Raw genomic sequence first — 72,089 nt, forward strand, 5'->3', positions numbered from 1 at the left:
CTCTCAAAAACCAAGCTATTTTTTTTCCAAAATAATAATCATAGACCAAGTTCATGTTGACATTGCAATCTCATGCTGTTCCACATTCAGAATGGAAAAACAAGCTCTCTAACAAATAAACATGTTGTTATAATTAGAAAAGCATCATGGAATTGAATGGAGAACAATAAAAGAGCACACTGCACTGTGTTGCTGCATAGGTTTACATTTGACAGGAGGTTTCTTTGCTCCAACACTCCACCATAAGTCTGAAGCCATTGTTAAAGGAACTGTATGTAAGAAATGTATTTCAGTTAATCAGAAAATGGCCCTGACATGTCACTAGACATTAAGAAATCATGTTCATTTCAAATAATTATATCACTGACAACAGTGGTCCAGCCAGGATATTGTCATTTAAAAGTGAAAGTTGCAGCCCTCAACTGATGTTATTGTTGTCATGTTGTGTTTTGGTCTGAGGCTCCACCCTCCAGCTGTCGACCAATCACGAAGTCAGTAGAGTTTCGTCATCCGGGTTGCCAGCTCTGCTCTAGTTACAGCTGCAGCTATGAACGTGTCGGATAAAACATGTATAACGTTACGAAACCTAAAAGACCTCGCTATGAATCTGAAAAACGTCATGACAAAGTCCGAAATAAAACAAGGATTTGTATTGGAGACGCCTTTGAAAGATGGAGACGGATGAAAACGGAGAAGAATTTGAAGACAGACGCCAATGTTGCTAATTTTCTCCTGGACAGGTAAGATTCATCTATGTTTGGCTAACTTTGCTTCCGTACACAGTGGATTTTCCGCGGTCGCCCGTGCTAAATGTGTTCATAAAAAGCTTTATATCGCACCACTAGCAGGGTATGAAAACAACCTATGTTCCGACTGAAATGTGGTATTACAGTACATCTTTACGAAGTAGTTCGCTAATCGCCGTAAATTTTTGCGATACATAATTACTTTGCAAAACATCTCTTGTGAAGCATAAACATAATTAACAGATGAAAAAAAAAAATACTGTGTAGGACTCGTCACTTGCCATTGGAAGCTCCTGCAGCTTAGCTGGCAACCTCGAGTCTACGAGATTACTATTACTGCTATTGTTATTACAGTATAACATTTGAGCACATCACATTGTTGGAGAGTTATGCTAATGATTTTCTAAACACAGAATATGGATAACAAATATCCTATATACTTACAGTGAAAGAAGAATATGACCAATTTCTACAGACTAAATTATTCTAAAGACTTTTCTTTGAAAAATGTAAAAGTCTGGTTTTGATTCTGCTGTAAAAGTCAATGAAGTTAAAAGATGTTCTCATTTACAAGATTTGTCATACTCTTTAACTTCTGCATCCTGTAGGTTTCTTCCATACGGAAGGTTTGGAAGAAAATACTTCACATGCAAACATGTTTCAGAGGTGCCGCACCCCTGCTGAGTCGTCATTGGCCAGAAGGAGCCACAGCAGACTGACTGATGGCCACATAATGAAAGGAAGCTCTAAAGCCATACGCCACATCCATAGTGAATATAAAGAGAGTGTTCACATCCACCTCTGCTGTTATTCTGGGTTGATGCAGAGGGATGTTTTTGGAGATGGTGGATGCCTGCATTTGTCTGTATGTCTTACTGTGATTGTTAAAGTAGAGGATCAGATCATTTGTCAGAATGACATCAGATGTTAGTGTTATGCTGGAGGCCGCCTTAGAGCAGATGGATGACATCATAGCTGGTAAGATCCATAATTCTAAAGATTATTTGACTGCTTTAGTAAATGTCTACACGTGTTGCATATCTTTGCTCCTCTGTTTTGTCTGGTTTTTAGTGTTGAACACACATATAGTTGCTGGGAAAGGGTCATTCCATACAGAATGATACAGTTAGGACTGCTCTGTTTTAGGTCAAAGCAGAGTTATATAAAGCACTAGGGCATACTAATTTTACTAATCAATGGTCTCTTTTCATTTCAGACAACATAGTTGATTTCAATATATGCCGATATGTGTTTCTAAACCAATTTGTATTTTCTTTAAAATGTTTACGTTAAATGCAAAACGAAACGTTAGAAAAATGCATGAAATCTCAGGAGAGCTATGTAAACAACAAATAATAATTTAGGGTTTAACTCACAAATCACCTTAAGAGCACTAGTATGTATGTTCAATAGCAGGGGTGACAAACTCAGTTCCTGGAGGGCCACAGCCCTGCACACTTAAGTTCCAACCCTAATTAAACACACCTGATCCAGCTAATCACGTCTTTCAGGCTTATTTGAAAACAACACGGTTTGTGCGTTGGAGCAGGGTTGGAACTAAACTCCTAGTTGTGTTGTTTCACTGTCATTTACAAATCTCTCCCTTGGCCTCATAGGATAATAAATTATCCACTTCAGAATCTCACCAGAAGTAAGAGATCATCTATTCAGTCATTCATTTGAACTTTTAACTTGCTGCTTAATAATAATCAGTAAGGTATTCATTAAGTTTAGGTCTAGAGTGGGATTAAGGGATCTAGAATAGGGTCATGCAGAATAAGTGTAGAATAATATGTGCTTTATAAGTATTAAAAAACAGCCGATATACTAGTAATAGCAACCCAGTCTCATAAAATATGTACCTCTGGGTACTTTTTAGCAGCACTGTTTTTACGTACCTTACTGCACGTTTCGCAGCAGTTTCAAAAAGAAATGTCCACTGAGTGGCGCTAAAACACAGGTTAAATATGTGAACTGGCACGTGTTCATTACGTTGATATAAGTACGTATTGCTGTGTTTTGATTACGTTTTTTCAGGTACGTATTGCGGCGGTTCAGAGTTCAAATATCCGGGGACTGTTGCTGAAAGTTAATGCTATATTGTGTTCGAAATATGTCCTACACTAAACCCAACCCTAAACCTACCCATTAGTGATAACAAATGCAAAGCCGATATAAAATGCATTTGTTGATGTCATTTGAATCTTCCTTGTGTGTAGATTTGAATCGTTTTGTCAAACCGTAGTTACACAGGATTCGAACCAGAGCTCTTCACCTCTCAAGTACATCTCTATACTGCGTGAGCTACTGAACAAACCTACACTCTTAAAAATAAAGGTGCTTCACGGTGCCATAGAGAAACCTTTTTTGTCTAAATGGTTCCATAAAGAACCTTTGACATCTGAAAAACCTTTCTGTTTCACAAAAGATTCTTTGTGGCAAAAGAAGGTTCTTCAGATTATAAAAAGGTAAGAAAGAGATGGTTCTTTAAAGAACCTTTGACTGAATGGTTATTTGTGGAACCAAAAATGGTTCTTCTATGGCATTGATTGAATAACCTTTTAAAGCACCTTTATTTTTTGAGAGAGTGTACCATCTCTAAAAAACCATAAATATGAAGCTGGATATGTCATGCTAACATTCAAAAGCATCAGTTAAAATTGTTTTTAAATCATAATATAATATTATTCAGTTAAGTAATTGTGTGAAAGTTACGCTTTATCAAACTCTGTTAATCTTTTTTTTTTTTTTTTTTTGTGAAAAGGAATAAAAGGTGTCGGAGTTTTACTGCCTCAGTGTTTGTTTCTATCACTGCAGTGATTAAACTTATTGGTACGTTTTTCACGTCTTGCGAAAAAGTGCCCCCAGGTTTGTTTTTGTCATGAGACCAGGTAGAGTTATATGCATGCTGATGAGCAAGTAGTTAATAGTGAGAATGGTCCCTAAACTAAAGTGTTACCCTTTATTTTAATGGCCCCCTTTAGACATTCTGACTACAAATAACTTTGCAACTCCATGTCAACTAGCAGTCATAACAGAATTAATGGCTGTTGTCATGATATGCTGCCAGAAGGAACAATGGAGACGTAGATAAACGAAACAGTCTTTAATAAATCTAAACACAGGGTAAATCCACACTAAGAAGGGAAGATGACCAACATACATAACACGTGGACTCGACCCTGAGGAACGCACAGACACAAACTTAAATACATGGGATAATTGGAGGAACACAGGTGCACAGAATAAATAATCAGACTAAACGAAGACAGGAACAGGTCCAAATAAAGGCACACAGGAACATTTATTTATTAATTAAATAATAGCAGTATATAAATAAGTAGAATAATAATCATTATAAATAAATAGAACATTACGTCAACAAAAGTATGAGTAAAAAAAAAAAGAGTAAACAGTTCACATTTTTACTGAGTGAAGCTTTTGGTAAACCGCATAATTAGTTATTACATTTTATATATTCAATTTTAATTTAGTTAGAGATCTGAGCTGATATCTTTTCTCAGTGATACACATTCTAAATCAATTTCCTAACTCAATTAAAGTCTTCATAAAAGTCTCTACTCCTTCACCACTTGTATGATTAATAAATGCCCATGGAAACTTCTAGGCAGCTTTGATCAGTTTACAATGGTGGTTTAATACTTGAGAAGTGGAGAATTTTAAAGATTTGCTATGCAGTGGGTCTGCCATTAAATTGACATTTGTCTAAAAATCTTATCCTTATTCTCATGTACATATGAATAAACATCACATTCAGCAGATAAATACAAAGCATCAGTATTTGTAGATAATGGTGAATGATTTGTGTATATTTATATAATAGACATGGCTTCACACATCCATAATTACTCTAGCTTTGACAGACTCTTAAAAAAGTTAGTTAGTAATTGTTTAGATGTTTGCTTTGATTTATTTTAAAAGACTTTTACCTACTTAAAATATTATTTGTGAAATGTGGTATAAGTGGTTTATGTACATGTATTTGTTTTGTTTTGTTTTCATTCTCAGTGAAGTTCAGGATTTTTTTAAAGCACTTGGATAGTTACTAGAACATACTAGACCATGGGAAGCATGGCTAAACATTTAAATTTTAAAAAGCCGGGCATTCTTTCCACAACTTTTCTATAGATCAAGAAACAAACAATCAAATCTTTTCTACCACATATTACCACCTTTATCCTGCAGTGATGTGAAGATGTGGACAAAATCTGTCTCCTTTTTCAATGTTATGTTGTAGAAATGGATTTTTGAATGTGACTAATAATAAATTATAAAATAAAAATATAAATAAATGCATTAACCTGGTTATAGATTACTTATTAGTTACCTTCTACCCTATTGTCACCAGCCATCTCACTGTTAAAAAAGATTGAAAAGAAGTCTGACTGGCAGCATTTACAGAGTAAAGATTTTTCTTCTATTTGTTGTTACAGTTTCATGTATCCAATGCACCTGCATGCAGCTATTCAGGTCTATTTATTTAGTACCATGCTGAACAATATTTCTGTTATGAAATACAACCATGATCATATTAATAGAAGACCCTTGTTTACATTCATTGCTGTTTACTGTTTATAAACCTGGTGGGACATTGTTACCCATACAAAGAGGTTAGTCCATCATAATAGAGGTTATATACATCTAGAGCACATTTGTCAAACTTCGGTCCTGCAGAGTTCAGCTCTAACCAGCTCCAAAACACTTCCCTGGGTGTTTCTAGTAATCCTGGATCCAGGATAACAGCATAGTAGCTTTTTTTCTTTTTCTAATTAGCACCTTGTTTTGTCTTTGCGCTGTAGGGTCTAAGGCTGTGGTGTCAGCAGATGATGTTAACTCTCCAGCAGTGCAGCATACTTCCCCAGTGTGTCCTGCTCATCCTAGGGTTCTTCAGTTGGCCGAGGAGCTGAAATGTGTTCTGGAAGGACAGATGTGTGCAGAGGACAAGGAGACCCTGCGGAGACAGATGTCCTCTGCCACGGCTCACACTCTGCTGCTGTGGCTTGACAGGAGATCAGAGATTTCAGTGAGCTCTGAGTTATTATTTTATGCTATTTTATGAGTCTATTAACTCTTAGCCCTTTCCAGAGTTACATTTTACTGTTTACAAGGACTAACTGTCACAGTAAGTTTAGTGAGAGTGGTATTTTATTAGTGACATTCTAATGAATGCAATTATATTTTTGCACAACAGTTTGTTCTGGTCTTATAATTTAATTGGCGGAGCGGTGTTCTGAGGGCGCTGATAATTAGTGTGACACCACTGAGATGCTATTTGCATCACTGCACTTTTTTTTTGAGGTGCTCAAGTCTAGAATATGCCAGTGATGCAGAGTTGTTATTTTTGCCTCAATCTGAGCATGGTTTCTCTCTCGGTCAATACATAAATAAATAAATAAATAAATAAATAAATAAATAAATAAATAAATGAACCAGACACATTTTGTCTGACATGTGTGAAAAAATATATATTTATATTTAAAAATTTGCTTCGACTTTTTTGGACATGTTATGGGCGTTCATCTCTCGTGAATCCACTTGAGAGGAACCTCAACATGGCCAGATCTTCTGGAATTTACCACTGGCTCTGATGTCTCTGTAGTGGATGAGATGTAATTCAATTTGGGTAAATCGAATGGGCAGTCTTTGGTCTCATTAATCTATTACTGGTTCTAGAGAAGAAAATAGTTTTGGCAAAATCTCATGTTTATGTAAATTCAATGCTGTATATCAGAGCGCTGCCTTTGTACTTTTTAACTGAATTGCCTAGCAATTTTTTGATGGATGTTTTTGTTGTTTATTAAACATTATTATTCAATAAATAAACTTTTATATAAATAATATATTCAATAATAGTGTTTAGTATTAAGAAATGGTGCGTGTATTCGTGATGGTGATTTTAGTTACGTTGTTCCGCCATTAGATGGCGACAATAGACTGTTTTTATGAATGAATCAGCAGTAAAGACAGGACTTCGGTAAGAAGTCAGATGTAGGCACATTGATTACACTCGCTCCGTCCATCTTGCTCTCATAATACTCTAAGAATGACTCTAATATAAGACAGTGAGCTTTTGCTGCAGTAATACAATAAGTTTTCAATGAAGCAACTCAACATTCGTTTGTTACTAGTTCTAAAGTGACGTTTTGGAATTAGTAACAGAGGCTTTGTGCTCAGCTGTTCAACGGTCAAACTTTGATTTGAATCTGTGGCGGAAGGAAGTAGTTTGCACAAAATAAGACTTTTAAAGACACTCCATTGTTATTTCGCTTATTTACACACTCATTCCTTTGAACTGTTGTATAAATGCTAACCTTAACCCTAAGCAAGCAGAAAACTGTCTTCTCTTATGTTAAGAACACACTGTAGAGGTGCTTTCTCTGAACACCACAAAAACAGTTAACCTATCAAAAATAAACCACAAACATATTTAATGAAGGTGTATCAATGCACATTCTTTGCCAGTCCTGTGTAAACTACAGCACGCAAAGTTTTATTTATTTTTTTATATAGTGAGATGGCGGAGCGCAAGAGAACAACCCAGGCTTCTCATATAAATGATCTTACTCATCTCAATCTGCTCAATCTTGGTGATGTCTGTGGCCTAAATGATGATATAATGGACTATTTCACACCCAGAGATTAAAGATTGGATGATGAAAAGAGGAGGTGTCCAATGACAGTCTGTTATATGAAAAGGTGTGAGAACAGTTGTGCTGCACTCGCTTTTCTAACCTATAAGGTACAATATTCGTGCCATCTAAACATACAAGGGGTGATCAAAAGTTCAGAGACTATGCCCATGATATACAATGGAAAACAGAAATTAGTCTGTTTGTGTAATGGTGCAGTAGAACGCTCCTGTCTTGACAGACAGCTCTCGTTATACCCGTGAAGTGAAAGTAAAACCGGCCCCACTTTAAACCCATCTTTCTCAGAATTCCATTCCTGCAAATCATAGCTATCAGCCAAATTATGATAGCCGAAACTTTTGTTACGTTCAAGCTATGAACAGAATAAAAACTGTTTTGGAAAGGGCTAGAACCCAGCTTTCATATGGTATCAAAGAGTGTTTCCCCTACAGAAAGCCCCTAAACCACAGCACTTGTTAATAAGAGAGAGCAAAGGGGGGAGAATAAGTTTAGAAACAAGAAAAAATGGTTTGGCACAGGAAAAAAGAGTGGAGGAGGAGAGTAAAGGAGGAGGAAAGGGAGGGGAAAAAAAGAGGGCAGCTGGCAGAAGTGAAGCCTGATATTACAGACCGCTGCTCCAAACCAGATGCTCAGGAACCTAAACCAAAGGCTAAACTCAGAAGAAAGACAGAGAAAAAGAGAAAGGACTCACAGTTGGGTCAAAAGAAAGAAAGCATTCACACTCTTCATGTCTGAGAGTGTTTGGACAGTATCAGTCTGAAGGATCTTATAATGGCCCTGCAAAATGGAATGGGACTTTGATTTGTACAAACATTTTGCATGGCTTAAGAAGGTAAGCATGTCTGTTCACGTTCTTGTGTACTCACTTTTTCCATTGTGTTTTGTTAATCACGTCCATCTAAATGCTTAATATTGTATTTGAAATACAACTGACACCAGCCATCTCATGAATTATTTTTCATGTGGATTTATCTGGAAGTCAAACAAGGCTCATTAAAGTGTTAATGTCATTCTTTGTGTTTTGCAAGATTGACAGGTCCATTAAGCACCATGTGAGATACAAATCCATGCAAAAGCTTTTATAGTTTATTTAATTACAGCAGTAGTTCTATTAAATATTAATCTAATATATATATTCTATATTCAAATGTGCAGTGTAGTCAAGTGTACAGTCCCATTAAAGTATACCAGACTGTAGTAGTCAAATAAATCCTCCACAACCACCAATTAGGAAATGTCATCATGCAAATTGTGTTAAACCCATGACATTGAAGGATTATGAAGGATTATTGTACCATGAGGACAGATTCACCTTTGTTTTAAGCATGCAAAATGTTTTTCATAAGATTCTGCGCATTATCCAAACACATCTGTTGTATGCTAAAAAGTCATGTAATTAACAAATGCATAGAGCACCTCAGGTAGTTAAAGCAGTGTATATTCTGTATAACGGCACATTAGCTGATGTGACATTGATTGTATTCAAATGTTTTATAGACAGAAAGTTCATATAACAGGGATTCCTTTTAAAATGAAAATGTATACACTGCGTCTAATGAGATGCTACAAGTGTGACTGGTGTCTGAAGCATGTTTCTAAACACAACATTTTCACCGGCTGACTGTGCGCCCAAGAGTATGAGTGGGAACCTGCAATGTATGTCATCAGTTTTTTTTTTTTTTTTGTCTTCAGGAGCCGTTTGTTTGTGCAGCAGTGTGTGATTCTTATGGAACACTTGACCAGTTGTTTCAGGAATTGTTTGTGTCTGTGTCCTAGATATCTGGCACCTGAGGAAACACACAACTTCTATTATGTGCTTGGGTTAGGAGCATGCTCGTTCAGTTCCAATGACTCTGGACCTGCTATGGCTGAGGCACAAAGTAGACTCAACTTGGGGGTTAGATGTTGAGTGGACAGAGGATTTTGAGAAAGATATGTCTCTCGTTTGGTCCTCTGTTACCACCTGAAGCAATCTGCTGGATCAGGATGTTCCATCAATTGAGTCTATTGAACCGGTAGCCAGTGCAGAGATATAAAGAGAGGTGTGACATGGGCCTTTTTGGGCTCATTGAAGACCAGTCGTGCTGGCGCATTCTGAATCATTTGTAGAGGTCTGATTGTACATGCTGGAAGACTGGCTAAAAGAGCATTGCAATAGTCCAGCCTGGAAATGATCAGGGCCTGGACAAGGAGTTGTGTAGCATGCTCTGTTAGGAAGGGCCTGATCTTTCTGATGTTGAGCAATGCAAACCTGCAAGATCTAGCAGTTTTAGCAATGTGATCTTTAAAGGTCAATTGGTTGTCAAAGATTACACCCAGATTTCTGGCTGAAGTCGATGGGGTAATTGTTGATGAACCTAACTGGATGGAGAAGTCATGTTGTAAAGATGGAGTGGCAGGAAAGATGAGGAGTTCAGTCTTTGCTAGATTGAGCTGTAGATGGTGTTCCTTCATCCATGCAGAGATATCCGCCAGGCATCCTGAGATCCGCGCAGCTACCAATGGATCCTCTGGTTTGAATGAAAGATAGAGCTGTGTGTCATCAGCATAGCAATGGTAGGAGAAGCCATGTGCCTGTATGATGGGGCCCAGAGATGTAGTGTATATGGAGAAGAGGAGGGGTCCAAGAACTGATCCCTGAGGAACCCCAGTGACCAGTTGATGAGTTTTGGATACCTCCCCTCCCCAAGCCACTCTGAAAGACCTACCAGAGAGGTAGGATTCAAACCAGCGAAGCAAAGTCCCATGTGATGCCCAGCGATGAGAGGGTGGACAAGAGGATCTGATGATTCACCGTGTCAAAAGCTGCAGATAGGTCCAGCAAAATGAGTACTGATGATTTGGAATCAGCTTTAGCAGTCTGCAAGGCTTCAGTGACAGACAGTAGTGTGGTCTCAGTTGAATGGTCACTCATGAACCCTGACTGGTTAGCATCCAATAGATTGTTCTGTGAGAGAAATAAACAAAGCTGGTTGAAAATGGCTCTTTTCCAGTGTCATTGCTATGAATGGAAGGAGAGAGACAGGTCTGTAGTTGTCGATGAGTAAAGTGTTAAGTGTAGGTTTTTTGAGCAGAGGGGTTACCCGGGCCTGCTTAAACGTAGTGGGGAAAGTGCCTGTGAGAAGAGATGTGTTGATGATGTGTGTGAGCGCCGGTAGGATTGTGGGAGAGATTTCTTGGAGAAGGTGTGAGGGGATGGGGTCTAAAAGACATGTCGTCGGATGGCTGGAGAGGAGTAGTTTGGCTACTTTTGCCTCAGAGTAAGGACAGTAGGAGAAGAGGGGAGTTTCAGTCGTGAGTGTGATCAATTGTAGTTCCTGTATGTGTGGAGCTGAGAACTTCTTACTGATAGATGTAGTTTTGTCTGTGAAGAATGTGGCGAAATCATCAGCTGTTATAGAAGTGGTGGGAGGTGGTGGAGGGGGGCAAAGCAGTGAATTAAAAGTTTTGAAAAGGCTGCGTGCATACGGAGCATTGTTGATCTTGTTGTGGAAGTATGAAGATTTGGCAGTATGTACTTGGGAAGAGAAGGATGAGAGCAGAGACCGATACATACTCAGGTCAGATGGATCCTGAGATTTGTGCCATTTTCTCTCGGCTGCCCTAAGTTTGGACCGATGCTCTCTGAGAACATCGGATAACCAAGGGTTTGAAGGAGCAGCCTGGATATACAAACTGCTGGATCTAAAGGACTGCACCACGGTTGGGTTAGATCTAACTTTGAGGCATGAGAGACAGGAAGCCACTCACTCTCTGTCTGGCCATAGCCATCCTGCCCCTGTGAGCTTTCCATTTTTTCCTGATCTTGCTGAGGTACAGAGATCGTGGATTTAGTCCACATTTATTTATTCCATTGTTTGAATTATACAGATGTAGAGGGATTGAGTGAGTGGGGATATGTAAGGATGTCTCCCACAGAAGAGATGCTCGCTGACTGTCTTTCTCAAGATGATGCATATTGCTCATGCATATTGATGCATAACCATCAAAACCATTATATACTTCATATGCTTCACATTTTAATGGAATGTGTGTACAGCAGTAGGTCAGGCTGGGGGTGCCTTGGATAATAGGCAGGACTGTCCCACACCACAGATCTAGCTCTCCAAGCTACATAACAGAGAGCCGCTGTCATTGGTATTCTACGCCAGCTATGAGACCTCCTCGATGTGCTGTGGTCTCACCCTCTGTAGAGATGGTGGGCGGGAGGTTTGTGGAGGAAAGTGTGCGGTTGGCGGCTTTCAATAATTATATCCCACACACATCCAAATCTTTACCAAAGACCTTCAAAGGACCTGGTCCATCATGGTCTGAGGACCGGAGGCACAGCCAGAGGAAAGTGTTGGTACTTGTGCTCCTCCTCAGAAGAGTAGAGCACAGAGAAGACGTGACAACAGGAGAAAAATCAAGATCTGCTAGAGGTGATTTTAACAAGACAAATCTTTATGGAGAAGTGACATCTCTCCTCCTTTCATTTCTTTTCCCCATTATGTTTAGGCAGTGAAGCTGTAGCTCCCCTGGGGTAGAATTTTTTTTAGATTATATGTTTGCTTCCCTTAGAGGAAGGCTAACAGGAGCTTGAAATGTTCGCCCTTGGCCAGTATTCCCTATAGGTGTCTACTGACATAACCAGACTTTGAGCTTTGCCCTTGAGCTGGGGTCTATCTCCATCAGGATGCCATTCTTCGGGCCTGTAAATTGATGTACATTGCAGGCACTGTCTTATAATCTTTAAAAGTACCGATAGTGAGGTCAAGGACTGGAATTGTCATGTTAAGACACAAGCTTCAGACACCGGTCGTACTGAGGACATTACCTATAGTATCTCTTCAGATGCAGTGTCTTGTTCCCTTCTCAGGGAACCAAGGTTAGACTCATAACCCAAGATGTTCTTCAAATCTAGTCCACTGTAGAGTTTAACTCCAACCTTAACCAAACCAAACACAAGATAATCAAAATCTTCAGAAATACTGGAAAATTGCAGCCAGGTTAGATTGATAAGGATTGACTGTGGACCTCCAGGTTCGATATAAAGAATGCTTATGCCACCCTTGTGTATGTGACTTTCAAAGTCGTTAAATTGTTTCTTTTCACAGTACACAGCTGTCTGTCATTGCCTACAGCGCTACATCACTTAAATTGCAGACAGTTCTAGATATTGAACCTGCTATATCTCTTAGGCACTTCCCTCAGATCATGTTTTTGAAAATTTAAACGTAAACCAGCACCAATTTGCCTCCGGTTTTGGGCTTTGTCTGCAATCTCTATTAATTGTCGTTGAGAATGTGTGAGCTGCATTATATGTAATACTTCTTGTTTCAGAGCGCTACAACTTTGCTCCTGCAGACACATTGCCTGGCTAATCAAGGTCTTTAAGATTGTTTGATAATCATAGGTCAGTGTGTTGAAACAGGTTGAAAATTTACCAGGGCAGTGGGTCTGCAGGAACAGGTTTGAGGAACCTCTGCCTTCAGTATTATAATAACTTTCAGACTTTAGACATTTAAGTCCATGTTTAATGCAAACATTTTTTTTTCTTCTGCAACATTTTATATGCCTGTGAACATGCATACACAAGACATTTAATTAAACATCAAAACAGCCATTCTTGTTCTTTGAAGACATAATGCAGACCATTCACTGTTTTACATTATTGCACTGAGCAGATATTCAGATGCAAATCTTGCTAGTACATTCACAGTATTTTAAACATCACTAACATATTCCACAAAGTCCTTCAGCTTTACTGCATGGAGCTTGTGCACAAAAACCTTATTATCAAAATAAACCTCTTAAGAAATTCCTCTCTAGAGCTCTAGGTGGCCTGGCTATAGCGAAGCTTTGCTATGAGTCCTGTGACGTATTCAATAGAAACTAAATCATACATGATGCTGAGAAACACTAAACAGACAGCTACTGTATGCATCTGCAATGGCAGCTGTAGACTTCATGCTTCATGATTCATTGTGTTTCAATTTCAGTTGACTGTAAACGTAACTCTAATCACCTGTGAATCGCAGGTCAATGTGCAAGGCTCAAGCAGTGGTGAGAGCTACCAGGAACGGCTGTCTCGTCTAGAAGGAGATAAAGAGTCTCTTGTGTTACAGGTAAAACATGGGGGCAATTTGTTACAATTACTTTTCCTAAGGTGCATCTAGATGGCATGGATTCTTCAATAAATAGCTTAAACATCCTTTGATGTCAATGTAATCATGTTTGAATTGAAATTACTGTACATTATCAACAGCATAGACAGTATCTAAAAAAAAAAAAAAAATAAACTAATGAGAATTTATGTCCAAAAGTGAAAACAGGTTATAGAACTATTACAGACCAAAAAGCATTTAATATTACTAACCTGTCAAAATGTATCAAATCCAATGGCCAGATCTTCTTTACAAGCACCTGATACCTTCTAAAACACGTTTTAGCTTTGCCTAAATTTTGTATGCAATCAGCATTTGTTTGGACTGAGACTTAGAGCACTACAGCTGTGATACTTGAAATCCATCAAATTGCTTAATGTTTATTTTTAATTATACTTAAAACTGCTTTGTAAGTTACAGTAATTGTTCTAGAAAAGATATTGCAAATCTGATGAATGAAGAGAATATATGATTCAAAATGAATTTATATTAGCTGTAAACTATAGATCTGTTCATACTGCAGACATGGCTGAACATTGGTTTCATAAATGTATGTTTTATGAAGACATAAAAAAAAAATAATAAAATAAAAAAAACTGTTCAGCTGTAGCATGCAATAAATGAAGAAATCCAGGAAGTGTTCTTAGCCAAGCCAGAACAATTGTGGTGTTTCATGGGAACAGACAGGGCTTTACGGATTAGTCCTGTTCTGGCTTGTTGGATTTTGGCAGTAAGTATATGTAGGTGCTTCCTGATCAACTGGGTTAACGAGAATAATCCAATGTTTATATACATGTGTTTAGTCTAATGTCTGAATAGAATAATGAGTGTGATTAGACTGTGAGTAATATATACTCTTGAATGAACAGAGAGGATGCACCTCAAATGAACAAACGTGATTTAAACCTGTTTCTCAGGTGAGCGTGTTGACAGATCAGGTGGAGGCTCAGGGAGAGAAGATCAGAGACCTGGAGAATTCTCTTGGGGAATATCAGCACAAGCTCAACTCCACTGAGGAGATGCTTCAGCAGGTATTAGTTTCAATTTGATATAAACACCTCAAATTATTATTCAAATACTAGTCAAGACTTGATCAAGATGCTGTAACATCACTTTAAATTCAGTTTGGACAGCAATTTCTTCCAGTGGTAATTGAGTGAAAATAGGAAGTTAATCTCACACTGAAATTGGTTACTGTGTATGGCGGCCAATATGTTTGACGTTCAGTTTACTTCAAATACATGTCATGTCAAGTTTTGATGCAGTTTGATTGCATATTTGACCTGTTTTTTGGTGTCAAACTGACATCTGTTCAACATCAATTGCCCACTGGGTAAACAAAAAATACATTTTCTTGTTTGTGTATTTTCTGTAAAAACCATCAAATTATTCTTTGCAAAGTCTGTAAAAGGCTGTGTCCAATTCAAAATATTCCAGATGTGTGTTGCACAAAATGTTAAGAGCATTAAAACATTTACACTTTGCATCATTAATCGTCTGCTGTTTAGGACTAATATTTTGCTTACATTGCTAAGAAGGCCAGGTTTCTCAACAGGCCTGGTGGATGTGTAAATGATCAGTCATGCGTTAAAGAAAAGTTTAGGTTTCTTAGTTGACTTCTTACTTTTGTTCGACACCTATCCTATTTTCGGGGACCCGAGCCATATCTAGAGATCTAAATATCACAGAGACTTGGCATTGGGCAGTCTTCTGAGATTTGTGATTGAGAAATTATAAAACATTGTTCCTTTAGCTTTGGTCTTATTTTGAAAAAAAAAAACAAAAAACAAAAAAAACGAATAGCTTTTTTTGGGAACCTGTTCACGTCAGCAGATACATCTGCACCTGATGTGCTTGAGGAGGAATTTTGGCATCTGTGTGGAAATTCTTTGTTGGGATTCCAGGAGACTGGTCATCACATCACCTCGGCAACTCAAATACTTAAGCAGCAGCGGTATTCAAGAGCCGGCACTGACCTGCTTTCTCTTTTGTAATCTGTGTCCAGCTAGAGAAAAAAAAAAAGAAAAGAAAGAAAATCAGTGTAATATGGAAGTAAGTTAGAGAAGTAGAGTGGTCTTGAAGCTTTGGCATTTCAGTAGACCTGCTAGAGACATTAAGGCCATTTATGAAGATAAAATCGTTCAAGGCAGAGTAAGACTCCTGCACTTATCCTTACCATTTATTCAGGGACTAAATTCACATTCTTGTCACGCTGCTTGTTAGTCTCATTTTCCTCATAAGCTAATTGCATATTTCTATTTAACTTGCCTTTGCTTTGAAAGCTCTATGGTTGATTAAATCTCCAGCGTTTAGATGGGAAGCTTTTTAGGGCATGCGCCTGTGGTCATTGAGGTTTTGGTCTTCAAAGGCAAATCCAATTCCAGTGACATGGCCTAATATTTTCCATATGCCGTCTTTGAAAAGCTCAAAGCTCACGTAAAACTCCTCAGCACAAGCTACTGACATTTATTTTTTTCTGGCTTCTGAATTGTGAAATAAATTCCTGTTCAGTGTCTGAGTTTAACCATAGTGATCAAAGAAGGCAAAGCCTGCTTTTATGTTTTACACCAAGGGTGTTCATGTTTTATGGCAAGAGAGATCAACCACTTATTTAGTTGACTTGCAGTGAAACAAATCAGCCAGTCTAGTGTAATCAGGGCTGTAGCAAGCACTCAGGTGGTTATTACTAAGTGTTGATCTGTATTTGGATTTGATTGTCTTCATATGGGAAAATACTGTTTCGCAAAGTTATGTCTTACCAAACGATCATTTTGTATTAACTAAGAGCTTTCTCTCAATAAATTCCCAATTTGCAGCTTATTAATAGTTAGTAAAGTAGTTGTCAAGTTTAGGTATGAGTTTGGATTAAGGGATCTAAAATATGGTCATGCAGAAGAAGACATTGATATGTGCTTTATAAGCACTAATAAACAGCCAATGTGCAAGTAATATGCATGCTAATAATAGTGAGAACTTGGCCTTAAAATAAAGTGTTACATTTTCAGTGCACACTTTTTGATTTTGAAATATTTGCTACAATCCAACAAGTTCCAAAAATATGTCTGCAGTTAGTGTTTGACATAACATGGTATCACTCATTCTGTTTACCATACTCAAATGTATTGCACTTTTCCCAGCACGATCAGAACACTCAAGCTCTGTCTCGTGCTTTCTCTCATGTGTCAGTCCCTGCGAGAGAAGCGGGTAAATATAGCCCTCATAACCTGTGTATATTTAGCCATTGTGGGACAGAGATTTTGAACGGACTTTGTGCCTCCTTAAGAGTATAGTTCCATAGTTTCACTTCTTCGTGTGCATGTGTGTGAGTGTTTACATGTATATTTGTGTGTGGACTCATAGGAGCTTCTGAACAGGAGTTCTCTAGAGACACAGAAGTCGGGGTTGATGGAGGAAGTATCCTGTCTAAAAGTGAAGCTGGGGAACATGGAGGAGAAACACATCAACACTGCTGAGAGACAACATAAAGCTGAGGTACAACTCTGATGAAGTCTAAGATAAAACTCAACAGATTCTGACTGCACTCAGAGTAGATTAAAAGATGCAGACTGAAGTAAGGACATGATCTGGACACAGTGTGGACATTATAATTGATGTCTCACAGCATTTTTCGGTTTGTTTTTGTCTTTGAACCGTGGTCTCATACCCCCTGAAGCTTACTTAGTCAGCCTAAAATCAGTGTGTATGCGGTATATTGAATTGTATAGACATATATAGAATATGTAATGTATATATGTAGCTTTTTGAATTGCACAAGTCCATAATCTACAGCATTTTTACCACAGAAATGGCTATTTTAATCCCCAGTGCTGATACTGATCTAGAGACCAGCTGATATTAGATGAGATGTGCTCACAACTGCTGAAATGAAACGAAATGCATGCAACTTCTGTTAAAGGACCAGGTGCTCAGTTTTTGACCAATATTCTCAAAAGAAAACTTAAATTCAATTACAATCGCAAAAGTGAGTACATCTCCTGAAAGTTACTAAATAAAACTAAATACAAATTTCTGGTGTAAGGTTACGGCAAGTTTTGATCAACAGGTAAGTATGTTGAACCAAAACTGTTAAAGACAAGCAATTAAAGGTGTTATATAACCCACTAAATCATACTCAGACTTAAACCACTTGAGTGTCAGGAGATTTATTTCTTAGCATAAAAGAAGACAGTGATACAAGAGGAATACCAAATCACTGTTTTAAGTTCGAAAATATAGCAGAAGTAACACCAACATTTAAACACAATGGACTTGTAACATGGCTACTGAAATAATCAGGCCTTTAATTTAAGTTTTCATTTATTGATGAGTAATTTTTTGCTAGAAAAAGAGCAGGAGAATAACCATCCAAGTGTCTCAGAGCCGGCAAAAGCTATGAAAATAGTAAGTGTTTATCTCAGAGAGTAAGATGCAGCCTGCAGAAGTACCTACTGTAGCCAAAGCACAATAAACTCATTTAACCTCTTCCATGGCCCATATTTACAAAATATAGACTTCTGGGAATCCATACTCTCGTCTCAAGAGACCAAGTCAATCATTTCGGATCTGACAGCATCCAAAATGTTCTGGTGTTGCTAGAGGAGGAGTACAGTGAGAAGTGTCTGGTTCCCACAGTGACGTTCAGTGGTAGTAAAGCTCTTCTATAGGGATGTATGAGTGCTGAAGGTGTGAGAGAGTTGTGCTTTATCATCGCTGTCATGAATTCACTTACCACTGTGTGATGGAATACAAAAACCTGAAACTGAAGATGCTGCCCTCTCCTCATTCCCTGCACTGTTGATTCTGTAGAGACGAGCTGAGCAACACACACCTCATTAAAAACCAGGGCCCGTATTTGCAAAACATTTTCTTTGACCAAAATAGTAATAAATAGAAATATTGTAGAGTGCAATATTATGTTGCCACACTCAAATAAAGGTTTAAAAATAAAAATGTTAATAGCCACATTCAAATAAAGATTTTAAAACGCAGGCTAAGGGTCACTAATTAAACAAGTATATTTTCAGCTAATTCTACCTCTTACATGTTTGCTTCTCATAATCATTTAGTGAATATGCATATAAACAGCCTTTTTATTAACAGAGTAGAATAATCATGATGTTACTTCCTGCCCAACTGGTCAATGAAAACAAGGATATAATCAAAGGAAAGTTTGGAGTTGGGATAACCTCCAAAACCAAAGGACGATACCTTTTTGATAGCTCGTAAACATTTTTAAGTAAAAGTAAAGTATGTTCTGAGGCAGATTGGCAGTAACAGCCATTTTAGGATAGTCTGTGATTTGGTCTTAGTGACTTAGTAGACTGATGGCTGAAGGTCTGGAATTCATGGCAGTTTTCATTTACCAAGGCCCGCCCATAAGGCCGTTTGACCGACATGTCAAACAACCAATCACAGTTTGTTTCGTTCATCGTCACGTTTCGGTGCGTGGAAATGGCCCCACAACAACAGACTGGCATGCAACAAGTCAATCATTGAAATAACAAGCAAAAAAAAAAAAAAAAGCAAAAAAAACTAATCAGATGACGACTTCAACATTCCTGAAGTGTTTCCAGTTAAGTGTACCATATGCATCAGACGTTTAGCCAACGTTCCGTGGACGTGACGTCTGAGGCTGAGACTAGTGACTTAGTGACTTTCTCTTTACTACTCATAACTTTTCACAGATTTAGGAGCTAGTTTTAGTGCTAAAACTTTTTGTGAAATACTCTTAGAGCTAAAATTTCGTCCTAAAGTTTTAAATTTAGGATTGACACACCCATTATTTTTTAAGATTTTAAGTTATGAACTACTTTAAGGCTTAAGATGTTTTGTGAATACAGGCCTAGTGCATTTAAGGAGTTCGTCCTCCATGAGTCCTTCATTTAAACAAAATTGGCTTATTTACTTATTATATATATATATATTATTAAGTATATGTTAAATAAATTTACATTTTTTGGCCAGCTTTCTATGAATTTAAGAAAGTACATATTTTATTTTTATTATTTTATTTTATTTTTATTTACAGGAAGTGTACTGTTGAGACAACACCGTTTAGAATTAAGTGTTTTAAATTAGAATCTTGCAAGCAAAGTCTTGTAAATTCTGCTATGTATTGTTCAGGGGGGGAAAAGCTGTTGGCACAAAGAGTGCTTGTGTTAATGTGTTTGGGCTTATGCCGAATAATTAGTCTTTTTTAATTTACTGTGTACTTTTTTTCATGTAATTGCTATGTTCATGGTAACTACTGCGGGACAGAACTGGTTGATCTAAAATATACCTTTCCTCTGGCATTACGATGTGCAAGCATGAGCTGTATGTGTTTGTGCGGTCGTGTCCCTTTCGTTTAACCATAATGGGCCTCATGCCATACAAGCAGTGCAAACGTCTGTGTAATGGTCTTGAGCAGCCTAGTCTAACTGACCAATAGCCAATAGTGTTTTTAGCATGGATCAAGTGTTAAGAATGACCTCAGCGTGATGTCTGACAACTGCTGGGCTTCACACAGAGAAAGAATGGCACCAATCCGTCCGTGAGCATTCCTGCAGCATGCCTCTCTCTCTCTCTCTCTCTCTCTCTCTCTCTCTCTCTCTCTCTCTCTCTCACACACAAGGTCTTGGCTTTCTACCTGCTATAGATAGGCCAGTTTACCATCTGGTTTACCATGCTGCTGGTGTCACATGGCATCTCACATGAAAGTTCTTTCATCCACGTGCTGGACACAGTACACAACTTTTAACTTTTATTAGAACACAGGCTCCTCTGCATAAGATGCTATAGGAAGCTGTGTCCAACAGTTTATAATTTTTGAAATTTTATAAACTTCATCACTGTCTTTGCTTTAAAAAAAATGCAGTTATTTTTGCTTTTGGAGCCTGACATATTATAAGTGGTTATTATAGGTTATGATGCCATTTTGGTTCATGCAGGAAAGCCAAGTTCCTCAGCTAACGACAGCTTTATGCATTAAATTGTGAGTTCACTTGATATGTTATTAAAGATTAGCACCCAGACGATGAAGTTATTTCAAATGGCACATTAGACGCTGGTTCGTGTTCAAATCATGATTACTCACACAGTATATCCTGGAAAATAAATTTAGTTACTTGGCTCTTTAACAAAGGCTCCTATATTCGAGACCTTGGCTTATGTGAAATGGGTCAGTGAGATATTTTCTTGTCTAAAGGAACATTTCAGAAAGCCCAGCCTGGGCTTGTTGAATGATGTTCATTAATGATCCTAAAATCTTCCATTGTATTAAACCAACCGAGTGACCTGGAAAAGCAGAATAAAAGAAACTTTTTTAATAGTTTTGGTTATTAACTACTCACATTGTTAAAAAAAAAAGGCAAGCAAGGCTGTATTTATAAAATGTAAAAAAAAAAAAAAAAAAAAAAAGATTGGCCACACTTAAGTTTGCAGACCAATTCCCACTATGAACTACCTACTATGACCTTTGCCTAAATAGCAATAGTTAGTAAGGCAGTTGTTACAGTTTTTCTTCAGTTGCTTTAGTGCATTTCTCAAATCAACCTTAACATTTGCAAAGAAGTTTGTGCATTTCTCAAAACAATACGTACAAACAGCACCACACAATGGAGTGCCTGCAAAAGTTACTCAGTGCCATCAGAATAAAAAGTCACTGTGCCATTGTTTACAAACAAGATTAAAATACGTTTTACAAATTTGCAAAATGACTAATAGAAATGCAAACTAAAGTGTTACCTTTTGTTTTTGCTTTAGGAACATTTATGTAGCATATTTGTTATACCCTTTTGGTTTCACTTTATTTTGATGGTCTCTTTAACACATTCTGTTGCCTATAAGTAACGTTGCACCTACATACAGTATATAGTAATCCTCAATAGAGTGTTCAAAATGGACCATCATGAGTGATAATGGTTGGGAAAAGAAAAGCATTCGAGGAAAGCATATACAGTGTCAGGACTTATACATCTAGAAAACAAATTTTAACTGATTTTATAATTGAACTATTCAAGTAACCTGAAGAACGCAGATAAGAAGGAAACCAATGCATTTCTGCTTTCTATAATCCATTCTGTCCCCTTTCTCTTTCTCTTCTTTTATCTGTTCTTCCCTATCGCTGTTTCTTTATATAGAGTGTGGTGAATCTGATTAGCGAGCTTCAGGAGCAGATGTGTAGGATTCGGCAGGAGATCTCTAGTAAGATCCAAGAGAAGCCAGCGGAGATGGTCCCAGAGGAAGGCTGTGGCAGTGAGCCAAAGCCAGCGGTGGGTCTGAGATCAGGATTCGCTTAAACACTGTGGAACTGAGCTCACTGTCAAATAGAAAGTGTAGGCACACCTTGGACCTGATGGGTTTACAATCACAGTCTGTAATCTACCAAAACATCATCTGTGCTTATGAATTGTTGACCAAATTGGTAACACCGTATTTTGAAGGTCCATTTTAGACATACTGCTGACTCTAAGTAACGTTGCAACTCCATGTCAACTAGCAGTCATTATAGTATTAGTAGACTGTCTGCCTAATAGCTGCTAACACTTTATTTTGATGCTCCCTCAACAGACATTCTTCTAACCGTAAGTAACTTTGCATGTACATATCAACTTATTCTATTAGCCCTAACCTAACAGTCTAGTAATATTCTGAAGAGAGTTACTTGACATGGAGTTGCAAAGATACTTAGATTTAGTAGAATGTATCAAGTGGACTATGAATTGTTTTGTATAAAAGTGATGACATCTTTTTTATAATTATGCATTGTTGTTGATCAACAGTGTTAGTGACCACCCACTTTTTGGGTCTGGAATAATTTCTTCATTTACGTTCGACCATTTGAACATTTTGTAAACAATATTTAGAATGAAATGGTTTTCAGATGTTGCATTTTTGCAAACATCTTACTGGGATCACATAAAGCACTGCAGACTGTGTAATTAAATCAGTCTGTGCTTTGTTGTTTTTGTCTGACAAATACAAAATTCTGGAACTAAACTCTAGATGTCGCAATCTGATGGGTCTAACTCAATCTGACCTAATGTCACATGGCACAGCTGATTGGTTCTCTCCTGTATCAGCAGCCTATTATCTGTCAACAGTTTTTGGGCTGTGGTTATGTTTAAATTGTTTGAAAAACATATACATACCATTATATTGTTTAACAGAAGGGTGCCCAATCTTGTTCCTGAAGATCCACCTTCCCTGTTTAGCTCCAGCCCTACTTTAATCAAACACACCAAAAACGGCTAATTAAGATAGGTGCGTTGGTGCAGGGCTGGACCTCTGCCGGGGGCACAGCTGGTTGCAGATGTATTGGTTGAAGCAGGATCTATTTGCAACAGTAGGGTAGAGCGGGGCACAAACTAACGCGGGGTTAATTGTAACACACCTGGTTTAAATATTTCCGCACATGCTAGCATAACCAAATTTACCGTATTTACTAGTTGCCATAGCAACACTAGGCAATGAAAAAAATGTGCCAACATTCAAAAGCCTTTTAAAGATATCGCTGAGTATTTATTTTACCATAGTAAAAGTATATTTCTGGCTGAAGTAAATTTTTCATTTCAGTTTTTAGTATTCATTTAAAAATTAGACAAATCTGCTATTATTTTAATCTCCAATTTGTTATTTATCAGTTTAGATGGTTTATTAATGCTTCGCAAACCAGCAGAAGACAATAACCTGCTTTATATTCCAGTGGCACAGATGAGGAACACTGTAACACTGTGTTACATGTGTTAATGTTCAGAAGTTATTATTTCAAGAAATGTAAAGTATTTTGGCTGGTTTATGTGTGTGGTGTTCTATGAGAGCTGTGTGTGGAGGGAGTGGAGTGTTTTTCTGAATGTCTAAATGTGTTTCATCTATTTGTCCACATTGTTTTGAACTACTGTACAGCTGTGTGTTATGATCAGGGCCGTTCCAAGCATTGCTGCGATGTGTTCATTGTCAAACTCCAAAATTAGATTATTTTTATTAAAAAAAATAAAATAAAAAATGTCATTACTTTATTTGAAAAAGTTAACACATGTATTTTACTGACAAAATATTTTAGTTTGTTGTGTATATTTTTTTCATTCGATCAGATAACATTTGAAGCTGTCATATGGTCGTGTTACAACGTGCCCCTCAGATGTTACAATGTACCCCATCTACGGGGCATGTTGTCACGTTTCACTTCCTTTCTTTTGAGGTAAATAACGAAAAACGTATACACTGTAAATATGAAACAAAGCGATATATTTGTACTAGACAAGTGTGAAAATAATGTGGATAAAAATTGTACTCTGAACCTCACGTGGATTTACATAAACCGCGAAATTCAAAAAGTGTTAGGTTGTGCCCTATGCTCCCCTACTCAAATTCATTAAACAAAATTCTGACAGCTCAACTGAGCCAAACACAGGGCCTAAATTCACAGAGAACTAATCAGGGTGAACAGACACAGGTGTGAACTAATCTAAAAACCACAGAAACTAACAAGAGGTGTGAAAATGGGAACAAAACACAAGAACAAGGCAAAATGTGAGAGCGAGAAGGTATTTCTCCAGGAACAGGATTGGACAGCCCTGCTTAAATTGATGATGGTAACTGTGATGTATTACAGTAATGTATGACAACTGTGGTAGATTAGTATTTATGCAGTATTTTTACCATGGTACCATTTAGTGGACAAAAAAACATTTAGAAATTATATACAGTATAGTGCATTTTTAAAATATTTACTTGATATTAAGTAAGATTTCTTTTTAACATGTGAACATGCTTTGGTGTGTGCATTATTCCACAGAACCTGCATGAGGAGCTCAAGATGCTCAAGGGTCGAGTTGATGAGCTGGAGCAGGAGAAGATGCAGTACGAGCAGACGCTCAAGCTGACTCAGGTACTCGCCACACCAGTGTCATTCATGTCTTTGTGTCCTCTACAGGACATTTTGGCCCAAAGTTGTTGTTCACTGACATTCTGCCAATGTAGCTCTAAAATCAAATTCAATTTTATTCAATCTAATTTGTAGGCTACTTCCGTAAATTCAAACCTGTGATCAAAAACCAATAACAGCCATAATTTTCTTCAGGTGCTGTACATGAATATTTCCTAATCAGATCTGCAACAGAATGACACAAAAGAGCTGCAGCAGATTGTCAATGAATAATGCCTTTTTTATTCCTTTTGCAAAGCTTTTATTGACAGTTGGTCAATACTGAAAGGATTTTGATATGCAATATAGTAATTTATATATTAATGTGCTGATAGCAGTAAATTGTATTTAGTAAATGGTCAGCATTGAGAATGTAGTATATGTCAAACTCCTTAAAAAATGATTCAGCTTCCCATAATGTCATTTTAATACTCTTGTAGACGTACTATGGCTTGTTTATAATGTAATTAATTTTGAATAATTAATTTGTACAATTTTGCCTATATCCTAATGAAGTGTTTCTTCTCTCTCAGGCAGAGATTGTGAGTTTGCAGCAGCTGTTGAGCTGTAAGAACTCTGAGATTGAGAGTCTACAGGCTCAGCTGCTCTCCAGAGCTCCAGTGTCTGTCGACAGCACAGAACGAGGTACTGCTATCTCCCTCACATCCATCCAAACGAACGCCCTGATGCTAATGTTAAGAGCACATTAGCTCTTTCGTTTCCTCACAGCTGTGTCTAATTAGTTGTGCATGTTAATGTGTGTTCATTAGTGATAGGCTGATATTTGTCCATTTGAGATATTTGTCTCGTAACTGTGTTCAGTTGGCTATGTAACAAAAGTATTACTTTTTAAATCGATTGCTTGTGCAAAAAATCACAGGCAGTGAGAGTGTTCAGGGAATGCATGCATACATACACTACCGTTCAAAAGTTTGGGGTCAGTAAGACTTGTAATAGTCTTTAAAGAAGTCTCTTCTGATCATCAAGGCTGCATTTATTTGATTAAAAATACAGAAACAAACAGTAATATTGCAAAATGTTTTTACAATATAAAATAATGTTTTTATATTTTAACATACTTTTAAATAGAATTTATTCCTTTGATGAAAAGCTGAATTTTTATCAGCTGTTACTCCAGTCTTCAGTGTCACATGATCCTTCAGAAATCATTCTAATACTCTGATTTATTATTAGAATGATCAATGTTGGATAATATCAACATTTGTGCTGACAAATATTTTTTGGAACCTGTGATTTATTTATTTATTTATTTTTTCAGGATTATTTCATGAATAACAAGTTTAAAAAGTACAGTGTTTATTCAAAATATAAATATTTTAGAACAATGTAAATTATTTATTATTACTTTTAATAAACTTTTAATTATTAAATTAATACATCCTTGGTGAATAAAAGTATTAATTTCTTTACAAAAAACATGCCGGAAATGCAGTATAAAAAATGCTTTATTAAGAAGTAAGTTCTTCATCAAATGTGGTACATTCTCTGGGTGCACATAGTCATTATTCTTGTAATTCTCTTTGGTGCCATTATAACGGCACAGACACATTACACGACTAACCTTTCAATTTGATCTGCATTACACTAGCCTCTTTAGATTTTGGCATTAGCCTTTAAAAAATATGTAGTGGTCAATTACTAATGTTAACAGCAGATATTAGTAATTGCTGTATGTGTTTGCTGTGTGTTGTGGAAGCTAACAGTGGTTCTTTTTCCTCACTACCATTCACTCACCATTAGAGGAGATGTACAGAAGAAGACTCAACACCAAACGTAAGCTTGTTTATATCACACAACCTGCTGCTAGCAAGAATAATGTAGAATTCATATGTGCACATAAAAGCCATTTCTGCATTTGATTGCATGAGTTCTCACTTGTCAATGTTTTATGTGACCCTATAAACTCATGCCTGTGTGAGCGTCTTGTGAGCTGGTGACTCCAAAATGAAGTCATAATCATTTATTGCTCCACTTAGCTTTCCTTGGAAAGTGTAAGATCAGTGTAATTCCTGTTTCTCATGTCTGTAAACTTTCATTATTTTCAGGATAGTAGATCTTAAACATTTGTGAGGTTTATGAAATGCAGACTGTAGATGGACTTTATAAACAATCTTGCAGGTCTGGAAAAGTTCTGCACGGATGTTGTATATTTTACATGATGGTATTGTTTTACTTTGAGTTTTTTGTTTTGGTGTCTCTGTCAACAGATCAGGAACTACAAAGGTTAAAGACAGGAATGGAATCCCTTATTGCCGCAAATGATGAAAAGGTAGGATTTTATACTTCTTTGTATGTGTGTATAAATACACACACACACACACACACACACACACACACACACACACACACACACACACACACACACACACACTTAATTATTGTTATGGCCATTAATAGAAAAAAATCTGGAATTCTTATGGCCACTAATAGAAGAAAAACACAAATCTGGAGATTTTACATTATGGCTTACGGTGTCAACACTCTCTCCTCAGCGTGTTCACAGGGTAAGCAAGAGTGATTTTGAGCACACTGGTCCCTTTGTTCCTCAGTGTCCTGTGTTTATGGACTTAAGTGTCTAGAATGTCTGTGGAACTGAAGCCAGAAGCAGTTTCCTCACACATTGCCAAATATTTGGACTTGCAGCACCTGTGGCAGAGACTGCCCTGTGTGCCATTTCATCTCAAAATATATTATTCAGATTTTTGGTTCAATATCATTTTTTTCAGGATCATCAAATAGAAGAGCTCACTGTCCTCCTTAGCCAGCTCAAACAGATGAATGACGTCATGACTTTAGTTCAAGGTAAATTCTTACAACTTTTTTTTTGTTTTGTTGTCCGTTTTATCAGACAGTATGATTCATTAAATAAGGAAAGATTTGTTTGTTGGAAATGGCAAGGAGTAGGGCTGTGCAATATATCGAAATTATCGAAATATCACAAATGTACATATGTGACCCTGGATCACAAAACCAGTCATAAGGTTAAATGTTACAAAACTGAGATGTATACATCATATGAAAGCTCAATAAATAAGCTTTCTATTGATATATGGTTTGTTAGGACAATATTTGGCCGAGATACATCTATTTGAAAATCTGGAATCTGAGGTTGCAAAAAAATCAAAATACTGAGAAAATCACCTTTAAAGTTGTCCGAATTAAGTTCTTAACAATGCATATTACTATTCAAAAATTACATTTTGATATATTTATAGTAGGAATTTTACAAAAAAAATCTTCATGTAACATGATCTTTACTTAATTTCCTAATGATGTTTGGCATAAAAGAAAAATCAATAATTTTGACCCATACATTGTATTTTTGGCTATTGCTACAAATATACCCCAGCGACTTAAGACTGGTTTTGTGCTCCAGGGTCACATATCGCAATATGCATATCGCTACAGCTTGCAATATTTGGGGTTATGAACAAAAAACTAAGAGAAAATCACTCACTGCTCTTGCCTAAATAACGTTTAGCTTAAATAAGAATCAGTGCATATTGAATTCATAGAGGGAAGACTAAGCAGTACTTTTCCTTTTTTTATTCAGTTCCTAAAATGATTACACTAATGTTAAAATGACATTTTATGTAATGTTAGAGTAAAACACTAGCGTTCACTTTCAGAAGTTGTTGAAGGGGTGCTTTCTTTTCAGTGAAAAAGTGAAACATGTATGCTAGTTATATCAGAATCAGAAATAGATTGAGCTTTATTCGCCAAGTGTGTGCAAACACAAGGTTATCGCATATCACATTTTTTTTCAATATCGCACAGCCCTACCAAGGGAATTAACTCGAAATTAAACAATTACATGAGTTGTGATATTATCAGGTGTTGAAATACAGAATCCAGGCAGTTGTATCATAATGATAAATAACTAATGTCTCCAACAGGCCCTGAAGACAAATCAGGACAGATCAACAGTGAAGATGTAAAGCAGAATGGGACTGTAAAGATGAAGACTCTAACACATAAAGCTCACTCTGAGGTGTGTGTAGGTTCACGAGTGTAAGTGGTTGCTGACTTTGAAGCGTAATTTTCTGAACCTTTTCTGATTTTTTGTTTTGTTCTTTTTGTCTCTGGTAAAGTTAGCCTTTAGTAGCTCAACTCCTCTACTGTCAGCCTCAGTTTCTTCTCCGAAAGATGCAAACCCCAGGTAACAGCATCTGTACACCCTCCTTGTTACAAACAGGAAAATAATGCGTGACGTGTAATTATTAACACTGTTTTCCTCAGGTCCATCAGTATGGAAGACTTTAAAGGCAGCTCAGCACAAAAGGTCAGGCCAAGCAACCAATCTAATTTATTTAGAGTTGTTTAGCTGTTGATACAGAATTATTTCTTCATGGTTTGCATGTGTGTGTGTGTGTGTGTGTGTGTGTGTGGTTTACACAGAGCTTATGAAATCCTAAAATGTTGTTGACATGCCATGGTTCTCTCCAGTGATTCACTCTGTTTTTTCAGGCTGTGGATGGGAAACTGGTAGAGCCTGTTCTTTCAGAGGAGGTATAGAACGTTATTAATCTGTCATCATTATATTTACTTTTAATCTTCTAGTTGAATTTTAACTAAATATGTCAGTATAACTGAAATCATGGCCATCTTATTATTGACAGTGGTAAAATGCTGACACTATAATGCTGGCATTTGGAGATTAAACGTGTCTGCAGCAGCCAGCTTTACATTTCTCTCCCATTTCAATAGACTGGACCCGCTGATAACAGACAGCCGACACTCCCAACAGTGTTGAGTCACCCAGAGAAGAAAGAGAATGAGACGAGTGACACATCAGAACAGAGGACACCAGAGGACAAGCGCGAAGACGTCAACATTAGTATGAGACCCTTTCAAAGTATCTTGTCCTGTTTTGAAGTCATTGCTGATTCTTTAAGGCCTAAGAGGTTTTATCATGTAATAGTTTAGCTTTTTCTTGTTGAGATGGTGGTGATTGTCAGAGAACAGGTAATCTTGTGTAATTTGACTGTCGGCATTAAGTCTGGTCCATGTTGGATCTCATTGTAGCCATGAACTGACTGATCTAAATGAGACGTGAATTGACCAGTCATTTTGAGCATTTTACAACTTTAATCAGAGCAGGTACTATAAGAATGGAATAGATATAAAAATCCAACTTAAATCATAGCCCTATTGCTAATGGCCTATGTATATATCTATATACTATTAGAACCAGGTTCTTGATTCCCAGTCCTTCTAATTTGATGTCTCTGGGCCTGTCTTAAAGCCCATTTTAGGTAGATACCCATGTATTACTGGTGAAATTATTTTTGTGACTAGAATGTATATTTCTAGACTTTTCTCCACCCTTATTCTTGGGCAAAACCACTTATACCATTTTCTCAACCCCCGTGTCTTTGATGGACTCTAATGAAAGGGCCTGTAGCAGGAGCCAGAGCTATCATATGGGCCCCACCTGCTCAGGACCCACTCTGTGACTGAAGCTTGACTGAAGCGAGGCAAATCATTGCCAGATGCCCAAACATGCTTTGACAGGCAAGGAGATTGGAGACTGGCCTATGAAAACCTGCTCCATTAGTCTATTCTGCTCCATTAGCACAGCTGCTTTCATTTCATTTATTTAAATATCTAACAATGAGCTAATTGTACTGACAACCAAAAAACTACACACAGAGAGTTCTTTGTCTTTAGTAATTGCATGTTAATTTCACACATGTAAATCATAGTTAAAACTGAAGGGCTAAATACCACAATCAAAGGATGTTTGCTTTTGCTAAACATTTTTTCCCCCTTTTTACTTACTGTTTAACACACAAACACACACACACACACACACAATATATGATGTAAAAAACGAATAGAAACATGTTGACAGTAATGGACTTTTCAATTAAAGCCTAGTGGTCGAGCATGCTCTCCAGGCCTCTGCTGTCACTCCTGGTCGTTTTTATCTGGGTCTGCACCTCCTTTGACTCCATCTAGTCTCTAGTCTCTGTGGTTCTGCCTGACAAGGCTCCCTCATGGCTCCTCCTTCGACTCTGCTGTGGGCCGCATTTAGTTCCTTCAGCTGGGGTTCCACTTTGGCTTCTCCTACCTTCATCTAAGCCCTGGCTTCTGCTACCTCTGTCTCTGCCTTCGTCTCCACCCTGTCTCTGCCTGACCCATATTCCTGCCCTGATTCCCCCCCTAAGCCCCTTCCTGCCCTCCTTTATTGGGCTTTTGTTTATAGATGTTAAGTCCTGTGTTTTCTTTGTTTCATTGTCAATTCTTGTTGCGTTTAACCCAATGGTTCTGTTTAGTTCCTGTTTCCAATTTTAAGTTTGTGTAAATATCTGAATTGCTGCGCTTAGATCCAATCTCTCATCCTTATTTGCAAATGTTTTGTGACAGTCAGTAGTAAGTAACTGGAAGTCTATTCCTCTCAAAAAGCAACCCTACCTCAAAAGCACTCTACAGCTCAAATAAACTACTTAATCACTTGTTTTTTTACTGAATGCCTCAATAAAAAATAAAAATAAAAAACACAAGCTTTTCATTTCTGCTCTCAATCTGAATAATTTACCCCATGTACTGTACTTCCATTGTAAGCCCTTTTCTGTTTGCGTGTTAGTTCAAACTGAGAATTATATATATTTTTAATCAGATTTATTTTGTCCCCCATAGGAACTACAGAGAAAATGAAAGACACAACCAATTCTGATCTTTCTCCAGTGTCCTCTGAAGTTGACTCCAGCCAGCAGTCTCCTGTCTTACAAGAAAATGTCAAAAATAGCAGCATACGCAAACTTTGGGGAAAGTGAGTTGATTGTGATGAGTTAATGTGATTTTAACATTAAATTGTAAACATGATACAATTATCTGTATCTACCAAGTGTAAACCAAGCATATGACAGGGTGTGTTTGTTTTGAGGATGAAGAGGACAGGTGTGCTTTCAGATGACATTGAGCCCACTCAGTTCAAGAGAGGAGGGTTTAGGGCCACAGCTGGGCCTCGGCTCACACGGACCCCCGATTCTGGACGCTCGTCCCGGTAAAGTGCCCTTCATAAACTGACAGAGCCAGAGCTTCAATGGACATTGGAAGGACAATGTCTTATTTCTATAACAGACACATACCTGTTTTTGCTCTGATGTTTTTATCTTGTCATTGTCAGTGCACACACACCTTTCTCTAAGTGGAAGACGGAGCAGGTGTGCGGTTGGCTGGAGGACAGTGGTTTGGGACAGTATGTCAGTTTGGCGCGTCAGTGGGTAGACAGCGGACAAACCCTCCTCTCTGCCACTCCACAAGAGCTTGAGAAGGTTTATTTTTATTAGTATCATTTTATGTTTTGGTTATGTAGCTGTCTGAAGTTGGCCTGTCATTGTGGATTATAAGAGTAACAAGGTGATCTTCTGCAGGTGATTTTAATGTTTGGAAAATGTTTGCAATTAAGCATAAGAACAAATCTTGAACTGTCCTATTATAATATCAGCTAAGCTGTCATAGTGAAAAGTATGGAAGCCTATTTTCACCGCTGAATAATACCACTGTTCTTTTTCTTATAATTGTGAGATATAAACTTTTTTTCAGAATTCACAAATGCGCAATTCTGACTTTTTTTCTTAGAATTGTGAGCTATAGAGTCAGAAATGTGAGATAAAAAAGTCATAATTACCTTTTTAATTTTTATTCAGTGGCAGAAAGAGGCAACATGAAGTAAACAACATGATGCAACAATGTAAAATGATCAACCATAGTTTATTATTATTATTATTATTTAAACATCAAAAACTATACTGGTGTTGGTAAAAGTTTCACTCAAACAACAGTTCCAGTGAGTCTAATGCTCTGTTTTCAACAGGAGATTTGTGTTAAACATCCCCTGCACAGAAAAAAGCTGCAACTGGCTCTCCGAGCTTTTAGTAACAAGACCATGGACAAATCTTCAGAACTGGATCACATCTGGGTTACACGTATGTACTAATATCAATAAACTAGTTAGATGTTCACTTTCTAAATAAAATACAACTGCTTGCCATGCAGAAAAAAAAAAAAAAAAAAAAAAAAAAACATTTCATGACATTGCCGTATTGACAGTATTGAAATAAGTGCATGTACCAATGTGTTTCTACTACCCCATTTTCCATCTGTAGGTTGGCTTGATGATATTGGTTTACCACAGTACAAAGATCAGTTCTATGAAAGCAAGGTTGATGGCCGCATGCTACAGTACCTTACAGTGGTAAGAAAAAACAAACAAACAAACAAACAGACGAACAATCTCTATCCCTGTGTTAAAAAGGCCATGAAACAATGATTTATCGCACACATTTTTTACACTTTAGAAACTGATGTTCTTTTCTCACAGAATGATCTCTTATTCCTGAAAGTGACCAGTCAGCTCCATCATCTGAGCATTAAATGTGCCATACATGTCCTCCACGTTAACAAGTTTAACCCAAACTGCTTGAGACGCAGGCCAGGGGATGAGGTAAAACAAACTGCAGATTAGGATTATATGGGATAGTCCTGTTTAAAAAAAAGTGTGGATAAACTTGTAACACTAAAAGACTGCATTTCCATTTTATTCTACAGCATAAGACATCTCCCTCTGAGGTGGTGCAGTGGTCCAACCATCGTGTGATGGAGTGGTTGAGGTCGGTGGATTTAGCTGAATATGCTCCTAACCTGAGAGGCAGCGGTGTTCATGGAGGTCTAATTGTGAGTCCACTTTCACTGGTCTCTAAAGTACTACTGCTAATGATGTTTGAGTATTCCACTATATTAAACATACCGTATATATCATATAGAAAGCACGGCCATCCTTTCCACTAAATAAGAGTGGAATGTGCTCTAAAATAATGCAATCTGTAAATTTAAAATTCAGTCAGAGCAATGACTGTCAAAAGTCAGTATGTGACCTGTTTTATTCAAAGAACAGGGATCTATCAAAGTCTGCTCAGGTTTGTGAAAGGGAATCATGCCATGAACAAATGAGATTTTGATGTTGCTCATCAGGCTAGAAAATGTTACAAAACCATCTCTAAAGAGTTTGGATTCCACAAATCCACAGTCAGACAGACTGTGTACAAATGGAGGAAATTCAAGACCACTGTTAACTTCTTGACAAGTGGTCGACCAACAAAGATCACTCCAAAGCAGAACGTGTAATAGTCTGTGAGGTTGCAAAAATTCCCAGGTTAGCTTCTAAGCAACTAAAGATCTTTCTCACATTGGCTAATGTTAATGTTCATGAGTCCACCATCAGGAGAACACTGAGCAACCAATGGTGTGCATGGCAGAGTTGCAAGAAGAAAGCCACTTTTCCCCAAAAAGAAAAGTGCTTGCTAAAGATCATGTGGACAAGCCAGAGGACTATTGGAGAATGGTTTAAGGGATGGATGAAACTAAAATTGAACTTGGTTTAAATAAGAAGCTATTGCTTTCAGAGAAAAGAACACACTGCATTTGAGATTGAAAATCCTATCCCATCTGTGAAACATGGTGGTGGTAGTATCATGGCTTGGGCCTGTTTTGCTGCATGTTGGCCAGGACAGCCTGCCATCATTGATGGAACAATGAATTCTGAATTAAACCAGCAAACTCTAAAGGAAAATATCAGGACATCTGTTTAAGAACAGATGAGTCTCAAGAGAACGTGGGTCATGCAAGACAACAACCCCAAGCACACAAGTCATTCTACCAAAGAATATTTAAAGAAGAACAAAGTTAAAGTTTTGGAATGGCTGAGTCAAAGTCCAGACCTTAATCCAATTAAAATGTTGTGGAAGAACCTAAGCAAGCAGTTCACAGGAGGAAACCCAGAGTTGAAGTGGTTCTGGGCTAAAACTCCTACATGTTATTGTGCAGGACTGATCAGTATTTACAAGAAACTTCACCTTTAGTTACTGCATCAAAAAGGGGTCACACTAGATACTGAAAGCAAAGATTCACATAATTTTGCAACAGAGATATGTAACACCGGACCATCTCAATAAATAAATGACAAAGCAGAATTATAGAAAATTGTAAAGGGTTCACACTCTTGTATATCACTCTTGAAACACCTAGGCTTGCAGGCATGTCATTGTAGGACAGAAGGCAGAGATTTATGAAGCTTTTATTATCACTTACAACATAATTGTCTATGTAATTGTGATGTTTACCAATCTTTTGAAATTTACCCTTGTTCTGACCATACAAGAAATATCACTCTACCAAATGTTAGCAACCCCAAATACACAATATTACTCATAGGAAGAGAGCATTTCTGATTGGCTAATTGCCTGCTAAAAGGCTGCTCCTCGACTCATTATTACATACACTCATTATTTCCTAGGACACCTGTTTCAGTGTCACACAGTAGAAACATTTTATGCATGGTATTTCATCTATTTTAAGCAGCAGTTTTGATCACATTAAACAAACTGATTTGACTTAAGCTGTAATATTTCAATGCATAACATGACTATTTGGTGTGAAATATCCCTTTAAGTTGTTTGTATTTGCTTATCAGATCCTGGAACCTCGCTTTCAGTCTGAGACTTTGGCATTGCTGCTCAACATCCCTCCACAGAAGACTCTCCTAAGGCGCCACCTCACCACTAACTTTAACACACTGGTGGGGCCTCAGGCCCAGCAGGAGAAATGGGAGTTTGCCAATGCCAGTGGGCATACACCCCTCACCACCACTGCCAAAGTCAAGGTATGATATTCCAGACAAAAGAATCCATTTTATGCTACATATATGTTGCACATATCATTTTTGTCATGTTATATTTTTCTTCATTTCTCTGTCTTAGCCAAAGAAGCTTGGTTTTACTCATTTCCGACAACTAAGAAAGCTCAGAATGGATGAATCAGCAGATTATATCTGCCCCATGGATACAGGAACCCCACCAGCCCTGAGTGGGACACCAAAGCGGCCTTATGGAAGCTTCAGGGGCATCAGCCCCATCCTGGCCAAAGACTCAGACAGACTGGAGCAGGTTGGGTCTAAGAACTGATTCATTGCTTCTTCGATTCAGCAATTTGTAGCCAAACTATACTGTGCTTACTGCCAGTAACACCATAAACTGCCAGCATCGCAGTGACTCCAGCCTGCTGCTTGAAGAACCATCAATCAGGAGAAGACTAGAACTGATTCTTCAGTGTGGTCTCTAAAAACATTGGAAATGTACTATTTTTATTATTATTATTTGTATTATTATTATTGCTGTTGTCGTCTGTCTTTATGTAGTTCCAATGCTGAAATATCACCTTTTGAAATTTTCTCAAGTTTTGAAATGACCAATAAACTGTTTCTTTATTTTTCTCTCTTATTCATGATATGAACAGACCCTTTGAAAACACTGTGGTAAAACATGTTTGCCATATTGAAATGATGGATTATAAGATAAACTAATAACACTTTACAATACTGTTCCGTCTAACTACACAGGAACAAATGAGTAATGCAATAATAATGTTCTAGTAACTAAATTAATAAGACATGTTTGCAACCACGGTTCTCTGAATAGGGAACAAGATGCTCAAGTCAAGTCAAGTTGAGTCAAATGCTGCATCAGTAGGTGATGCTATGGGAACACACCCCACATGTGGAGATTGTCTAAAGCTTCTATACAAACTAGAGATGGCTCAGTACCACTTTTTCATGTCTTACATCACAATGTTTAATATCTGCTGATGCCAATTTGATATTAGCACTGTTTTTGACTTGATCATTTTCCAATATCTACACTCTACCAATTGGACACAAATGGTTAGTGTTGGACCAATACAGAAACACACCAATTCATTGGCCAACATTCACACTGCAGGGGCCTCATTTATAAAGCGATTTCCACAAAAGTGTGACTGATTGAAAACTGGGGCTAAAATCTTGCACTGTATGCCTGCCATTAGACAAAGCCCACTTTACTAGGAGAGTGGCTTTATCTCAGGCACCATTAACATCAAACAACGTTTGAAACTGTGAGAAATTGTGTCCCTTACCCAATGCAACATCCTATACTTCGTAGCCACAAGCCCTCTGTGGCAGCCACCAAAACAAAGAAGTATAAAGACCTTGAAAAGGTCTTAAATCAGAGCAGCAAGTCTTAAATTCAATAAAGTCAATAAAGCATAATTTCTGTGCTGAATGGCTTTGGTCACTCAATATTCATTGAACAATACGCCGTAGATGGCGATATGTGCTGCTTCATCTGTCAGTCACCAGAAGAAGAACTTGACAAACATGCGCAGATGAACCCTTTCTTCTAAAGCTCGCTGTTTAGATATGTAGTTGGATTGGAAGGCTGCGACTGAAAACTACTGCGTGTGACTATGAAAAAATATTCAAGAGCACCAGTGCTGACCCGATCAACATATTTGTGTTTGCGCTGAAGGGAGCTTCAAAGGTCTCTACATGTTTTTTTTTTTTTTTTTTTTGCAACAGTGTAGAGAGCTGTGTTGATTATAATGGAACTTTGTGTGATTGCAATGAACTAAGATGAGTGACAGCTTTTAATGATTTTTAACTAACCTCAGGAAACTTGCTGTTGCAATAGTAAGAATCAGAGGAGATCGACTTTCTCCTGTCTTTAACTGATTCTATGCAGGTAAGTTTTATTTGTGAACTGTCACACTGTAAAGATTTCCATGTTTAAAAAAAAAATGTTACACCATGTATTTATATGTTGTACAGTATCTACACACTATGCATTTATACTATATACTATTAACAATTTTTTTATTTTATAGAACATGTTAATGTAAATTATTTCATTTGTGCCATTTGTACAGGGGAACATTCAACAAGACCTCATAGAGAAAAAGAAAAAGAAATCCATTCCTACATCTGTGATGAAATGCTGCCTCCATCTGGAGAGAAAATTTACATTTCTTAAAAACGCAAGCTGAGTATTGTCAGCCAGTAGGAAATGGGAATTTTGCATTGATTGATTGATTGATTGATTGATTGATTGATTGATTACCAAAACAACAATGGACCACAATGGTCAAAATAAAACTAATTGTAAAGTACAATTACAGTACAACTAAAGTACATATAAATTATTTGGTATCTGGTGTGCTCATCAGCTGCTTTACTACCTACAGTTCACCTCATACTCATGTACTGCCCCAGATTTGTCAGTTCTTGCTGTGAGATGTTACCCACTTTTCCACTAAAGCACTCGCAAGTTCTTGAACATGTGTGTTGGGGGACACATGGTTGCAAATGGTAAGGCATCATACATTACAGACAGTGCACGCTATTGCTCTGGTCACAAATGCAGCCCTCATTCCTCCTGCAGGAAGACTACTTATGTACTTGCTTTAGTGTCAGAAGAAAGGTCTCTTTACTGTCCTAAGATATTGTAACTGTAACCTTAATTGTTCCACATGTGCCTGTACAATAATTGTTTATGGCTCTTTAAACAAACGTGAAAAACATTGTTTAAATCCTTTTAAAGATATATAAAGCTTATTTGGGTTTAACACAATTGTATTTAAAAAAAAAAAAAACAATAATGATAGCATGCAGGCTACTTACTGCTTGCGCTGCTTCTGCAAACTTGCTTTGGTCTTTGTCAACACCCTCTTACGCCACCTGCTGGTGAGGACAACTAACAGGAATTTGAGATTAACCATCTGATATTCCTGCAGTTCCTGGATATGCAGTGTTGTATATTCTGAATATTAACTTGAACCACTAAATTTGTGAAGACATTTGTCACTTATTAAATACATAAGCGCTCACAGCCGGAACTGCTGACCGGTAAGTGCTGCTTTTAGAACTCAGTTTAGGATAGGGAACACGTTGGGGATCAAGGAAGGAGTTTGTACACTAACCATCTTAGAGATAACACCCTCTTTATTTATTTATTTATTGCCATGAACTGTTTTGCTAACAGAATCTCCTCTTTAAAACATAAGATATTGTAATGTGTTCGATAGGGTGTAGAAATTCTTAACTAAGAAAGTCATCAGCTGTTGGCTTTCAGGCTTGAATGCTCTTCATGAGCTTTTCCTCAACACAAGAAAATCTGTTGAAATCTGTTGCCCAGCTCCGTTAGCACGCGGTCAAGACGAGGATACAAAAGATGATGTTTAAACTGGTTTCCAGTATCACGTGGAGCCTTTGCGTCTAAAGTGGAATCTGCTCCTGTTTATGCCAGGGATCAGACAAGGTCTCTGTGATATTATTGGACACACAAATTATTTCTGTCTCCTTGTAGAGCCGTTCTGCCATTTCTTCACTGCTCTGCATTACCATCAGAGTTTCAAGCACAGCATTTGTGTAGAGTTGCTTGTGGTATAGGTCCACAGATTTTTTTTTTTTTTTTTTAGATATTTATGGAGCCCAAGCAGATACTGTAGCAAACATTTAAAAATCGCAAGCATGTAGACACTACAAAACCCGGACAGTTTTGACAGCAGCCCACCTGCTATGGGTGTAGCAACTTTTCCAGGCAACGTAACAGAGCAGTTAGGTTTCCAAGCACAGCTCACAGAGAGCTGCACAAATTCACAATTCTCTAAACCGGGGAGCAGTTGCTTTTCCTTGCAACTCTGTAATGCACACCATGGTTGTTCAGTGTTCTCCTGATGGTGGACATGTCAATGTAAGACAGTCCTTTAGTTGCTTAGAAGTTACCCTGGGGTCCTTTGCAACCTTGTGCACAATTACAAGTCTTGCTTTTAGAGTGTTGTTTGTTGGTTGACCACTCCTGGGAAGGGGAACAGTGGTCTTGAATTTCTGTCTGCCTGTGAATTTGTGGAGTCCAAACTCTTTAGAGATCAGCCTGATAAGCAACAGCAGCTCTTTTTCTGAGGTCCACCTGAATGATCTCAAACTTAAATTCTGAAAAATGTTTGGACATTTACAGTAAATAACAGAAGCTGTCCCAGGAAGACTGAAAATCTGTACTGGGTCAAAAGTGCCTTTGGTGTCCCCACCAGAATCACTCAGTCATGACCATAATGCAAAATAATAAAATTCTGAGGTTTTAATATAACTGGACAAACATTTACACACATACAAGTACAATGATTAGTCTTTTAAATATGTTCTCAGCTAACATAAAAAAAAAAAAACAACAACTTTGAACGTTCTTATTGTCCTCAACAAGTTCACGAGTTCGCCCTTACATCTAATCTGCTTGAGCAAGTATTAAGCATATTTTGGCGTGCTGTCCGGGGGAAGGGTTCCGGCCGGAATACAGGCCGGACCCAGAGAACTCCCCCTGCTAGTGTAGGATAGAAACAGATTAGAAGTGGGGAGTAGGGGTGGAGGAGGGATGCCAAGAAACTGTCGCTGGATGGAGGTAAGACGGCTGGTAATATATAGAGGATGCACTGATTGAATGATTGGTTAAACAGGTTGCACCTGTGCCGAATGGGTTGATTATCTGATCGTGCTCCTCCTGAACCTTGTTTAATCAAACATCAATTATTAAATAAAACAAGTCATTTTGATAATTTATATTCTGTTTTCACAATAATATTATGCATTTTTCATGTGTCCTGGAAATTTCTGTCCACCCTGTCATACTGTGGTAAATGTCCCTTTAAGAAACCCTCTGATGTACTCAGTGGCATCTTCTTCCCCATTTTGTCTTTCTTCAGTGGAGGTTAAAACATCTGCTGCACACACAGTAATTATCTACACTTATATGTCCTAATTTTTCTCATTTTCTGTTTGTAGCTGAATGTTGACAAGCTTAACATGTCCACACTATCATAGTGAAATATGAATTCATATAAAAACTTTTCAGAATCTGAAAATATTTCAGCTTCAACAATGAATCACTTTGCTAGCTGTAGGTACACCATGTGCTCATTAAATGCTAAAATGTCCACCTTGTCACCATGCCTTTCATAGATGCTATACACGATTGGACATGATATAAACTTTTTGGTAATATCTGTATCAGTCCATATAAAGAATTATATTGTCCTTATAAAGTTCATATAATGGATTTTATCCACAAACAATGTAAATGAATAAGACTAGGCAAGCCTAGTTTAGCTGGACCACCTATTAAAAAGGGAAAACAGCCGTTTGTAAGGGGAAGTTTTGAATTGTCATCTGATAAGTCCCCACTGCTTAAGGGTTTCTTATTGTTGTTCCTGTTGTTTCTCTGATGTTCCTGTTGATAGAATGACAAATGACAGTATTTTGATTGTTGTGTTTGGACAAATGGTACTTAAATGTTGTGATTTGTGTAAAAAAAAAAATATATATATATATTTTTAGGTATTGGTTACATTAACTATTGTGAAAATGAGTTTTGAGCACATTGTTTAGAGAAAATGATTTGCATGATTTGTAATTTGTATGAAAACAATGGAAACATACAATCTGTTTAGGACATTTACAAGTGTTCAGCTCACTGTGTTTGGAGAAATGTGTCAAATCGATTGAGAATAAAACGGTAATGATCTGTCAAGAGGTGGTGCTGTTGTCCATGTAAAGGCCAGCTGGTGCAGCAAGAAGCATGCTAGATAAAGAACTGAGCAATAAACTTTCATGTTCTCTGTCACAACATATTTTAGACAAACGAAGCTCACAAAATTACTGATTTTCACAATACTAATACAGAAACACTAACGTTTTTTTTTTTTTTTCAGTTTTTTCTTATTTCCTTACTTCCTGCCATTTTTGATCAGTTTAAAAACCAATGCTGTTTATTGTAATTCCCATTCATGTACTTTAACAGCAGTTACTCTAAAATCTACATTAGACATGGATGACTTGGCTTCTCATCTTGTGTGTCAGTGCTGTGTCTGAAATTGGACCCTATACCTATTTCACTATTCATCTAAAAGTTTGTGATTGCTGTTTAATAATAAAATAAACAAGCTATCCGCGTGGTCGCGAATGCTTTGTGCCATGCGCAATGCTTGCCTGCACAAGCATTTACAGTCAATATATTCTGCAGAGACGTGGGTATTCATTTGGCATGCCTCTCACAGTGCATTATGGGAATTCTCTAAACGCTGAGTGTACATCGCTTGTACACTTGTTATTGCAGAGCATTATGAAATTTAATGAGGACAGACAATTCTGACCCCTTTACAATATGGTTATCTACTCAAATAAGTACACTATATAAGAGAATATGTGGTATTTGGACACTGAACTACCACGAAGAGTGAATGCAATTGACATCAGCCGTGAAAACTGATTATGGCTCCTTCACCATCCTATGGCCTATGAAGCGTCATATTTTGCTTAGGTGAAAACTACATGTATTAGCTTTGCTGAGCAGTCCTTTTGGATGGTGTTTTTGACCAGAGCGCTAACAAAAGAGCATGTGATGCCAGTTATTATTGTTGTTTATTTATTTATTACCTTGAAAGTACCATCACATGTTTATCCATCAGCTTTCAGTTATGTCTTCTACAGTATTCCCACCCATCCAACCCATAAAAAAAGGTGGTCAGTCTTGTTTACAGTAGTGCGAGCTGGCTAATTTCAGTAATGTGGTTTCGTGCCCATTGCTTGGCATTTTAATGACGGTTATTTATGCCATCTTTCCACATAAGTGGCTAGAGCAAAGTTGCAGCGCAGAGAGAAAGAGCTTTGTGAATGACACCACAATTTGCCGTGTGATATCTATTGTTTTAATTAGGTGAAAGCCAAAGTGACATTTATTGGTTTCAGAGTTACTTGCTAATGGATATTGGAAGTGCGGCGGAAGTACGAGTAAAATATTACAAGTAAAAACATTGCTGAAATTACATAAATAATTTGTAGATGCTTTGTTAATGAGTATATATGAGTTTACTCAGAGACTGTCCATTCCCATTTAGTAATAACTCATTTAACTTTATGTATTAGGCTATTTGGTGCCAAAATGGCACTCCTGAGAGTCAAAGTACTTGTTAATGTGGGATTCACAGCTGGGTTTGCTTCAGGGCCTAGGTTTTATATTAAATATGCATCACATTTAAATTCATTAGTTTGTGTGTTAAATTCAAATTTCATATACAATTTAAATACACGAACCTTAAATTTAGGCATATATATATATATATATATATATATATATATATATATATATATATATATATATATATATATATATATATATATATTTTTTTTTTTTTTTTTTTTTTTTTTTTTTTTGATTGAGTGTTGATGAGCCTTTTTATTTTGCTAAAATTATGTTTATTTATTTGCTACATTTAGTATTAATTTTCCTTGCTGTCCACAACCCAGATCTGTGACAAATTTTTTGGCAAATTAAATCTCTTATTTATTGCATAATAAATGTATGGAATCCTTTCTATTTAATTTTTCTTTCTTTCTTTTAAAGAAAGAAAAGAAAGTGCATTAATCTAAAGAGATACCATAATACTGTATTGTATCATTGTGTTTTTCTACTATGTTGCATTTCACTTTCTCATCATTTGCTGCTCACCAGTTTTGTGGACCATATTTCCTTGCTGAGACAGATCTGTCTCCCTCAGTCCTCAGTGTCAACAAGATCTGACAGACATGCCAAAACGATGATTGTCTCACTTATTCATGAGTTACAGTAGCAGGTAGTTCTCATGCTTCATCAAAAAGAACAGCCAAACATCTCTGAGAGTAACTCTCCTCACACGTTTGTGTCTGTCTAACCTCACAGTGAGATAGGCGCTCTACCTCAAAACAGTCCTGACTGAAGATGATGTGATGGGATATAATGGTCACGGTGGGTTACTTTCTCCTTTTGCACCTCAAGGTTGCATGTTCAGACATTAAAACAGTCGTCCGACCAGTGGTGTTACTGCCTTTTAGTAGAAGGCACTCTTCAACAAGAGAAGAACAGCGACAGAGATAGACTTAGTTAAAGCGCTGTTTGCTTTAAAAAGAACTGCAAATAAGAAAATATTTTTTTTCACTTGATTCTGATTTCTCTTCAAAAAGCATTTAGAAGTTATATTAATTCCTTTAACTAAAATATATGAGTGCATATGACATGCACCAGCTACAAAAACACTTAAAAAAAGTGGAAAAAATAATGAAGTATGAACATTTCTAATTCAATAACGAGTGCCTTTCAGTTAAATTAGCCACACGAACCTTGGTTTCTCTCGTTGACTCAGAGAGTAAACAGCCTCAGAGGAAACGGCCTCATTTTTGACCTCGCCACAGTCTTTTGAAAAGTACAGTCCCTGAGACCTCAAACTTCTTGGCAAACGTATTCACCATCTCGCTGCTAATAAATATCATAAGGTGAGAGCCCCAGCTGGGGCGGCCGGCAGGAGAAAAGCGGTTTTATCCCTCGGTCGGCCCGTTCGCTCCGACAGCCTGTGGGGTCATGGAGGCTAGAGTCGAACCTGCCAAGTTCCTCAGACTGGGCCTGTTAGGTGAACACACTCTGTTATTGTGACCTGTAGCACGCGTGTTTGCGCAGCTGCTGCCACTTTCACATCCTGCCGTGCTAGGTGCTCTCTTAGAAGCTCTTGGGTGGAGATACGATTTTGTTGATGTTTCAAGAGACTTCTGTGGGAATGTGGTACTACGACAGATCCGACAGAATAATATTTTACCTACAGCGGGTTTGAAGGCACATAGTATCCGCAAGTCTATGTAGAGAATTACCGACGAGCATGATTTTGCCGTGTAGGATGTGTCTCTGGATCGACGTCTTTTGATGGTCCAGGAACAACATTCTTGCGAAGGAAACATAGTTCTAACCCCATCTCAAATTCCAACCATAATCCGAACTCTTAACTACCCATAAAATCAGATGGATATGATGGGCTGTTATTCAAGCACCCAAACCTCGGCCCAAATGCTGTGTTCCATCTAAAGTCAGACATGGGATATTTACAATTTAAATCTACGACTTCTGACATCAAAGTTGTATTGCCTGATTCACCTGATGTAGTGCATAAAGACACAAAATTACAATGTTATGATTAGCATTGAATGTGCTGAAAAAAAAAAAAAAAAAAAAAAACAAGATTCCTAAACTGTGGAAGAACAATCCAAGTTGTTTTTGTTTTTAAACTGGATGTTTGAGTCTAGATAATTTTTAAAGTTGGAAGCATATGCCTTATTCTAACACCTTTTGATTGATTGATTGATTGATTGATTGATTAGATTTGTTTTCTAGAACAAAGAAGGATGTTGATATATTAAAATGTTGTATTTAGATAACTGATGTTAAGCAAACAGAACAGCATTGTACACAACATTTCTGAGGCTTTTGTGAGCTAATTCTGTGAATGAGTTAGTGAGTAAAGTAAGTCCATTTGAATCAGACTATAACTTTTTATTCTAGTCTTTTTGTTGCAAGGAACACGAGCTACAGTATAAGCCCATGTTAGGATGTAAAAAAAATGTCTTCAGACCTACAGCCACTATTGGGAATATAAATACTGTACTCTAATGTTCTGTTTAGTTTTTTTTTTTTTTTTTATGAAGGCAGGCTTCCAGTACATCAACATATACAGTGTAACTCTGTCAGGACTCATCTAGAATGTTCTGTAGCACACGGAATGGTCGGGCAGATGAGAAAACACTCTTTGTATGTAATGGGGTGGCACCAAGGGTCATTGAAATGTAATGGTCCAGAGTTTCAAGAAGCTGGACACCGTTCAAAGCACTCGCGCTCTATATCTCGTTCTTTCCCGTGGGTACTAGACGATGGATCAGGTTTATTTTGAACTCAGCCTTGTAGGACCTGTATGATATGAGTTTGATTGCACAAAGCCAGGGTCAGTGGACTAGAGAGTGATTCCCGGTGTGTGACTATAATGTTTTCACTATGATGGTAATCACAGCCTTTTCTACGACATATGAGCCATGTTTAAAGAAACATCCAAATGAATTAAATCTTGCTTTTCTCTCTTGTTTCTCTGTTATTCAGTGTACATTTAGAGAAAATTACATTTGTTCAGTTTGCTCATTTGCCCAATATCAGTACTGTATATATACATCTTTGGGGTTTTCTGACAAAGAAAACACACATTTATAGTCTACAAATGGCATAAGACATGACATTAGGCCACTGAATAAAAGTGTTAAACTCAACTAACAACATTGGTGGCATAATGTAATTAAAACAAAACAATGATTTTGACAGAACAATAATGTAAATGTGTAATTATTATAGTAATAACGGTAAATGATGCATAATTACAACAAACTGACCCCAAATACATTTTGCCAATTAGAATGACTCAGTACTTGTAATTATACTGTAACAAGGGCACCTTAAATAAAGTGTATCCTGTGTGTGTGTATATATATATATATATATATATTTATTTATTTTTGACAATGGAAAATCTCAGAATGATTGAATCACTCATGTCTAAAGTCTAAAACATGCTACAACATTTCTCAAATTATAAACTGTTGGCAGTTCTGAAGGGTTTACAAGAGAGACCCAAAAACCGCCACTAGAAACATTAAAAACCTCAGCAATCAGTGTGCAGTATTTTTACAACTGATAAATCACTCACAAATAATAGAAGAAATAGATGTCTATGCACTTTTGGTGCCCAACTTGGTATTATGCGAAATCTAATGCAGAAATATTAGTGCGGGCGTTCCCCGCCGATGTTTACGTGATTCATAGGTAGCCAGTTGTTGTTGTTTTTGGTTGATTAAATTTCAGGTTGTAAACGGCTGTGATTAAAGGATTTGTTCAATACAAGCCGAGCGAGAGAGCAGAACTGTGACACTGAAAAAACATCTGGCCAATATTTCAGAGGGCCTGAAAATAATCGGCAGAGTAAAACATAACTAATCGCTACATTCAAGGGAAATTAAAGGCTAAAAACCAGTCTCAGAAGAATTGGCTCTTAATTACTGCATGATTAGCATAATTACGCATGCTACTGGAGACGCTAATGAATCACTCTTGTTGGGAGACAAGCCACATCCATAACTGTACTGGACTGATACATATTTTGTTGTTTCAATCAAGCTTGTAAAACGTGTCTCCCATAAAGAGGATTTCATCCATCATTTTAATGGTCACAAACACTTGATCCTGTATTTCCCAGACTGACACCTTATAAATGTCTTGGTTGCATTTGACAAACAGCAAATATGGCAGCGCTGTCATTTGTCGAACGGTGCGAGGCAGAGCTGTATATTATTTTGGTTTATGACTGACATACTTGCAGTATTGTATCTGTTCCAGCAAGGGGCATTAATGTGCAACAATACACACTATGATTTGTTTGGATGAGAACAGTTACACAATGATTTTGACTTTCGGACTGTTTTATCTCATCCCAAAATGTATTTTTTGGCACAGCGTTGGAAGTAGATCACAAAACATTTAGCTGTCAGCATCTAGTGAATAGGGTTGTTTTCTTCACAGTTCTCTCAAAAAAAAAAAAAAAAAACATCCTATAAATTACGTAGGGGGCAGAAAATTAACACTTCAGCCTTAAAAAATGTGTTTTTAACATTGGTCTGCTCTGTCAATGACTGCAAACAGCAATGACAGCCATTACAACACAATTTTGCGACATGACACTGGCAACATTTCCTGTAATACTGTGTGTTCATGAGCTCTGGACAATATCACAGATTTTAATGTAAAAGCTGGTAGGTGACCATGTTTTCAGTTTCCTCAGAAACAAGTGTCGTGAATTAAATAGACTGTGACCACAGGAAAGGATCCAATTGGATGTCATGAGTTACTTCATAAATACCTGAGCCACATGTAAGTGTTTTTGCTCATCTTTTATTAACATCTCACACTAAGAGATTTTCTCAATGTGTGAATTCATTCAATGTTTATTATTAGAAGTAGTATTTAAGTAGTTGTCAAGTCAGTTGGCTCACATCATTGGCTCAGTTTTTAATTTTCATGATCTGTGGGGTTGATTCAAAATGCTTTTTCATCCATTGAACAAGTTCAACAACTACACTCAGGCATCCCATCTTTAGTAAATTGTCATGTTGTATTGGCTCTAAGTCAGTATGCGAATGCAGTTATGGTTGTGTTCTGGTAGGAGTTGATTTATTAATGTCAAGCTCATATTGAGTGCACAGCGACAGTGCGACTGCAAACCATATGTTTCAAGTCAAAATGTTCCATGCTGCTTTGGGCCTTTGCATGTGTTCCACTGCTTTCCTACATTACTTCTAGAATAGAACTGAAATGTTCTCTAGAATTGAACATGATCAGTCTGGATGATGAATGAATGAATGAATGATTTCCCTTTGTTGTATGATATCAGAGAGGCATTTTTGATAAACTGCTGTCAGTGGTGCTTTATTAGTAAAATATTTTAAATGGCCATTTTTAAAGGATTTTTTTGGATGGATACTGTCTCTTTAAATCATTGTCTATACATAAAACACTTATTATTCCAACATAAAACAGTTATTTATTTCAAAGTCTTGGCATCTCTCAGTGCTTTTACAGACGTGTATTGAATCCTCATTTTCTCTCATCAATGCTTTGTTTTAGCATGTTAATGTCAGATCCAGAGGTCACAGGCTACAGACACATTAAGGAGCATGTTAGCCAATAACACCGTCCATCCGTCCGTCTCTCCGCTGCTGTTGTGTTGAGTGTTATTGGCAGAGCAGGCAGACAGCCTTAAAGTCACACTGGTTATTGCCAATTCCAGCAGTTTCAGAGATGCATGTTGGGTATGGCCACAGAAAGGGGCACATGGGTCAGTGGAGACTAAGTAACAGAACAGACTCACTCTTTAAAATGTATTAAGCTATGTCACATCTTATGACCAAACTGTTTCAATAATGAATTATTAAATTATTAAATCTAAATCTGCAATTAGAACTAGTATTTGTCTATGTGCCTGTTGTTTAATGATTATCTGAGCATTTGTAGAAGCTTTACTCAAAGCAGCATGCAGTGCTTTTGTGTTATTCTGTGTGTTCCCTATTTATTATTATTATTATTATTATTAGATGCATACAAAAAAGTGTAAAGAGCTCTTTATTCAGGTTAACTTTTTTTTTTTTTTTTTTTAACCACACCTCATTTGAATATGTTGGCCCTCTTTGTTTTCAGGGCCTTGAGTAAAGACGGCATATTGAGTCTTGTGTCACTGGCTAAATGTGGCCCCTAATTTCCTCAGACCGGCTAAAGGGGCATTTGCATTATTGATAAGGCATTCTTGTCACCTCAAACGTAGACTATTTAAAGAAGAATAATTTTATGCAAACTGTGTATTGATGGACTAATGATCAATTGGCCTCTGCAATTATATTAATATGCGTTGCAGTGTGATGTGCATTCCAGTTATCCTTATTACACATATACTTAAAAAAACAAATTAAGGACACATTTTCAAAGGCTACTATGCAAATTTATTAAATGGCCATATTGTTTGCCCCTTCTGTATATAGTGCTATATATATATACACCCAATGTTGCAGTAAAAAGGTATAGTCATTATATGAGTGAGTAGTGCATTGATAAATCTTACTGTACCTCTAAATACAGCAGGTCTCTGTGGATGAATTGCATTGACAAGATCCGATCACTTGCAAATGCATATAAAAGATTGTGCTTTAATAACATGACTGTACTGCTGCATTGACAGATCTGCATCTATGACTGGAAAAAACAAAGTTTGGTTTTGAGTAGGCTATTTTTACAATGCACTTTTTTTAAGTCTAGTTTTGAGAGTTATGTATTGTGTGGATGAATTTACAGATTAATGACAATTACTCTCTTTTCTTCAGACCTCTGCATTCAAAGTCATCTGCTAGACCTTTGGCTGTTCAGAGACAGCAATCAATGAAATCAATACTGTTTGTTGTTCAAACAGTGATGCAAATAATATCAGACAGAGAAGCCATTGTTCAACACAGTCCTCCAATCAAGGCACTGATGAGATTACCAATTGCAATGAAACGCTTCTAGTGTGAATAAAGCTTTTGTGTTCTTCCAACATGCTATAATCCACCAGACTGTATTTTTTAAATAGTTCCAATATATAGATTTACACGATTACTGTTATTATAGCTTTTTGACAACCGTTTTGTTTTGTGAAAATGCTGACCAGGTTACTGAAAAATATAAGTGGTTAAAACTGAAAACATGAAGCATTAAGACATTAAAAATCTTTTTACTTGATGACAACTTTTAACATGTCAGTGAGAACACAGTTCATCCTGCAGAGCTCTGAAGGAAAACAGCATTCAGCACGTTGTCAGGTTCCTCTGGATGAGTCTAGTACAGCAGTGTGGGCCTTCATTTGATAGATAAACCCTCACTGACAGCCATTCATAAAGAATGCCTTCTTTTAAAAAAAAATAAATTAATTAAAACAAAAGAAGTGCATCGAGTTCATCATGTTGTTTTTCATACTTTGTCCCCTCATATAACCCAGCAATCATGATATTTGAACTTTAGTAAAGTTTCTTTTTCTTGTTAAACCTTCCAAAGTAGTGGACATGTGTGACATATTTCTTTTTTCTTTTTTTTAAGCAATTCTGTTTACTTTTGTATGATTAATAATACTATGTCACCACTTGGTAGCCAATGTAAATGTGAGACAAGGGAAAAAAAAGAGAGAGAAACGTAGATGCAGAAAACAAGTTTTCTTATCTTCACGAGTAGATGATTCACTAAATAAACATGATTAGCTAAATTTACACCACCTGTGATTCAAAGCTGATATAACCCCTGGAACTGTTGAAAACTCCTTGAGGGGTCATAGCAGAAAGAAAAAAAAAATCTTCTCAACATCATCTGCAATTATGATTTTAAGAAACATCTTGATCACTAATGATCTGCCATGTGAACATGACTCCAGTGTAGATCAGGTCCATCTGTAAAGCCATGAAGGCAAAGATTAGAGTGCAGGAGCTTTGAATGTCCTTTACTGTACCTACTGATGTCAAAACTGATATAACACCCTCTCTTCCGTGGAACACAAAGGGAAATATTCGACATAATCTCTCTTTTCATCAAAAGAACATTTTGACCACAGGCTGTCAAATTAAAAAAATATATATATATTATATATATACATACATACACACACAATAACTTAATTTTTCATCTGTTCATTAGACACTAAGTTTTTTATAGGCTTTTTGAAGGGATGTAGCACTCAGGTCATCTGGATGACTTCTAGAATGCTTTTTAAAACTTTCATTTATAAGTGAACTATGCTTTCAAACATGTGAGGAACAGAGGAATTGTGATGTTGTGAGTTGTGATGGTGCCACAGAGCCACAAAGTCAAACTTTTCATGGAAAGCTACATATGACTTACCTCTGTGCATATTAAACTGTGAAAGGATAAAGTATTGTTACATAGAAAATGCATAATTTATGTTACAACATGCATTTGCTATATACACAATGATTTAAATGTTTTTAAATATATGCATATTTTTTTGGCCAGTCCAAGTGTTCTGATTCTTAATTGTCTTCAATCCTAGCAATATCAGAAGATATGTTGATTTATAAGAGGAGGAGATAAGAGGAAAGAACAATATATTATGTAATGTTTCAGGATTGAACCCTAATATCAAGGGGTCAGTGTGGATGAAGTTTTTCTCATTTTATTCAGCAGCTTGTGCTGTTTTGCATTGTTTCATGCTGTTCAAAATTCCAAAAACAGGTAAGCATTATTACCCATTTGCCCCTCATACAACACTTACAAGTATGTATGCATTGGTTTTATGCCTTTTAGGAATCTGACTGGCTTTGTGCTTTTCTTTCCTTCTTCTTTTGTCATTACAAGTTTACATGAGCAATGCAGCAGCAATATGTGCCATGGAGAGGACATGGACTCTGCAGTCATTGTCAGTTAAATATTTCTCAATGTTCTGAAACTTTATTTTCCTCTGGTGTTTATAGCATGTTAGATAGCAGGCTTTAATTGAAGAGAAAACATGCTATAAAGCCATAAACTTCATGGCAACTACTGCCAATCCTAAGAATGCTGTAAAATGCATATCTTGGTGTCTCCTCTATTACCTTGATATAACAACGTCATGTCAACTTTGGACCTGAATTATTCTGAAAACCGAATCTTTCTGGACTCAATCCAGAGTCAACTAGATCACCAAAATTCAGTCAAGCCATGTTTCAATCCATGAAATCTACAGCAGATTTAGTGGAAAAAAAAGTAAAATAGAGTTCCATTCAGTTGAATTCAGTAAAAATTGATTTATTTACAAGACATTGTGTTTCAAAATCAAGCAGAAAAAAGTAGTCATGACATTTCAAAAACTTGTAACAATTTTAGAGGCAACATTAAGTTGTATTAAAGCAATAGAAATTCACAATAAGTTTAAGAAGTAAAAGTTTTAGTTAATAAACTCAACTATCTAAGTTGTATCTTAGTACAACATAACATTTTGAGTTGACTGAACTTAAAATGTTAAGGCAGCAGGGTAACAAATTATTTTTTTAAGTTTTTTTTTACAGTGCTTTAGCACATTAATTAAACACATTCAACTTAATTATCATTTCTCTAATATAAAAATTACTATATATTATTTACAGATTGTATTATTTTTAATGTGTGCTTTAAATTTTTTAAGCAAATATTAAGTATAAAATAGCTTATTACAGACAAATCTCAAAATTGAGTGTTGCACCAACAAATAACAGCAACAACAACAAATGCGGGTGCTGATGATATCTGGTAATGAGAATATGAAGAACGGGAAGTGGAGAAATATGTAATGCAAATAATTTTACAGTGCAAACAAATAAATAATAACAATTTAATTTTGTGGTGAAATGTGAACTACACCATAAGATTCAGTTTTCATGAGATTCACACTATAAGTACAATATTTCATAAATCAAAGTTCATCCATTTATCCCTTTCTTCTTTAGATTTGTGAGAATTGAAGTTCAAAGAAAATTAAAACTTGTTGAATCTTGGAAAATAGGTATGTATGCCGTGGACAAGAATGTAACCAGTACATCGTGGATGTCAGCAGTGATGGCCTCACGGCGCAGACTAAACAGACAGATAAAGTAGATGACTGAGCCATCTGGAGTAACTGCAGCCAGCTCAGGTGGACTCACCCCTTTACTGTCGCTACGAGTGAGAACATCACATGGGATCACCTTGAACTTTGGCCTCTTCATTATTGTAACAGCACTGCCAGCTGAGTCACATTTCACAGCATACACTAAGGCACGTTTAAAAATAATTAACTGCATTCGACAGATAGCAACAATGAAACACCTGTCAGGGAGCTGATTAATAGACTGATAGACTGATAACAGGGCTTTTATGAATGAAGCTGAGTGGATAAAAGATAGAAAAAGTGAGCAGGGCATGTCAGCGCATGGCTACCAGACCATGAACTGAGTGGTTATCAGCATGTTGTTAGTGGGGGTGGGAGAAAAAAAAAGATTCTCTGATGCATCGCAATTCTCTCTTCAATGATTCAGAATATTTCAGAATAGATTCTGAGCTTGTTTTTTGTCCCCCTGCATATGGCATGTGTGCACGCTAGAGAAGTGGTGGACTTCATTGCACAGAATCTGCACTGTGAGACACGTGTGTGCTTCCACCCGCCGTGTTTTACTTTAGACATGCTTTCATTTCTGCTGTTTGGAATGCAGTACTATTAGATGCACTAAACTCACACTGACAGACTTCCACATGCACTTTGTGTTTGTTCATCCTAAAGCTCTATTGTGGATGCGGTTAAATGGACTTGCATTTTGAATACTTTTATGAGAAACTGATGTACACAAATGCAGTCATGTTTTCAGAGCAGCTCAAAACATCTGATATATGGAAATAGATCTGTGCATTAGTTTGAATGCAGCCACTGTCTATGATCTCATCAGTAACACTCAAACGGCAATGATGCTGAGGAAAACCAAAAAACCAAAAGCAATTGTCTGTAAACGTCCAAATACTTAAAGAACACTTATTTTGCTAACACTTTAAAATAGGTAACACTTATTCACTATTATCTACAACTTTTCCCCTGCTTATTAATAGTAAGGTAGTTGTTAAGGATTAGGGATGTAGAATAAGGTCATGAAGAATAAGGCTTTAACATTTGCTTAATTAGTACTAATAAATGGCTAATACTCTAGTAATATGCATGCTAATAAACAACTAGTTAAATAAAGGGTTACCCTTATTTTAAATAAGTAACTGCTTTAAAATTAGCCTGCTTATAATAAAAAAAGTAAATTTTTTCACAAAATAAATTTGAGATAAAAACCTTTATATGAAGATGTAGCCATGTGTAGTAATATTGAAAACTGAGAATCTGACGCATCATGATATTTAGCTGATAGTGAAAATCATAATTAAATTGAATCATGAAACCAGTGAAGATTCACAGCCCTGCTTTTAAGATGGCAGTACTGACATAGAGATTATAACTAGAAACAAAAATAACAGCAATTTTACATTTTGTTAAAAACCAGGCGTTGCTTGTCAGTTACTGGCAGGCTCAAGTCATTTTGTAAATCTATATGACACTGTGCTCGCTAGTCTTCCACCTAAATCTATGAATATTGTTTTTTTTTTTTATACTAATATTGCAGAATGCATGTAGAAACCTTCACAATTTATGTGACAGAGACAAACTAGTTCAAAATACAGGTTGAGTGCTGTCTGAAATCATTTATCACTCAAAACCCTACAAGGTTCTACAATCAAGGCAGTGATCGAATATAAATATATTGGTTTCATGCTTGCAGTCAACTGAGAATAAAGTTAAAACAAAAACTTGGGTTTTATTATAGACATAAACCCTGTTTTTCATTTGAGGAAAGAAGTTTCTGCTACATTTATGCCAATTCTTGAATATGAAGACATTTTGTACAAATCGGCATCAATCAAACGTTAAAGTCCCCTGGCTTTTAGTATGAATATATTAGCCTTAAGATTATCTATAGTCTAGTGTGCTTCAAAACAACGACAAAATTCGCGTTTACAAGATATGGGCATTCAAAACTTACAGTCTCGTCACTTCCACCAATATGAATCAAGAATTTGGATGATATCACCATCCAATATATCAGTTTCTCATCAAACGTTCTGTCCAATCAAATGCTCTCTAGAGTCCGTAGTGTCCCGCCCCCTACACAGAGACGCGGAGCAGATCATAAGCACTCATATGTGCGGTCGGCATGTATTAAACTACACAGCCTCAGCATGATAATCATCACTATTTCGTTTTAGCAAGTTTCATATTGAATCTGTGGGGTAATTTATTAGTCTGTGGCGGTCATAAGCTTACAAATGCGGCTTTACCGAGCTCAACGGCTCTGGCTCGAGCAGATATAAATGGAACGCTATTGGCTATTCTAAATGAGTGGGCAGGGCTGGGCAATATGTTTTTGTTTCAGTTAAAAGTACATCACCACATAGAATAACGCTGCGTGTTTCAAGGCACTTCAGTGGACCTTTAAGTTCTTTGGATTCTTTATTTCGTGGTGCACTTAGGTTTATATTAAATTCTGATTTGTATGATAGAGTTGGTTGGATATCATTATCAACACACAGACATATTCACTGGTACTAGTTTTTACTAGAAACAAAAATAACAGCAATTTTACATTTTGTTAAGAACCAGGCGTTGCTTGTCAGTTACTGGCAGGGTCAAGTCATTTTGTAAATCTATATGACACTGTGCTCGCTAGTCTTCCACCTAAATCTATGGATATTGTTTTTTTTTTTTTATACTAATATTGCAGAATGCATGTAGAAACCTTCACAATTTACGTGACAGAGACAAACTAATTCAAAATACAGGTTGAGTGCTGTCTGAAATCATCTATCACTCAATGAGCAGAATGAGCAGTGAGACATGAGAGTTCTTATAGACAGATAATAGTGAGCAGGTGTGAGTGTAATCAGTGCTAATGACAAGACAGGAGTGAACAATCAGGGAAGTGCAGTGCAAGGGGAACAGCGACCTCAGGTGGCTGAGGGAAACCCCACAGCCCAGCTCATGACAGCTTTTTGGTTTGCGGCACCCAATGACATTTTTACAACAAACCTTGAAACTGCAGACCTTAGTGTCTATGAATAATTTCAGATTTTTGATCAATAAGCTGGTAAAGGGAAAAACTTAAGTGTTTTTGTATTGTTTTCCTTGATAATGTTGTGCTGCATCTTGGCCAAGTTTTTTTTTTTTTTTTTTTTTTTTTCTCCACCTGGTTAAATAAAGAACATGAATGAATGAAAGCTCGGAAACAAATGAGAGAAGTCCTACTGCTTCGACAAGAGCACACCTTTTGCTCATAAAACACAAGTAACACGTCTCATGTCACCGGACATTATGACAAATCATAGAGTTGGGTAATAAAATTGGATTTGATGGCTCTATAAACCAAGATGTCTTTGTGTTTCCCTCCTCAGTAATCGAGGCGTCAATGACCTCACTGTATATGATGTATTTTACAATTCAACTTTTACTGTCTGCTGAAATGAGTTATAGCTATAATGAGAGAAATTAAACAGCAATCCGGTAGCAGTAGCAAGACCCAGGGATTGGCAGGTAACTTATTTAATGGCAAATATAGACAATATTATAAAGAACAGCTTCTGGGCAATATATCTGACACAGAATTACCTTTAATTTACCGTTTGATTTGAATGGATGCCTTTGTATTACATTACATTACAGTGTTTGCCTGGACACTGCATTTTAGGTTTCATTGTATTCTAAGTGTGCACCTTGTGGCTTTTTAATTTGCCAATTATAAATGTGTTTTGTATAGATTTGAAGGTGCTACCTTACAAAAGACGCCACCATTATAATGGATTAGGACCCCAGGGAACGCTGCACTATTGAATAACTAAATAACATGATTTATGATTATGCTAAAGAAATGCAACACATTTCTCAACATTAAACCCGCATGGGATTATCCTATCCCATTGCCGTGTCAATAATTAGGTCAAACCTTTTTAAAATTCTGTATCATTTTAATTCCAAATATGATGGTGCACCAGCCTTTTTTCAGAAACAAGGTCCTCGCAGATGCCAACTCGAATTATTTTTCACAGATAAGTTGTTTAAAGCAAACACATATGAGGTTATTATAATTGCTGTTTTACGCTTCAGCAAGCACCCTTATAACAGCGAGTTTTTCTCAGGCAAGCATCACATTTTACATCTATGGTGATTTTAAATAAATAAATAAGGGATACATTTTTGTCTGCACTTGCTATTTGTGTGTCAATACATTTAGGATGCCTAAGATGCAGCAATAAAAAAAAAAAAATCAGGTATATCTGTTGAGATGGGAAAAAAAAAAAACACTATATAGGATAATATAACTGATAATAATATAAACAGTGGACTGCTTCCTTTGTAAACACATGGCGTGTTGTTGGCTGAGAAATATGCAGAATAGCTTAAAAAATCTGTGTGATGTGCTTTGCAGTCTGTCTAAATTTAGGGGCTGGCTCATGAAATGGAGATTTCCCAGACTCTTTCCCCATATTAAATAGACTGTACGTAGAGTAACGGGAGAAAACGAGGCTGAAAGCAAGCGTTCTCATGTTTTCCCGTCACACACAGGAGAGTACAGCACACTGACAGCTCCAACACCTCCTCAGCGTTGTAGGGAGATTTGAGCGTCAGCGTCAGTGACAGCGGAGATTAACAGTGTAATCCCATTTGAGCGCTGCGGGAATATTCGGGGCTTTCTCTTAACAAGAACACATTCAACACTTTTTACTGCTGCCTTAATTAATGTGTTAATGGAAGTCCTTTTAAGTTTGCAAAATCATTTCAGGTCAGTTTCTTTCTTTTTTCCTCCCGTTCTTTCTTCCATCCATCCATTAGTACGTTGAGTCCATTCAAAGTGGATTTAACAATTAGTAAAATAGCGTTTGTGCTGAACATACCAAAAATGAGCAATTCTCCTAATTCCGGCTCTATTTCTGTTCCTGTGCAGTGCAAATGTGATTGAGGTTTAGGCAGAGAATCCTCTACAATCTGTCTGACGTTTGTTTCTGTCAGATTGTTAAGACTCTTGCTTCTTTGAACATCTCATGGAAATCTGGGAAAAGTGTCTGCACTTTATAGTATCTTTGTTTAAAGTGCTTATTTGTCAAAGTCATTATGTCCAATTACACACAAATTTCTGCTTTAAGAAACCCAAACCTCCCATAGCGATTCATCTGTAATGCCATGCTGCACCTGCATTAATCTAGTTCCTGGCATTATCATTGTTATTGTACCCAGCTACTGTGTAGAACCCACAAAGGCCTTGCTTATGCAAGGAATTTAGTTTGAAAAAGAAATGTTGAACTTAATATTTTTCATTTTCTAAAAGCAGTAAGGCACCCTAGCCCGCACTATAGTCTGAAGAGGTTGTAAAGCATATCCCATTGCAAATTGTGTCTAGAAATACCATTTAGCTGTGATTATATTCATATATTATTGGATAGACTGCCATTTCATAAATCATTATAAAATCTCACCTGCAGTAGCACTGTTTAAATTGAATGTAAACATTACATTTTAAAGAGCTCTTTAATGGTCAGTAACTTTCAGGATGTACTTAGATTTATGTGACTGCATAGCTATATCAGCTGCACCGCTGAGTATCATGTGATGCAGGAGATAACACAGACCTGTGTCTCACTTTAAATTTAAAGCTCTTTATTGTCATTGTACGGTTCTTTGTGTGTGTGCTCCATGAGGTCTTTATATTAAATATACAAAAATACAGCGACAGAAGAAAAAAAAAAAAGTAATAAAAATACATACACATCAACGGTTGTAAATAAAGATGTGCAAAATAAAAAGACACAGTATGCAAAGTAAAACTGTGCAACATAAAAATATAGAAAAAATAAAATAGATATAATATCACAACAAATGAGTGACTGGTACTGAATACTAATAGATAGACTAATACTAACAGCCGTATATCTGTTCAAGTAACCTTTTTACACCAAATTCCAGTCTTTTTTTTCAACTCTGGTAAATCATGGAATTTAACCTTTCACCCCTTGTTAGTTAATTTCATAACTGTTTAGATAGAGGGTCTAGTCTCATGGTCTTAATCTTGCAATGTGACCCTAAAGATCAATGGGAGATAATGAATAATAGGGATTTTAAGCATGAAAAGACCAGCAAAACACATGAACAACCCCTTGATTCTCAGTTAGACCCAGAAAGAATCTGGATTGTTTATAGAGAATAAAATTAATTAGTGTAAGTTCCCCATATTGCATAACCAGTCATTATTTTAGTCATTACTAATGCCACATTAACAAGAAAAATAAATACATAAAATAAAAAATGAAATGATGTACTACATTTTACATGTGCTCCTAACATTAATTATTACACAAATCATAAGAAATGTGCTCTTAACACTTTAATCTAACGGATGATACATTTGAAAGAAAGAAAGAAAGAAAGAAAGAAAGAAAGAAAGAAAGAAAGAAAGAAAGAAAGAAAGAAAATAAAATAAAAGAAAGAAAGAAAGAAAGAAAGAAAGAAAGAAAGAAAAGAAAAGAAAAGAAAAGAAAAGAAAAGAAAAGAAAAGAAAGAACTCAAGTGATATCTTGGGGCAGGATATCTGGGCCAAGAATGAAAATTTAAAGCTTGTGTTTGTATTGGTGTATTATGCTGATCTTTAGGTTTGGCAGAAATTAAATAGTTGTATAATGTTACTAAATATATTGCAGTGATTCAAGGTAAGATCACTGTCAAAATTCACATCCTAACCTCTTCCTTGCCACAATTTCATGGTAATCTACTGTGAAACCACCGTAAGTGATCGTTAGTTTGAATGAAACCATGTGGAGATTACAGGTCCCTTTGTCTAGCTGCATTACTCTGACATTGTCTGATGAAATATCTCCTGACGCCATTGCTCGAAGGGTGTCGGAAAAACAACCTCTTCTCTCAACCCTTCAGGCAGCCTCACCTCCATCCACAAAACCCCTCTGTACATTAATTAAAGTCCTGAGGCGGGCGACATACGGAGCCTCAACCGCCGGATTAGTGGATTATGATCTGGGGAGGGTCTCTGTCGCCATGGAACGGTTCCTTTAGTGACGGGCATTTCTCTGAGTCCCACTGGCACCTCACTAAATTAAGATCTACTAAAGAGGGATTGAGTATTGTACACTCATCTGCAGGGGGTACAGAAACAGGGAGAAAGCAGACAGAATGACAGTCCAAGAGACAGAAACAATAGCAGAGAGACTGTATTAAAAAAAAAAAAAACAGATGTATACTTCATTCTGTTGGAATTTGCAAGGCTTCTAAAGTGAGCAACCAACAGAACTGGTACCACTAGTTTGACAGAAGTGATGGCTGCACCTAAATTCCCAAACTTTCATTAAAAAAGTACTGATTAAGTTTTCTCTGTATGCAGTGAAGTATAAATGCATTACCAAACATAATTCATCTGCAAATCTATCATTGTCCTTTGACACTTGTTCTTTTTGGCCTATGACATAGTAAAAATAACCACGAAAACTTGGTGACCCTGACCCCAAATGTGTGGTAACGCTGACCTTAAAATGGAGTGCACATAGTTTTGTGGTATGTCATTCTAGTATTGTTTGCCCATCCACTGTATCACAAAGATTGAGTATTTCAGACACACTTGCAGAGATGTAGAGAACATTAACTTTTTGTTTGCATAATAACATGTTCAGAAAAAGTCTTGATACTCACACACACATATTCGATCACAATGCAGGCATGTATGTTTCCTGCTCATATTGAATCGATTCTCATAGCTGTAAAGAGAGTGAGAAAGAGCCCAGGGTCTGTAGAAAGGCCAACATCTCATGTGGCACATAAATCGCCTGGTGATGCTGGCCGTGTTTCATGCACTAAAACACTTACTTTCAGACCTGAGAGGCCATCATGTGCTTGTCCATACAGAAAACACATCAGTTGTCCCCTACATCAACCGCCAAAGGCATCTGTGCTTGTGCACACTATACAAGTTGGCACACTAGATCCTCCTGTGGGCTCAAGGAAAGCTTTGTCCATTCAGAACAGCATATATCCCTGGGCACCTGAATCAAGGAGCAGACAAATGACACACTGTCCACTCTGGTTCTCCCTCATACATCCGGCTCTGCTTGGACAGGATGCCACAGTGCAGACAGAGACTGCAAGAACCATTCAACTGCTCATTTGGTACAATTCTTGAGTTATTGCAGGGTGTTTTTCCTGGGGGCCATAGCTGCTTACCACGCCCCTCCGGATGGTCAGTCCTTGGGAAGAGACCGACTCCTTACTTGATTAATCTGTGGCAATTTGAGGCTGAGGCCTGCACAGTACTCTAAAATTCCAACCTAGGACTTGTTGTAATTCTGGAGGGCCTGTGCAATGCACCCTTTGAGCCTATTGACAAAGTGTCAGATAAGTTCCTGACCTTAAAAACAGTTTTTCTCTTTGCTATTTCCTCCCTAAAGAGAATATAAGACCTTCTGTTCTGTTGAATTTGCCCCTGGCATGGTCAGAGACTTCCTCCACCTAGGAATGTTCATAAAGTGCCCACTATTGCTCCAAAGCCCATAGTGGGGCAGCCGTGGCCTAATGGTTAGAGAGTCGGACTTGTAACCCAAAGGTTGCAGGTTCGAGTCTCAGGTCCGGCAGGGATTGTAGGTGGGGGGAGTGAATAACCAGCACTCTCTCCACCCTCAATACCACGACTGAGGTGAGTCCCTTGAGCTCCCCGGGCGCCGCAACAATGGCTGCCCACTGCTCAGGGTGTGAGTTCACGAAGTGTGTGTGTTCACTACTGTGTGTGTGCACTTGGATGGGTTAAATGCAGAGCACAAATTCCTAGTATGGGTCACCATACTTGGCCTCACTTCACCTCCTTTCCTAGTGTTTTGTTGCAGGCCTTCTGTCCTCCTCCCTTTTGACCAGTGAACTTACTGTGCCAAGTGAGAGCACTAGATGCTTACGTTCACAGAGCTGCCCTGTGGCATAGGTCAGATCAACTGTTTGGTTACCTGGCCTCCAAGCCAAACCTGAGCAGGTGGGTGGTCAAACCATCTTGCTTGCCCAATAGGCCTCTAACTGCCCATCACCTCTAAGGGGTCAGAGCACACTCGACATGAAGTATGGCAGCCTCCAAAGCATTCTCTGTGGAAGCTTCCCTGACAGACATCTGACAGACTCATGTCCTGAATTATGTTCCACTGACACTCAATGGACAGGGATATTGTCATTCTGGTGCAGTGGGCATTCTTGTTCCCATAGCCTTTCAACGTAGCTCGAGTTCTCTGATGGGGAATGTCCGGGTTACACATGTACCTATGGTTCCCTAAGGGGAACGAGACGATCCATCTCTCTGCCATACTTCCAGCATCCCTGTCAGCGCTAATTCAGTCTATCAGAAGCTTATATTTGCTGCTTCGGATGCGCTCTTATGCTTTCTGGTCATGTATGTCACCCTGCCCGTGACATCTCACTCCTACTTTAGACTGATTACACACATGCTTCAGAACGTGGTCACATAGAGGCCTTCCCATAGCATTTTGATGCAGCGTCTATGAGAGAGAGATGGATTTCACCAATCGTTTCATTCCTAAAGACGATATTTACATACAAATGGCTCACTCTTTGCATATTATGCTACAATATGAGAAAGTATTAAACTGTCCAAAGAAAAAGTACGTCACCTTTTTTTTTACAGTGCTCTGTGAAATACTGGATGCATTTCATGACTAACTTCATGCCACTAATCAAAAGTAGTGAAAACTGGAACCCCGCTGCAAAATTACAAAGACTTTGTGACTAGATAAACTGAGCCGTTATTTGGACATGCATTTTCTATCAACCGGAATTGCTAGCTGATCTATTATTAGCGTTGCCACTATAATCAGAAATGACTGGAATAATAGCAGCTCCACAGGAGAGACAGACTCTAATGAAGAGGGAGGTGTCAAACTCCAGAAACTACTCTCTGTGTGGCCCACAGACATTCTGGCGATACACATGCACTCAAGCTTTTACACAAAAACACATAAAACATTTATTCTTTCATGGGATTATGGTGTGGACGCTCTGGTGTCCCACTGAGATAAGTGAAACAGAAATACTGTAGCTTGTGAGCATTCATTAGTGTGGGGATCCCTGAGTAACATTTACTACAGATGTTCCCTAACTGCCTCGCATCAGCCTACAGGGAACTAAACTCAGAAGGTGAGCTGCTTATGACCTCAGTTTACCCACGAGACTCTCAAATGTAAAGAAATAAATATACAGATGAATATAAATAACTCTCTCAGTCAGTACAGTATTTCTATACAGGTAAAATTCAGGAAAGGCTGCACTTTGTCAAGTGCTAAAGTTCCATAAATTTGCTTTCAGATTTATAACTTACACACACCTACTCTACTGCCATTAATTAAAACTAAAAGTAAGGTATAGTTGAAAATAATTTTAAAGGTGAAACTAGTTATTTAAGAGTGCAAGCTGAAGATTTTTTCTCAGCTAATGCTGTAAACAGTAATTTTGGTTAAAAACAATACTTGTCCAGGTTTGACCTCTTTAATAATGGAGTGACATGGTTTAGCTTTAACCAGTCAGATCTTAATGGTTAATGAGGCTCCTTTGCCGCTATTAGGTGAATGGTTGTTCAGGAGATCAGCTGGATAAGATCTGGGCATAAGGACAAAAAACTGTCACTTGTTCTCTTCCTTCTAGCTTTAACATTTACTGACTGTTTTTTCTTTACTAAGTCGAACTGATCCATCTCTATTTCCAATGTTATGATAAAATAATACTTTGCAAATTAGCACACTGTTCTGACATGGTCCACTATTAGTTACTTATGTATTTTTAATTAATGAATATTAATCTCAAAAGTTCTTGGTGGCCAGGCCAAAATTAAATCAAAGAGAGACAGCCGTCTTGTAATATGACACGAGATATTTGCTCATTCCGTGTAGGTGGGCATTATTCATGACTTGGTGCACTGGTGTTGAAGGCAGATGTCACTAGAATCTTATCTTCATTTATTTATTAAAACATTTAATCATTAATATTTTTTTCCTGTTTTTATTTCTTTATTTTTTATAAATGGTTTATGTAATTTGTGTATATACAATTGAATTGAATTAATGATCTTAATTGATCTTTAATGTTTTTTTATCTTTGCAATGTGTTTCAAGCACATACATACACTAGTGTGACCTATAGAGTACTCTGCTTTATCCCTTCATGTTCCCAACCAACTAAAAGACACTTTAACACTCCTGAACATACAAGTTAATCCAAGCATTAAAATCTCTTTGTGAAATGGGATGAGGCTCACAGCTGAAGCTTTCGTGGAAGGACAAAGTGTCATGTCTAATGTGTTGCAGTTATGCCATTAGCAGCAGTGTACATATGAAACAGACAGTGGGGTTCTTCTCATCAAGCGAAAGTAAAGAGAGCATTTAAGCTAGACTTTTCAGAATGTGTGCTTTAGTGGACCTGCCATCACCACTGCGGATAATATCGTCGTGACCCATCCAAAGAATTGTCCCTCGAACAGATGAGTCCTGTTAAAATATTCATGCATATGTTCAGAGTGGATTGCGGGAAAGCAGTGGAGGGCAGGTGAGGTGGCACCTCATAATTCTGTGGTTTCATAGAAGCAATATACCTTCTCATACAGCGTATGGAAAATAAATATTATAATGAGCTGTTTATCCGACTTCATGCGCACATCTGGCCAATTCTGTTAAAAAACAAGCGGGTAAATTTATAGCAGGTCTGAAAGCGCTCAGAATGGGCATCGTTCCCACTCAACACACCCACACATGTGGGCTATTATTTGTGAGGAAGCAACATTAGCACTGAGGTTTTATTTCAGGAAAAAGTGTGGCTAAACACAATGGATTATTAGCAACAGTTGGCAATAACTGGCAGCTTTCTGTCATTATCCGAACATTTCCTAATGTTTGCTTCTTCGCGCCTTATCGTGTTTTCCCGTGGTCAACCTGTGACGTATTAGGCTGGACGGATAGATAGAGATGCAGATAACAAATTACGGAGCACAAGAGCACTTAGCTCACCGTCCATTTCCTCTTGGGCTTGTTATCTTTAGTTGTAATGTGAGGTGTACACTGGAGTTTGGGTGAGTCAGGCCCTCATAATGAAGATTTAAAGGAACTGAACAATTTTCCAGTCTTATATGAAGTCTTCAAAATACTACATGTAGGAACTAATCACATTTCAGAAACTACAACATTCTACAATTCTGCAATATTCCACAGATGCAAACATCCTTAAACATGAAAATATAAATCACACACTGGACATACACCAGAAGGAAGGAAGAAAGTAAACCAGACTATGCCTGAATGAATGTACATGACAGAGTAGTAAAGACAAAGTAACACTTGAGCCACATGAAAGTGGTGGTAAGTGTGGTCAGAGACCTCTATCCCCTCAGAGCACAAGGAGAATTAGCATGCGGATCCATGAACGGCTGGATATGCCTTGGATGGCATCTCATTTTCATGATGGCCCTGTTAAAACAGGCAATTGTGAGGTAAGGCCCAAATCCAGGAACTGGCTTGTTGTCTGGGCACCATCAGATGACGTTATACTCTCTTCTCCAGCACTCCCTAGATTCACGTGGCCACCGCATTCCAGTGGGACGGAGCTTTAGTCCTGTCACTGTGTGGTCAATCCAGCAAGAAGTCCCCTCCAGCGAGACGTACTCTCTCATCACAGCTTGGAACGGGATACTCCCAGTTAGATTTACCAGCGAGTCGCAGCGGTCAGGAAAGAACCTTTTTTTTAATAGATGAGCATTTTATAACAGCTCTTGTGCCATTCATGGTCTGCCCAAATAAAAGGATCCAGTTTCTTTCCTGAAAATGGGAATGATGTGTAGTGTGAGGTTTTCCAAGGAAACATCTACTTCATGCATGTCAATGTTGTCACAGAGAATAGAATTTCTCCACCACAAATAGAGACATTCAGTGCAAAGTGGGTGTTTTGCCAAAAGTCCATCAAATCTCAAAGAACCATCTCCAAAGAAAAGCAGTTTCAGGACATGCTTATTTCGAAAGATGGTTAGCCTGAATAGCTCTGGCTAATTTTCAAAAGTTATCTTATTATTAATATACTAGTAAACTCAAATCAATCCTAGTGTTCTGACAAGGTCACCTGTGGGACCAAGAATGTTTGGACAATTTTTTGCAGTATAGGCTGTCACACATTTTGAATGTTATATCAGCTTCTTTAAATTGATCAATTACCTAATTTGCTGGCACACATTATTTAATGACCCAGAATAAAATGGATTGCTTAGTAAAGAATACAATTAACTTTATTTTGATAGTCCACTTTAGACAGTCTACTAACTAACTTTGCAACTACATGTCAACTAGCAGCCATTGAAGTTTTAGTAGACTGGCTGCTTAATATTTGTTTACACTTTTGATAGTTTTTATGGTCAACTTATTTTACTAACCTAACAGTTTACTCTATACTCTAAAGCAGAGATCTCCAGCCCTGCTTCTGGAGAGCTACCTTTTAGCAGATTTCAGTTCTAGTCCTGCTTCAACACACCTGTTTGTAATTATCAATGTAATACATTGATCAGCTGCTTCAGGTGTGTTTGATTGGGTTGGAGCTGGAGTCTGCAGGATGGTGGATCTCCAGGAGCAGGATTGGTCGCCCCTACTCTTGTGAGAGTTAGTTGACATGCAGTTGCAAAGTTGCTTATAGTTCAGGGTTGTCAAACTCAGTTCCTGAAGGGCTGCAGCCCTGCAGAGTTTTGTTCCAACCCTGCTCCAACACACTTACTATGCAGTTTTCAATTAAGCCTTAAGGACTTGATTAGTTGGATCAGGTGTGTTTAATTAGAGTTGCATCTAAACTCTGCAGGGCTGCGGCCCTCCAGGACTGGAGTTTGACAGCGCTGTTATAGAATGTCTAAAGTGGACTATCAAAATCAAGTGTAACCTTTAAATGGTCTGTATCATATTTTAGAGAAAAGAGCTACAACAAACAAACACAGAATTTCCTAACCATCCATCCATGCATTCATCTTCCATAGCTGCTTATCCTATGTAGGGTAATTTTTTTTTTTTTTTATATATATATATATCTATGTGTTTTTTAATTGTACAGGGAACAGAACTGTTTAAAGACAGACTATGTTTACCTTTATACAATTATGTCTTTATTATTCTGTTTTAGCAGTCCAGTTTTTTTTTTGTTTTTTGCATGTGGGTAGTTGGTGGAATCCAACCAAACTGAAAGATAAATATACATTTTTCGACACAACCTAAGAGTTTTAGCATTCAAAGCTGAATTATGAAGTTTCTACGCTACTAGTTTCACACTTCCTCCAACTCAAACATCGTAAACATGGCTTTTACGGTACTTTAAAAGTACATGCAAGTCTCAACAAGTAGGCTACTTAAAAAAGGGGGGGGGGGGGGGTTCGACATATTGGGAATACTTTTAACCTGAACTTTAGCTCAGTTTATCTGTCAAGAAGAAACATTGCAAGTGTGTTGTATCGATTAAAACCTCAAAAATAATTTTGCTTGATTCATTATAAAACTATATATGAAATCAGAATTTGAACCCAGCCTCTATGCATAATGCAAAATTACATCACATTTAAAGAAGTGCTAGAACTGTAATTGGTTTAATCAATCAATCAATCAATCAAATCAATAAATAAGTACATGGTGTCCCTGAATACTGTAAACTACATTCAAACAACTACAATTAAAACTCGTTCCACTGCAACCTGAATGTATGTCAGTTCTTCTGAGCATGCTATAAATTTGTCTTCAACAATAAAGGGATGTTTTTGACATATCCTGGAATGACTCAATGTCAGAATGGGTTTAATGAGTGTATAGGATCAACCAGTAATGGTCATTCATAGGTGAAAGAAACAGCAGCATGTTCTTATGTGCGTCCCATTAATGGATAAACAACCATTACATATTAACAACACAGGAAAGGCTTTGCCTCATGGAACTGGCCTCTACTGCATGTTTTTGTGGTGTTTTTTTCTGCTAATTTAGTGTTCTGCATGAATTAATGTATTATTTTTCTGTTTTTTTCTCTCTCTCTTATCTCTGTTATTAAAATGAACACTGAACTGTATCTAATAAATGTATATTGCATTCTTTTCTTTTATATTTCTAAACAAGTGGACATTAAATATTTATCCTGTGAAATGCATTTGATTTCATTTAGGTGCTGTGGAGATACTCTGACACATTTCGACCTTGAATTCCACACAACCAGGGCTGAGATTGTGAAATGGAAGATGATTTGCATGTGTGCTGAAGAATATGTTGACACCCCAGAGTAAATAAATTTCTCTGGCAAGCACAAAAAAAAAAAAAAAAAAAAAAAGGATTAACATATCTGGACTTAAAGTATTTGATCCTGTGAGAATCATCAATATTAAATAGTAAGAGTGTGAAAGTGCTGATGAGGATTTTCAGTGGAAGGACTAACTACTGTGTTTTAAGACTCCAGATAAAGAGGTGCTACTCAGAATTTTAAAAGAACATAATGAGTGTTTTACTCCTGTGTGTAGTTTTTACATATTTATTTCACAAAACATCTCCCCCATTTCTTAAGTGTTCTGATGTCATTCTATTTGCCTATTAATTTAACGGAGCAGTAAACCATTCGTAAATCATCAGGTCTTTGTGTCAACACCTTTGTCACAAATTATTAATTATTATTGTAAACTATTTATTCACCTGCTGTTCTTGTTATTTTTGCTGTAATATGACAATTAAATAATAAGACACTGCAGACACTTCTCAGATTGTGTCTTTGATCATTTACACCATGCGATCGTCAAGCAACGATCTGCTTCAGATTACTGCCTTTTGTCGGCTTATCTGGCCTAATTTATAGCTGGCATTATATGTATTGATGAGCTTGAACAAATGGTTTTAATCACTTTAATTTTGGGGTTAACTAATAGAAACTCTAGATAATTTATTTCTGCCTGGCACATTTCATTTTTTATGTCAATATTTGAGGGCTTATTATTTCCATTCAGGATTTCTTATGCATACTTTCGTAATGTGCCTCCTTCATAATTGTTGAAAGGAAACCCAGTTATTGACTTCAGGATCCAAGGCCAAAAACATATCATCAAACTGAACTCTGGTACAATGTAGTTATCCAAGTATACACCGTGTTCCAAATTATTATGCAAATTGGATTTAAGTGTCATAAACATAAAAAAAAATTGTTTTTCAATTAAACTCATGGATGGTATTGTGTTTCGTGCCTCTTATGATCACTGAAATGAATCTCAGACACCTGTGATAAATAGTTTGCCAAATGAGCCCAATTAAAGGAAAATTACTTAAGAAGGATGTTCCACATTATTAAGCAGGCCACAGGTTTCAAGCAATACGGTAAAGAAAAAAGATCTCTCTGCTGCCGAAAAGCGTCAAATAGTACAATGCCTTGGACAAGGTATGAAAACATTAGATATTTCACAAAAACTTAAGTGTGATCATTGTACTGTGAAGAGATTTGTGGCTGATTCAGAGCACAGACTGGTTTATGCAGGAAAAGGCAGAATGAGGAAGGTTTCTGCCAGACAAATTCATCAGATTAAGAGAGCAGCTGCTAAAATGCCATTACAAAGTAGAAAACGTACTCGGTTACTTTCGTAACCTCGGTTCCCTGAGATACGGGAACGAGTACTGCGTCGTAAGACGCTTATGGGGAAAAAGCTCCTTTTTCTCCTGAGACTGAAGTATTTCAATAACGCAGTGTAACTGCATGACCATTGGTTTGTGCAGTGAGATGAAAACAAACCAATGGCTCGGCAGCGCCCGAACGCGCCAAAAGGGGCGGAGAATTCGGCTATATAAGCGTGCATTTCGCCACAGGATCTCAGGTTCTTCGACTGAAGCGACGACTGAGTCATGCAGCTACTTAGCAACGGCAAGCAACGCAGTACTCGTTCCCGTATCTCAGGGAACCGAGGTTACGAAAGTAACCGAGTACGTTCCCTGTCGATACTACACTCGTACTGCGTCGTAAGACGCTTATGGGGAACCAGTACAATCCCGCCGTTGCTAAGGTAGAGGAACGACTGTATGGCCCTAGCACAGAATGGGCTAGTAGGAGCCAATTTGCTCAATCAGGATAACCTAATGAACATTCCGTTCCAAGGAAAAACGATACACTTGGAAACTCCCAGAGGCCAAGTGCATACATAGCAATACTGGTAACAGAATTCCTCATGCAGAAAGGACCCTAGTCTGCAAGACAGGGACATCTAGATTATAAAACCTAGCAAATGTGGACGGTGAGGCCCAGCCTGCCGCCGCACATATTTCTGCAATGGATACTCCGCTCGACCGGGCCCATGACGAGGCGACGCCTCTAGTCGAATGGGCTCTTACCCCCATGGGACATGGCAGACCCAAAGAAGAGTAAGCCAGCATTATAGCTTCCACTATCCACTTGGATAGTCTATGTTTTGTGACCGGTAACCCCTTGTTGCGGCCTCCAAAACATACAAAGAGCTGTTCTGACTTCCTAAAAGAAGCCGAACGCTCCAAATAACACCTCAATGCTCTCACGGGGCAGAGGGGATTAAAGCCTTGGTCTTGCTCCGAGGGGGGAAGTGCCAAGAGAGAGATAACCTGGTCTCTAAACGGTGTTGAGAGACTCTTAGGTACATAGCCGCATCTCGGCTTCAGGATGACTTTAGAGTCATTTGGCCCGAATTCCAGGCATACAGGATTTATGGATAGAGCCTGTAGGTCGCCCATACGCTTGACTGATGCCAATGCTAGCAGCAGGGCAGTTTTTAGCGTTAGAGGTCGAAGGTCAACAGACTGCAGCGGCTCAAATGGAGGGCTCTTCAGAGCTCTCAGTACTGTGGGTAGGTCCTAAGTAGGAACTGTGACGGGGCGAGGAGGGTTGAGCCTTCTCGACCCCTTCAGAAAGCGAACGATCAGATCGTTCTTTCCCACAGACTGACCGTCCATAGGGACATGAAATGCCGCTATGGCCGCCACATAAACCCTGAGCGTGGAGGGAGAACGTCCCTTGTCCAACAGCTCCTGAAGAAATGACAAAATCAATGATATGTCACACAAACTCGGGTCTGCACCGTGGGTGGAACACCAGGCGGAAAAGACAGACCACTTGAGTCCATAGAGTCGCCTGGTAGAGGTGCTCTGGCCTCAGAAATAGTATTTAAAATGGTCTCGGGGAGATCTAAAGGCTCCCGTCGAGAGACCAGACGTGCAGCGCCCACAGTTCCGGTTGGGGGTGCCAAAGCGTTTTGTTCGCCTGCGTTAAGAGATCTCGTCTCAACGGAACAGGCCACGGTGCTGATGACAGCAGCCGGTGGAGATCTGGGAACCAATGTTGGTTCTGCCAGAAGGGGGCCACTAGCAGGATTTTGAGTCTCTGTTCCCTGACCCGCCTGACTACGTGTGGTATCAGGGCGATCGGGGGAAAAGCATATAACAGGAGATTGGGCCAGTCGTGGGCCAATGCATCCTGCTCCTTTGAAAAATAAATTGGGCAGTGACAATTGTCTTTTGAGGCGAAAAGGTCTACCTGAGCCTTGCCAAAGACCGCCCATATTTCCTGAAGCGTCTGGGGATGAAGCATGCATCCATTCGTCTGAGGAGACGTTGCTCCGAGACAGCATGTCTGCTCCTTGATTCAGCCTGCCAGGCACATGAGTTGCTCTGAGCGAGCGAAAGTTGAGCTGAGCCCATCGCAAGAGACGTTCCACTAATGTGAAAAGGCGTCTCGACGAAAGACCTCCCTGGTGATTTATGTACGACACCACCGTCATGTTGTCCGAGCGGACTAAGACGTGGTGTCCCTTTAAGACTGGCAGAAGTGTATGGAGGCCTAAACACACTGCTAGCATTTCTAGGCAGTTGATGTGAAGGCGTTTTTCGGCTTTCGACCACTGGCCGAATGCCGGCTGGCCATCGCACAGAGCTCCCCAACCTGAGTTGGACGCATCTGTCGAGACCATCTTCCTTCTGCACGCCATGTCCAGGGGAACGCCCTGTTCCATCCAAGAAAAAACTCTTCCAAGGAGTCAGAGCTGTGACACAGGTCTGATCTACCTTGATGCGCAGGCGTCCTAGACGCCAGGCCTGAGGAGGAACTTTCGGTTTCAACCAATACTGCAGAGGGCGCATTTGAAGTAGGCCCAGCTGGAGTACTGGAGATGCTGAAGCCATAAGACCCAGCATCTTCTGAAAAGCTTTGAGAGGGCGAAGGGCTCCGATTTTGAAGGAGGCCGCGAGCTTTCGGATGGCTTGAGCTCGCTGCGGCGCAACCATTGCCTTCATTTGAATGGAGTCGAAAACTGTTCCCAGGAACGCAATACGTTGGCTGGGAGACAGAGCGCTCTTGGCAAAATTGACCCTGAGTCCTAGGCATTGCAAGTGGCTGAGGATCACGGATCTGTGATGTATTAGCTCGTTCTCTGACTGGGCCAGGATGAGCCAGTCGTCGAGGTAGTTCAAGACGCGGATTCCCTTCTGCCTCAGGGGGGAAAGAGCCGCGTCCATGCACTTTGTAAATGTGCGAGGAGCTAGAGACAGTCCGAACGGAAGGACTGTATATTGATAAGCCACTCCCTCAAAGGCAAATCTCAAGAATTGCCTGTGGTGGGGGGCAATCTGGATGTGAAAGTATGCATCTTTCAGATCCAGCGAGCAAAACCAGTCCTTTGTGCGTATTTGCGAAAGGATCTGTTTTAGCGTGA

General features: G+C 37.9%; 1 protein-coding gene across 2 annotated transcripts; it reads left to right on the forward strand.

The window, feature by feature from the left end:
• The first annotated feature begins 1,660 nt into the window (after positions 1-1,660).
• Positions 1,661-35,759, forward strand: ppfibp2a (PPFIA binding protein 2a). Of its 2 annotated transcripts, XM_073850303.1 has the most exons (25): positions 1,661-1,724; positions 5,567-5,777; positions 13,425-13,524; positions 14,481-14,594; positions 16,924-17,055; positions 21,684-21,815; positions 24,341-24,433; positions 25,003-25,114; positions 26,231-26,263; positions 26,698-26,759; positions 27,217-27,292; positions 28,387-28,481; positions 28,582-28,649; positions 28,730-28,772; positions 28,958-28,999; positions 29,198-29,327; positions 31,133-31,265; positions 31,380-31,499; positions 31,623-31,770; positions 32,313-32,424; positions 32,605-32,693; positions 32,820-32,942; positions 33,047-33,172; positions 34,968-35,156; positions 35,254-35,759. In XM_073850303.1, the coding sequence occupies exons 1-25, from the start codon at positions 1,661-1,663 to the stop codon at positions 35,455-35,457; spliced, it is 2,751 nt and encodes a 916-aa protein (XP_073706404.1). In that variant the 3' UTR covers positions 35,458-35,759. The 2 variants fall into 2 exon arrangements, with proteins under 2 accessions (XP_073706404.1, XP_073706405.1); XM_073850304.1 differs by lacking the exons at positions 1,661-1,724; positions 5,567-5,777 and adding an exon at positions 8,065-8,249 and having other exon boundaries at positions 13,438-13,524.
• The last annotated feature ends 36,330 nt before the right edge of the window (positions 35,760-72,089 follow it).

Source organism: Garra rufa, chromosome 11 (assembly GCF_049309525.1).
Source record: "Garra rufa chromosome 11, GarRuf1.0, whole genome shotgun sequence".
Classification (NCBI taxonomy): domain Eukaryota; kingdom Metazoa; phylum Chordata; class Actinopteri; order Cypriniformes; family Cyprinidae; genus Garra; species Garra rufa.

Bases quoted from the DNA above. Each gene is read 5' to 3' on its own strand.
- ppfibp2a (XM_073850303.1), top strand. From the start codon at position 1,661: ATGACATCAGATGTTAGTGTTATGCTGGAGGCCGCCTTAGAGCAGATG. The intron at 31,266-31,379 runs GTGAGTTGATTG...GTTTGTTTTGAG, and splicing joins ATACGCAAACTTTGGGGAAA to GATGAAGAGGACAGGTGTGC. The intron at 31,500-31,622 runs GTAAAGTGCCCT...TGTCATTGTCAG, and splicing joins GATTCTGGACGCTCGTCCCG to TGCACACACACCTTTCTCTA.